Genomic DNA, 71,610 nt, shown 5'->3' with positions numbered 1-71,610 from the left:
TGCACTATGACCCTGCTCTGGGCCCTGGCTGATGGATTTGTCCCTCGGTAGATTCAGGAGAACACATGACTCAGCGTTATCATCTGGAAAAGGAATTGTTCTTGGGTTCCTGTGTAGCGATGTCACAGGAGTGTAATTCCCTGAGTTTCTGGTAATCTCAGCATGCTGAGCTGTCAGCTGCCCCCTCCCCAGGATTAGCCCCAGAGAGGAAGAATGGTTAAATGGATAAAGTGGTAGCCTGGGACTCAGAAGAACTGGCTTCCATTCCAGGTTCTTCCACTGACTTCTTCTGTGACCTTGATCAACTCACATTGTCCCTGTGTGCCTAAGTAATACTTGTTTTAATATGGCTCAATGTAAAGGTGTACATCTAGGAACAAAGGATGCAGGCCATTCTTTCTAGATTGGAGACCCAATCCCGGGGAAGCAATGACTCTGAAAAAGAATTGGGGGACCATAGTGGATAATCAGCTGAACAGGAGCTCCCAGTGTGAGGCTACGGCCAAAAAAGTGAGTGCAATTCAGGAGGTACAACCATGGGAATCTTGAATAGGAGAAGAGAGGTTATTTTCCCTCTGTATTTGAGACTGGTGCGACCACTGCTGGAATCCTGTGTCCAGTTCTGGTGCTAGAGTTCAAAAAGAAAGTTGATGAATTGGTTAGGGGTCAGAGAAGAGCCACAAGAATGATTAAAGGATAGGAGACATGCCTTATAGTGCTAGACTGAGGGAGCTCAATCTATGTAGCTTAATGTTAACGGGTGACTTGATCACAGACTGCAAGTACCTGCATGAGGAACAAACATTTAACCATGGGCTCTTTAGTCTAGCAGAGAAAGTTATAACTGGATGCAATGTCTGGAAGCTGAAGCTAGACACATTCAGACTCAAAAGAAGGTGCAATTTTTTTTAACAATCAGGGTAACTAACCATTGGAACAATTTACCGAGGGCCGTGGTAGGTTTTCCATCACTGACGATTGTTAAATCAAGGCAGGATGTAGTTCTAACAGCTCTGCTCTAGGTCTCATTTTGTTGCAGGTCTCTGCTCTGTGCTGTAAAGGCGGTCAGACTATGAGATAGCAGTGGTGCCATCTGGCCTTGCAATCTGCCCAGTGGTGTCAGTAGGAGTGCCCCATCACAAGCAGTGTTGTACTGATAAATAAGTTACAGATTGCCAGGTGCTTGGACGCTACAATAATTGGAGGTTGAGCTAAGTGCCTTAGAACGATTTCAGCTCTGTACGCCCTCATAAGGGCGATTTTGGGCATTGGGTGGAGAACCTGAACTCTTCCCAACACCCGTTGGTGATGAAGCCTGTCATTAGCACACCCCCCTTTGATGAGCGAGTTATGGGCTCCTCCTGCCTCTTGGCAGTAAGAGGAGGAATCAGGACACGCTTTCAGAGAGTGAAAGATCTGGAGAGCATTGCCTGGCCTAACAGAGCCCTGCTGGGCTGCCCTTCAGTCTGATCCTGACCCTCCACCTATGCCAAGAGCAGTGTGAGCCCTTCTAGTGCTGGAGATAGACCTCACACGCTGCATCCAAATTTCCATCATCACCGAGTTTGGGGGTAGCTTAATCTAGGGAAGGGGGTTGTTTGGGTCCAATAGTGAGCTAGCAGCAGGCATTTGGAGCTGGGCTTGGGTCACACCCCTTTCTATTAATAAAGTGCATGGCCTTGCTTACCTGGCATGTGCATGTCTTATGCCTGAACACGAGGAGGACACACTCTGAGCTGTGCCTCAGGTGCTCACTGACTCTGTGAGCCAGTTACTTTTATAGCCGGTGGTCTGGGGCCTTATCATCTTCCTAAGAACCGGGAGATCTGTAGCCCAGGGCACAGGTCAACAGCATCTCTGCCATTCTTGGGCTGTGTGACCAGAAACATCCATTAACTAACCATCAGTGCCTTCATTTGTGGGTGCTCCGCTTGAGATACAGCCAGCAGCGTCCTCTTGGGATTTTATTGGGAGTCTCATACTATTTCCTCTCTTTCTGAAGGCCCCAACTGCTGGGATCAAGACACTGTCCGGGAATCTCAACATTCAACACAGTGGTATGATTATAACATAATTATGATACCTCTGATACAAGATATGTCTTATGAGGTGTCATTGGAAAGGTTATGGTTTCCTGAATATGATTATCCTATTTGTGTGCATGTATCACTTTTGTACCTGAAGTTATGAATATTGACTACATATCTATATTTCAAGTGTGCTTAATCTGTGTAACGCCCACTGTGAGGTGTTCAGTCACAGAGATCCCCTTGGGACTGCCACATGATGTGCGGAAATTACCTCTGAGACCGTTTTCCTTGTCAGCTTGGGACTCCAGAACCCTGTCTTGTTGTGCCTGAAACACTGGTCTCCTGCAGCACAGACCCAGAGTCTGGTCCACACCCCGAAAGCTACAGAGTTAACTGAAAACGGCTCAGTAGGTTACCTGTTTCCAACACCCAGACACCCAATTCCCAATGAGATCCAAACCCCAAATAAATCCATTGCTGGGATACCACTGAGAACAACCCTCCTGACAGAACAGGCACCCCTCCACTGCTGTCTTGTTGAGTTAGACACTCCAGTCAGCTCCAGCACAGACCAAGAGGTTGGGCCAAGCCTTTCTGCAGTTCACTGAAACTGAGATTCACTCAGTCCAGGGGCTTCTCACTTAAAAGGGACTTTCCCAACATCCAGCATACTGCCTTTCTGGGAGCCTGAACCTCAAATAAATCTGTTTTACTCTGTCTAAAGCTTATACAGGGTAAATTTATAAATTGTCCACTCTCTATAACACTGATAGAGAGATATGCCAGCTGTTTGTGCCCCCAGGTATTAATCGTTTATTCTGGGTTTATTAATGAACAAAAGTGATCTTATTAAGTATAAAAAGTAGGATTTAAGTGGTTTCAAGTAATAGCAGACAGAAAAATGTAGGTCACAAAGCAAAGTAAAACAAAACACGCAAGTCTAAGCCTAATACTTTAAGAAACTGATTACAGGTAATGTCTCACCCTCAAAGATATTCCAATAAGCTTCTTTCACAGACTAGACTCCTTCCTAGTCTGGGCCCAATCCTTACCCCTGATGCAGTTCTTGTTAATTCCAGCCAACATCTCAGGTGGTAAACAGGATTTTTTTTCATGACTGGTAGCCCTTTTTCTACTGCTCCACCCCGTTTTATAGCTTTGGCACAAGGCGGGAATCTTTTGTCTGTGCTTGTCCCCACCCCCGCTGTATCAATGCAAAAGTACAAGGATTAAGATGGATTCCAGTATCATGTGACATGGTCACAAGTCACTGTAAGACCCCTAGTCTTCATTCTTCCTGGGTTGGCCCAGGAAGGCAGGAAGGCATGCAGGTAAATAAACCATTTACAACCAACTGTCCTACTCAATGGAAGCCATCAAGATTCTAAACCATCATTAATGGCCCACACTGTGCATAATTACAATAGGACCTCAGAGTTATACTTCATATTTCTAGATTTAGATACAAGAATGATACATGCATACAAATAGGAGGAATATATTCAGTAGGTTATTACATTTGTTATAATACTTCACAAGAGACCTTTTGCATAAAGCATATTCCAGTTACATCATATTCACATCCATAAGCATATTTCCATAAAACATATGGAGTGCAACGTCACACCCACAACAAGCGTTTCAGGTACAAAAATGAAGAAGGTAGATGGTGCTGATGCCTCATCAACAAAAATAATTGACCATGGAAGAGATTAGCCTTCCAGTGAACATTTCAGTGAGCCTATGAGTAATGGCTGCTATGACTTAGAAGGGCATGCATGGGCACGTAATCAGACCACATGACACGGAACTCCATTTTGATACCTGTATTTCTCCTCCAACTGGGCCAGGACCTTAGTTTAATAGAAAGCCTTCTTGCCATATGGAAAAACTTTAGAAGGTGATGAGTGACATCATCTCTTGGCCTCACTCGCCACACAACAGAACTCCTGGAAACAGCTGAGGAACAAAGACTGAACTGAGTGAAGCTGGTCCCAAGCTAAAGGATTTCTAGCCTCATATGTAAACTTGGTGAAAAATTGCTACTTCAAATTCTATCTAATTAATATATTAGGCTTAATTTGAAGTTTTGTTTATTTGCTAGTTAACCTGCTTTGATCTGTTCATATCACCTATAACCATGCAACACCTATCTTTCTGTAGTTAATAAATTTGTTTTATATTTTACCATAACCAGTGTGTTTTGGGTGAAGTGTCTGGGAAAATCTCAGCTCTGTAAACAAAGGCTGTTGCATATCTTTCCCACTTCAAGGAGAAAGCAACCTATATTAAAGAGTTTGCATTAACGCCTGTGCAGTGGAAGATGTTATAATTCTGGGTTTATACTCCAACAACTGTGCAAGGCTGGGGATCTGGGAAATCGGCTGTTGTCGCCTGTTTGTCCTTGAGTGGCTGAGGTAGTCACTCAGGTAGCTCAGCTGGTTGTGTGAATCCACCTGTTGTCATGCTGGGTGACAGAGCCTGGAGAGGCTGGCTGGGTCACCAGCAGAGCAGTGTGAGAGAGGCCAGCCCAGCTGATTGGGTAGGTGTCTCAGCGATTCGACGGCTCCCAAACTGCACCCTGTGGGTAACCCATCACAGAGGTTTTAGAACAAACTGATAAATTAAACAGTAAAAGTCACAAGGACAAGATGATATTCACCCAAGAGTTCTGAAGGAACTCATGTTGAAGAACATATAAACTGTGGTATATAACCTATCACTTAAATCATCCTCTGCACTAGAATACTTGCAAATAGCATATGTGATTCTGATTTTTTTAAAATGCTCCAGAGGTAATCCCAGAAACTACAGGCCAGTAATCCTAACTTCAGTACAAGGGAAATTGGTTGAAACTATAGTAAAGGACAGAATTATCAGACACATACGTGAACATGATTTGTTGGGGAAGAGTTAACATGGCTTTTGAAAAGGGAAATCAAACCTTACCAATCTATTAGAATAGAACTGGCATATACACCCTAGCAGATGTCCAGGGGCTGCTCAGTGTCGGAGACTTATGGGTGGCTTGTGCTGGCACCTAGGCCTGTGGTCCAGTAGTATGAGGGACAGAGGTTCATGGTTTGAGGTAGAGCTAAGTTGAAAAACAGAGAGTTTTTCCTTCTATGAAAAATTTTGAGCAAACTAAAATGTTTCCTTTTCATCTACTTTTTGGGGTGATTTTTCATAGAAAACGGATCGTGTTTCTCTGAAAGCTCAGCTGCCATGATGCTGCCCACCTGCAGATGCCTGGATCCCCAAGAGCAATTGGAGGCTTTTCATCTCCTCCTTCCTCATAACATTAATGAAGTTTTCACTGATGGAGTCTCTGGCTGCACTCTATATATGGAAAGGTCAAAATCTCCTGACCAGTCTAGGCTGTGGTTTTGTGCCCTTCAGCTTCTCTAACTAGCTTCCCATCTCTGTGCAACCCCCTCCAACCATGTACAATACCCCTTCAGCAGATCCTGCAGGCAGTGGCTACTGTGACAGGCCCTGGCAGCACATCTCTGATGAACCTGTGCTAGCAGGGAGCTGGAGAGGGTCCTAGAGCATCTGTGGAGGCCAAGAGATTGTGGGGGCCTAGCTAGCAATGGATCACTGAGATCTGTGCCTAACTATGGGGATCCCTGGATCCTGGGTCCCACTTTTCATTCCTCAGAGAGAAGGGAAGGGACCTCCCCTCCTGGAACAATCCAAGGGAAATGTCTATTTATGGAGCCACATGGAATCTCCCTTCCCTGGCCTGAACCCTGGGTTTGTAATGCAGGAAAGGGGGCTGCTGGGGAGAAATCTGCTCCTATATTATTATTATTATTATTATTATTATTATTATTTATTATTATTACTATTACTATTTTGGAACAATCACAGGTGTGACAGCATCATTGTTACCACTTGGTCGCCCTTGAGGAAGCCATGTGACTAATCAGAACCATATGAACAGTGACAACAAGCCCAGATTCCAGGAATAGATCCTGAAGCCGGGCATTTGCTGCAGTGTAGTTGGGCAGCATCACCACACATCCTCTGTGATTTGGCCTCCTGCACTTTGCGATTGGCAGTGACAGGGGTTAAATCCGGTGTACACTAAGCCGAGCAGCTGAGGTTCCCTGATGGTCAAGAGCCCCCAAGGGAATGTGCAAACATGCTTCATAAAGACAGATGCCTCCCTATCTGAACAGATACTGCCTGCTGCCCGTGTAACATCACCGATGACTCCTTGTCCTTTAGGGTGAAGATCTCTGGTGTCAGCAACTCCCCTTCTAGCAGGAACTGGGTACGTTGGCAGGTTTCACTGTCTTTAAAATGTGAAGTGAAGGGGAAAGGCTGGAAACTGTTTCCATTTGCAGATGTTCTGTGCAGTGGCCGAGGACTCAGCTGGGCTGTCAGGGTGACTCAGTGTCGGGGCTGGAGGGCAGGCAGCACTAGGTAGCTTGGGAACCCCTCCCCACATCTGTCCATGCTCCACAGTGGGGTGTTCAAGCTACACAGAAATCTGGCATTCAAAGCGAGCTTGGAGTGTTAAAACCCCAATGCCCCAAGTCAAGATTTTTCAAGGGGTCCCATTTCTAAAGTTGCTGTGTGCTCTGGGCCCTATCCGGCCAGGGGCTGAGTGAGAGGAGACACCACGGAATATCAGTGACTAGTTCACAAATTGCCTCAGGTTTATTTAATCCTGGAAATTTAATCAGCAAATGCATTTTCAATTATTTTATTCTCTGGCTTGATTATGAAGGCAGGAATTCAGAGCAGTGTTGATCTGTGGTAACAGGTCCGATAGGGAATATTTTTATTTCCTGACTGGCTGAGGGCTCTAAAATCTCCTGAAAGCTATAGCTCTCAGAGCTACTGGGCTACTGGCATCTCTGTCCGCTCTCTGATCTCTCAATGCCAGATGTCAGGCCTCATAGCCTGCCCTCTCTCGGGGTGGAATCCCACGATCCTTCCACCCTCAGACTGGGACCTGGGTTACACCACAATGCACGTCCACTGTGCTTTCCCAATAGGTGCCAGTGAGGGGCTTTGGCACCTGTCACTCTTCCCTCTAGGAGTCTGTGAGTAGTGGTGAGATGAGTGATCAGCAGCCTTCTTGAGCCAAAACACTGTTTAATTTGAACAGGAGAAATAAGGTGTAACATGGGAAAATAAGAGGGTTTTCAAAGAACAGTCTGTACACATCTCTGACCCACAAACCCACTCACTCTGATGGGGACTCAGGTGGATTGAGGGCCTTCAGACTTCCCTAGTGCTGTATGTGCCTGTCAGTCTGAAGAGCTTCTCAGCAATAGCTGTCCCACCTCTGAAAAGTCTCCTAGCCCTGGCAAAACAAGCTCTGTGATGTGGCTGCAGCCCAGAAATAGGCTCTTCCCAGCTTGTAGCTCCCGTGTTGTCTCTCAACTTCCCTGAAGTGCTGACTGAGAGATGGCTTTTCTTGAGCTGTTGCTTCTCTTCCTGCTTGTTTTCCAGCAGCATGCTGCTAAACTAACATGAGCTATACTGGTTTCAGCCATAGAGCCATAACATAAACATCCCAAAAGTTAACCCAATGTAGTTATACAGCTAACATCCTAACAACTGGGTTTAACACACACATTTGTTATGGCAACTCAGTATCATGTCTGTCCCAGTGCCGGTCCCAGGGGCTACGGATTTTATGAATACAGGACAGAGACAGTCAAAGAAAGAGAGTGAGAGAGAGAGCAATAGACTACTTTCACATGTGAAATGAGGTTCCATTTCCATGAATACTCATGCTTTTGACTTTGAAATCGACTTCCTGCAAACCCTCATGGTGCCTGAATAACAGGTGCTGGGGTTACTATGTACTAGAGAGTGAGAGTTCAGGGAATGAATATTTCATACACTGATCCCAGTGGTTGTTACCACTCTGGGTACAGGCTACAGACTGACAGAACAGAACCTGAGGAGACCCAGACAGCTATTAACCCAGGGACAGGGGAGCTACTAGACTTTTGTTTGCTGACAAGAGACTGAATGAGGGCTGAGACACTGTGATCTCAGGTTCTAAAGAAATCCACAAGAGAGATGCTGCATTTGAAAGAAGATCAGAGGGGAAAGAAAGGGTTGACATGTGCGTACTAAAGTACAGATGTGGAAACGTTATGCCCAAACTTTTCATTGTAATACAAACATTACAAACCAAACTTTCATGACATGTATATTGAAAGCCAGCAGCAGAGTTGCTGGAATGTCTACACGAAGGAGCAGTGGTCACTTTACTGCTTAATGACTTTTGCTTGCAAAAGTATATCAGAAGTACTCCACACACTGTTTGCAAATGGTTTATGCTATGAAATTGTTTTCAGTGAATAGCTGTATGATTCTGCCTCTTCATAACAGACCAGAAGCTGTTTCTAACACTTACATTCACCTCTTACAGGAGCATTGCTCAAGTAATTTGCACACTGAACTGGATATTATTGGAAACCTAGTGTTTGCACTATTCACCCATTTCGGATGCTCTCCCCTCTAGCTGAAGTAACTCTATGTGTTAGCTTGTAATTTGCCAAATATCTACATACTCCTGCATGGGGAGAGGATGCAGGTCCTGTAACTAAGAAAAGAAGCCTGTAGGATGACCAGACTCTCTGGATTTAGTCAACATTGGCCAGGGAAACACTTCAGCTTCTCTTTGAGGGATCCTTGGTGGTCAGAGCATATCACCAGGAGCGTTCTGGTAAGGGAAAGTAAATAGAGTCCAGTTCTGATTGAATTTACACATGTAGATCTGGAGTGACTCAGTTGAAGTCAATATTATTGAATTAAGAAAATGGCAATAAGAATTTCTCTCTTATACCTCAAAGAGGCAATGGCATAGTTTGAACTCTCAGGAGTGGAGAAAATTATATATATAATGAGGCAATGAAACACATTTATAAATAACTTCAGTCCAGGACACATAGATACAAATACCGTTTTCAGCATGAACTGGCCACGTGTTTAGACTCATATCATGGTACAATGGGCCACAATAAGTCATGGAGGACCAGAAAAGGGGTCTGTGGGAAAGTCACAATTGCAAAGGCACACAGTGTTCAAGTAGGCTGTGGAACACCCAGCCACAAGATATCCAGGGGGCCAAAAGTCTAGCAGTATTCAAAGAGTGATCAGATGTTTATATGGCTAACCAGAAAATCCAATTACAGTAGTGAGAATTGTTGGAGATCTTATTCCTTCACTCTCCCATTTCCCTGGTCCTTCTCGCATGAACAGAGAGCAACAATACCTGAAGTCCAAAGGTGCAAACAATTCAATGTTTATTGGGGTGAACTTCCAGCAAGCTTAAATCCAAGTTCCTTTTTCCTTATTTTTGAATCCCAACTTACTTCCTGTTTGTCCCTAATTTATATAGTAATATTCTTAGCTCTACCTTAACCAATCATTCTACTGAAATTTACCTAACCAATCCTAACATATTGTAACATGATTAGCTAACCAATTATATCCCACCACCTTAATTAGTTTACACCCAGCAAAATTAATTATACAGCAGACGGAAACAATCACAGAACCAGACAGAGACCATGCCAATAAACAACAGCAAAGTGGGAACTCTAATGACAAAACAATACAGAAGTGAGGATTTCACAATGACATCTATAAAGACATAAGGGTTTCCCAGCTGTGTCTATTGATAAGTGAGTTCTTACCAAACAGAACTATCAAACTAAATTTCCTTTTACATCTTCTAGGCTCTTCCCTTTCTCTGGAGGTGATAGATCAGATCCCCTTCCTAACAGCCCCATACTGACTAGTTTGGGATGTGAGGATGTGACCGTACTCTTCCCAGCCTATGGCTGCCTCTGCTGCTTAGCCAAAGGCCTTGGCCTCAGACTGTCACAGCGAGAGAAGGCCCTTACACAGGTTCTTTCTTGTGTACCTCTATTACTAGCTAAATGATAAATATATTTTATCATTAAAATATATGAATATCTATATCCTAACAAGGATTGTTTTAAAAAGTCTTGGAAGGGCTCCTTCCTGATTTACACCACAAAATCTAACTAGTGGGTGTCAGGGGGAAGCTTTCCCTGGAAGCAGTTTATCTCATAACTGCCTATTTCAGGGTTTCTTCCACCTTCCTCTCCAGCATTTGCAACTGGCCACTGGATACTGGGCTGGATGGACTACAGGTCTTATCCAGTCTGGCAATGCCGGTGGTGTAAATCTAAGACTTTGGTTTTGCTGATCTTCCTTGAGCTCCTGGGAGTCTCTAGACTTGCACTGAGAACAGAGTGATGTCTCGCTTAATATCATGTAGTTTCCTGTTCCTTTTCTTTTCAGGAAGTAGAGCTCAAAACTCCTTGGACCAGCCCAGTACATTATGTCAGCTGTCAATGACACCAAATTCAAATCTGCAGTGTTCCTTCTCATTGGGTTACCTGGGCAGGAAGACATGCATCTCTGGATCTCTTTCCCCTTCTGCTTAGTGTATGTCATTTCCATTGTAGGAAATTCAGTCATTCTGTTTATTATAAAAACAGATCCAAGCCTCCATGAGCCCATGTACATTTTCCTTTCCATGTTGGCTGTCACAGACCTTGGCTTATCGATATCCACCATACCGACGATACTGGGGATATTATTATTTAACTCCAGGGAGATCAGCCTTGATGCCTGTTTTGCCCAGCTGTTCTTCATCCACTCGCTTTCATACATTGAATCCTCTGTGCTCTTGTTGATGGCCTTTGACCGCTTCATCGCGATCTGTAACCCACTGAGATATGCTTCCATCTTAACCCCACTGAGAATAGCCAGGATGGGACTTTTCTTTGTGCTAAGATCGGTGGCCCTTAACATCCCACTTCCCTTTCTCCTGAAACGGTTCCGGTACTGTCGAGCCAATGTCCTCTCCCATTCCTACTGCCTGCACCAGGAGGTCATGAAGCTGGCTTGTTCCGATATCACAGTCAACAGCATCTATGGCTTGTCTATTAAACTCTTGTCGGAGGGGCTGGACTCGCTGCTCATCTTTCTCTCTTATGTGATGATCCTCAAAACTGTGCTGAGTGTCGCATCTCACATGGAGTGCCTCAGGGCCCTGAACACCTGCGTCTCCCATCTCTGCGCCGTCCTGCTCTTCTACATACCAGAGATCGGCTTGTCTGTGATACACAGATTTGGGAACAGCTCTCCTCCCTTCCTTCAGATTCTCCTGGGCTATGTCTACCTGCTGGTCCCACCCCTGATGAACCCAATCGTGTACAGCTTGAAAAGCAAACACCTCCGTGCACGTATAATGAGGGTGTTCATCAAGTGAAGGGTCAATTCATCCCCTGACTTCAGTGCTGGTGATATAGGCCATGAAAAGCCTGGGCCACCTATTCCATCCTGAACACTTACATCCGAGATGACATGAGCTACTGATCTCCACTCTGTAGAGAGACGTTCCAAAAAGGTCTTTTGTTTGTGGAGAGCCAGGGGACTGGCGTTGGCCCATAATGAGCTGTATCTATGGCTGCTCCAACCTCAGAATTCCTGTTGATACAATCCGTAAAGAGAAGGGACGTGGAGGTTGTTTCCCATTACCCCTGGCCTGTCCCTGTCCCGTCTCTGGTTAAACACCCAGGAGCCATGAAGAAAGCTGGGAAGGTTGTTCTGTAGTCGCAGACCTGGCCCTTCCTGAGCGCTCCGGGTGCTACGTGATCCATGAGGGCTGCACCATCTGTGGACAGGGGCCATTCAAGGGGCACAGACATCTGCCCTTCCCCCATAGCCTCAGCCACGTGCTTGTGACTGAGTCGTGACAGAGACGTGATTAACACAGGAGCCCCAGGAGAAGCCATTTGCGCACCCTCCCACCTCCATTGTTGGCCCCCTGCCTACCAGAACAGGGCTGATCCCAAACTTCTATTCCCAAGCCAGAACCCCTGAGTCCCCAGCCAGACCACTCTCGCCCCCCTCCACAGACACACACATGCCAGAGCCACCCCCTGCTGTTGATTTGTTCCATTCTCCTCCAAACCAACCTGAATCAGGCTGAGCCACACCTGGCTGCAGCTTGCCGTGTGCAGCTCCCCAGTTGGCCTGGAGCACGGGTGGTCCAGAGCATCTCAGGAAGGCAGAGGGCTCAAATCTCCCGTAGGGGCCCTGGTGGGGGGATGGGGCAAAGGAACTCCAGTTGTACCGCAGGGCCCGGGTCAAGGGGGTTAATGGTAGCAAGGAGCACTCACTAGTTGGGGTGCCCATCATCTGGCTGCCAGTGTCGCCTCCTGTCCAGCATGGTCCAGGATCCCCACACCTCTGGGCCTCCGCATTCGAATAGTGGGAGGGCCAGGGCAGGGGAGCTGTGTCCACATCACCCTCCCACCAGCACTGCCCCAGGCCAGGCAGGGGACCAAGAGCCCAGGGGGGAGGCAGGGGTTTCACGCGGCTGCAACCAGGGAGCCCAGCTGTACGTGGCATACAGCAGCCAAAAACCCCTGACCTGGGCTTGCCAAGCCTCCTCCCCCCACCCTCCAGCACTTGCTCTGCGAAGTGGTAAGAGCTTCTGGGGGGTGGAGGTGGGGCCACAGAGGAGTTGCAGCACCTGGGGGCTCCTCTCCACACCAGTCCCTGGCAGGAGCCCTCAGCTGGCCTGCTGATGGAGAGGAGCAATTGGGCGTGGGAGGGAGGGGGCAGGGAGAATCCCTGGGCCAGCTGGCCAAGAGGAGCGGGGCAGGAGGGGCGGGGTGGGGAGTGGAACCAGTAGCATGGCCGCTTGGCCACAGCATGCAAGTGGAGTGCCAGCCCGGGCCAGCAGGCCAGGGCCCCTTTTGAGCATGGAGACAGAGTCATGGCACCACCGGCACCACTATTAACCCATTACCGAGACAAACTCTGCTCCTTGCGCCCTCTTTGGCAGGCCGCCATGGGCAGCCGCCAATACCTCCCAACCCAAAGGCTGGTCCTGAAGACGAGGTCCTAGAATGTGTCAAGTGAGATAGGGAAGTGTTAATATCCTTATACAACACACTGATGAGACCTCCTCAGGCAAACTATGTAAAATTCTGGTCACTTCTATTCCAGAAAGATTAATTTAAACTGGAAGAGATGCAGAGAAGGTCTCTTAGGATGGTCAGGACAATGGAGAGCCTGTCTTAGGTGGAGACATAATGAGCGTGATTGGTTTAGCCTAGCACAACACAGGTTGAGCAGGAATTGGATTGCCCTATAAATACATCAGGGGGGAAGGGGTAAGCACCAGGGCAGGACACAAATTCCTGAAACTAAAGGACAGTGTGGACAAAAGAAGAAATTGGGAGAAACTGGCCAGGACTAAACTCAGGCTGGAAAGGAGAAGAAGGTTTCTGACCATCTGAGGAGGAAAGCTCTGGAACAGCCACCCAACAGGAGTTCTGGGGGGAAAACAACCCAGCTGGTTTTTGAGACGTAGCTTGACAGGTCCATGCAATGGATGTTATCCCGGGGTTGCCTGCCATAGAAGGGGACTGGACTCATTGACCCAGGAGGTCCCTTCCAGTCCTATGTCCCTGTGGGTCACATTCGCCCATTTTGCATCACACCGGGAGCTTGTGCACTATGACCCTGCTCTGGGCCCTTGCCGATGGATTTGTCCCTCAGTAGATTCAGGAGAATACATGACTCAGCGTTATCATCTGGAAAAGGAATTGTTCTTGGGTTCCTGTGTAGCGATGTTACAGGAGTGTAGTTCCCTGAGTTTCTGGTAATCTCAGCATGCTGAGCCACCAGCTGTCCCATCTACAGGACTAGCCCTAGAGAGGAAGGAGGGTTCAGTGGTTAATGTGCTAGCCTGGGACTCAGAAGAACTAGCTTACATTCCAGGTTCTTCCACTGACTTCTTCTGTGACCTTGGGCAACTCACTTAGTCCCTGTGTCCCTAAGCAATATGTGTTTTAAAACAGCTCAATGTAAAGGTGTACATTTAGGAACAAGGTATGCAGGCCACCCTTACCAGATGGGGCACCCAATATCAGGGAAGCAGTGTGTGATGCACCCCATAATGTTTTATGGAAATATGCATATGAATGTAAATATGACATAACTGGGATGTGTTTTATGCTACATATGCCATGTACCATATCTCTGCAAAGGTTATGATTGACTTAATATATTCATCCCATTTGTATACATGTATCATTTTTGTATTAGAAGTTATGAATATTGGCTGTGTACTTCTTTGAGTTTAAGTAGCCTTAGTAAAGCATTTGGTCAGCTTCTTGAGAAAGGAATGTGCAAATTAAGTGCCCAGTCAAGAAACACTTAACTGACAATGGATCTTGGAAGACTGCAATCCACATAAGAAGTCTTCCTGGAGACATTCAAGATAGCATGTGGGCAATGGCTGCTTCCTGTAAAAACTGAATCATGCACAGCCATGTGACTTGCCCATGTGGCAACAAAACTCCATCTTGGAGCTGGATTTTGCATAGGAGAGAGGAGCAAGTCTTCACCTACAAGAGAAAGTCTATTTAAGCCTCTGGGACACCCCTCTATTTTGTCTTCAGCTGGCTCAAGGGATAGCCTCTCCACCCCGAAAGGATGCCTGAAAGAAACTGGAACAAAGGACAATATTCAAGGGGGTGTGAGTGTTAGGTTTAGACTTGTGTGTTTTGTTTTATTTTGTTTGATAATTCACTTTGTTCTGTCTTTTATTACTTGGAACTACTTAAATCCTACTTTTTGCAGTTAATAAAATCACTTTTTACTTATTTCAGAGTAACAGCCGTGTTAGTCTGTATTTGCAAAAAGAAAAGGAGTACTTGTGGCACCTTAGATAAATTGGTTAGTCTCTAAGGTGCCACAAGTACTCCTTTACTTTTTACTTATTAATTAATCCAGAGTATGTATTAATACCGGGGGAGGGGCAAACAGCTATGCATCTCTTTCAGTATTATAGAGGGCAAACAAATTATGAGTTTACCCTGTTTAACCTTTATACAGGGTAAAATGGATTTATTTGGGTTTTGGACCCCATTGGGAGCTGGGCATCTGAGTGTTAGAGACACTTCTTAAGCTGTTTTCAGTTAAGCCTGCAGTTTTTGGTGGATGTGGTTCAGACCTGGGTCTGGCTTTGTACCAGGCTAGCATATCTGACTCAAACTGGCAAGGTTCTGGAGTCCCAAGCTGGCAGGGAAAATGGGTTACAAGTAGTCTCAGCACATCACTTGGCAGTTCCCAAAAGGTTTTCTGTGATCCACCCCATCACACAGTGACTCTGAAAAAGAATTGGGGGACCATAGTGGATAATCAGCTGAACAGGAGCTCAAAGGATTAGAAAACCTGCCGTATTGTAATAGATACTGAAGGAGCAAAATCTATGTAGGTTAATGAAGAAAAGGTTAAGGGGTGACTTGATCACAGACTGTAAGTACCTGCATGAGGAACAAACATTTAACCATGGGCTCTTCAGTCTAGCAGAGAAAGTTATAACAGGATGTAATGGCTGGAAGCTGAAGCTAGACACACTGAGGCTGAAACTAAGGTGCAATTTTTTTAACAATGAGGAAATTAACCATTGGAACAATTTACCAAGGGCCATGGTAGATTCTCCATCACTGACAATTGTTAAATCAAGGCAGGATGTTATTCTAACAGCTCTCTTATAGGAGTTATTGTGGGGCAGGTCTCTGGCCTCTGCTAGGCGGGCGTTCAGACTCGGTGATCACGATGGTGCCTTCTGGCCTTGGGATCTTCCCCGTGGTATTAACAGCACCGCCCTACCACATGGGGTGTGGTGCTGATAAACATGTTACAGATTGCGAGGCTCTTGGATGCTACAATAGCTCTTGGAGTCAGAGCTAAGTGCCTTAGGGTATATCTACACTACGAAATTAGGTTGAATGTATATAAGTCGGTTTTGTAGAAAGCATTTTTACACAGTTGATTGTGTGTGTCCCCACACAAATGCTCTAAGTGCATGTAGTCGGCGGGGTGTGTCCACAGTACCGAGGCAACCGTCGACTTTCGGAGCGTTGCACTGTGGGTAGCTCTCCCAGAGTTCCCGCAGTCTCTGCCGCCATTTTGAATTCTGGGTGGAAATCCCAGTGCCTGATGGGACTAAAACATTGTTGCGGGTGGTTCTGGATACATATCGTCAGGCCCCTGTTCCCTCCCTCCCTCCGTGAAAGCAAGGGCAGACAATCGTTTTGCGCCTTTTTTCTTGAGTTACCTGTGCAGACGCCATACCACGGCAAGCATGGAGCCCGCTCAGCTCACCATCACCATATGTCTCCTGGGTGCTGGCAGACATGGTACTGCATTGCTACACAGCAGCAGCTTATCGCCTTTTGGCAGCAGACAGTGCAGTATGACTGGTAGCCGTCGTCGACGTAGTCCTGGGTGCTCTTTTAACCAGGCGCCTGGGCAAACATGGGAGTGACTCAGCCAGGTCATTTCCCTTATTTCATCTCATGGCGATTGAGTCCGACCAGCAGTGCACTGTCTTTTAATCTGCAGCTAGCAGAAGACGATGGCTAGTCCTCATACTGCACTGTCTTCTGCCGAGCACCCAGGAGATGACGATGGCTAGCGGTCGTACTGCACAGTCTGCTGCCAGCAAGATGTATAAAGATAGATGAAGTGGCTCAAAACAAAAAACAGACCAGATTTGTTTTGTATTCATTTTCTCCTCCCTCCCTCCCTCTGTGAAATCAACAGCCTGCTAAACGCAGTTTTGAGTTCTATCCTTGAGGTTTTGAGTTCTATCCTTGAGGGGGCCATTCAGTTTCTCACAAAGCCACCCCCTTTGTAGATTTTAATTCCCTGTAAGCCAACCCTGTAAGCCATGTCGTCAGTTGCCCCTCCCGCCGTCAGGGCAACGGCAGACAATCGTTACGCGCCTTTTTTCTGTGCAGACGCCATACCACGGCAAGCATGGAGATCACTCAGATCACTTTGGCAATTAGGAGCACATTAAACACAACACGCATTATCCAGCAATATATGTAGCACCAGACCTGGCAAAGTGAAACCGGGGCAGTAGGTGACGTCAGTGCGGTGATGAGAGTGATGAGGACATGGACACAGATTTCTCTGAAAGCGTGGGCCCTGGAAATGTGGGCATCATGGTGCTAATGCATGGTTCAATCTGATGAGGTTCAATAAGGATAAGTGCAGGGTCCTGCATTTAGGATGGAAGAATCCAGTGCACCGCTACAGACTAGGGACCGAATGGCTAGGCAGCAGTTCTGCGGAAAAGGACCTCGGGGTGACAGTGGACGAGAAGCTGGATATGAGTCAGCAGTGTGCCCTTGTTGCCAAGAAGGCCAATGGCATTTTGGGATGTATAAGTAGGGGCATAGCGAGCAGATCGAGAGACGTGATCGTCCCCCTCTATTCGACATTGGTGAGGCCTCATCTGGAGTACTGTGTCCAGTTTTGGGCCCCACACTACAAGAAGGATGTGGATAAATTGGAGAGAGTCCAGCGAAGGGCAACAAAAATGATTAGGGGTCTAGAACACATGACTTATGAGGAGAGGCTGAGGGAGCTGGGATTGTTTAGCCTGCAGAAGAGAAGAATGAGGGGGGATTTGATAGCTGCTTTCAACTACCTGAAAGGGGGTTCCAAAGAGGATGGCTCTAGACTGTTCTCAATGGTAGCAGATGACAGAACGAGGAGTAATGGTCTCAAGTTGCAGTGGGGGAGGTTTAGATTGGATATTAGGAAAAACTTTTTCACTAAGAGGGTGGTGAAACACTGGAATGCGTTACCTAGGGAGGTGGTAGAATCTCCTTCCTTAGAGGTTTTTAAGGTCAGGCTTGACAAAGCCCTGGCTGGGATGATTTAACTGGGAATTGGTCCTGCTTTGAGCAGGGGGTTGGACTAGATGACCTTCTGGGGTCCCTTCCAACCCTGATATTCTATGATTCTATGATTAATGGGGCAGGCTCATGCGGTGGAACGCCAATTCTGGGCCCAGGAAACAAGCACAGGCTGGTGGGACCGCATAGTGTTGCAGGTCTGGGACGATCCCCAGTGGCTGCGAAACTTCGCATGCGTAAGGGCACTTTCATGGAACTTTTTGACTTGCTTTCCCCTGCCCTGAGGCGCAAGAATACCAAGATGAGAGCAGCCCTCACAGTGGAGAAGCGAGTGGCAAGAGCCCTGTGGAAGCTTGCAATGCCAGACAGCTACCAGTCTGTCAGGAATCAGTTTGGAGTGGGCAAATCTACTGTGGGGCTGCTGTGATGCAAGTAGCCAACGCAATCAAAGATCTGCTGATATCAAGGGTAGTGACCCTGGGAAATGTGCAGGTCATAGTGGATGGCTTTGCTGCAATGGGATTCCCTAACTGTGGTGGGGCCATGGACAGAACCCATATCCCTATCTTGGCACCGGAGCACCAAGCCGGCGAGTACATAAACCACAAAGGGTACTTTTCAGTGGTGCTGCAAGCTCTGGTGGATCACAAGGGATGTTTCACCAACATAAACGTGGGATGGCCGGGAAAGGTACATGACACTCTCATCTTCAGGAACTCTGGTCTGTTTCAAAAGCTTCAGGAAGGGACTTTCTTCCCAGACCAGAAAATAACTGTTCGGGATGTTGAAATGCTTATAGTTATCCTTTGGGACCCAGCCTACCCCTTAATGCCATGGCTCATGAAGCCGTACACAGGCAGCCTGGACAGTAGTCAGGAGCTGTTCAACGACAGGCTGAGCAAGTGCAGAATGGTGGTAGAATGTGCATTTGGACGTTTAAAGGCACGCTGGCGCAGTTTACTGCCTCGGTTAGACCTCAGTGAAACCAATATTCCCACTGTTATTACTGCTTGCTGTGCGCTCCACAATATCTGTGAGAGTAAGGGGGAGAGGTTTATGGCAGGGTGGGAGGTTGAGGCAAATCACCTGGCAGCTGGTTTCGCACAGCCAGACACCAGGGCAGTTAGAAGAGCACAGGAGGGCACGGTGCGCATCAGAGAAGCTTTGAAAACCAGTTTCATGACTGGCTAAGCTACGGTGTAAAAGTTCTGTTTGTTTCTCCTTGATGAAAACCCCCGCCCCTTGGTTCACTCTACTTCCCTGTAAGCTAGCCACCCTCCCCACCTCCCTTTGATCACCTCTTGCAGAGGCAATAAAGTCATTGTTGTTTCACATTCATGCATTCTTTATTTATTCATCACACAAATAGGGGGATAACTACCAAGGTAGCCCAGGAGGGGTGGTGGAGGAGGGAAGGACAAAGTCACACAGCACTTTAAAAGTTTAAAAGTTTAAAACTTATTGAATGCCAGCCTTCTGTTGCTTGGGCAATCCTCTGAGGTGGAGGGGCTGGGTAGCCGGAGGCCCCCGCACTGAGTTCTTGGGCATCTGGGTGAGGAGGCTATGGAACTTGGGGAGGAGGGCAGTTGGTTTCACAGGAGGTCTGTGCTCCTGCTGCCTTTCCTGCAGCTCAACCGTACCCTGGAGCATATTAGTTTGATCCTCCAGCAGCCTCAGCATTGAATCCTGCCTCCTCTCATCATGCTGCCACCACCTTTTAGCTTCAGCCCTCTCTTCAGCCCGCCACTTACTCTCTTCAGCCTGCCACCTCTCCTCCCGGTCATATTGTGCTTTTCTGCACTCTGACATCGCCTGCCTCCACACATTCGTCTGTGCTCTGTCAGTGTGGGAGGACAGCATGAGCTCAGAGAACATTTCATCTCGAGTGCGTTTTTTTCGCCGTCTAATCTTCAGTAGCCTCTGGGAAGTAGAAGATCCTGTGATCCTTGAAACACATGCAGCTGGTGGAGAAAAAAAAAGGGACAGTGGTATTTAAAAAGACACATTTTATAGAACAATGGGTACACTCTTTCACGGTAAACCTTGCTGTTAACATTACATACATAGCACATGTGCTTTCGTTCCAAGGTCGCATTTTGCCTCCCCCCAGCGTGTGGCTAGCCCCTCCACCCTCTCCGTGGCTAACAGCGAGGAACATTTCTGTTCAGCCACAGGCAAACAGCCCAGCAGGAACCTCTGAATGTCCTGTCATAAAAATAAAGGGAAGGGTAAAATCCCTTTAAAATCCCTCCTGGCCAGAGGAAAAATCCTCTCACCTGTAAAGGGTTAAGAAGCTAAAGGTAATCTCGCTGGCACCTGACCAAAATGACCAATGAGGAGACAATATACTTTCAAAAGCTGGGAGGAGGGAGAAAAACAAAGAGTCTGGGTCTGTCTGTATGCTGCTTTTGCCAGGGATAGAACAGGAATGGAGTCTTAGAACTTAGTAAGTAATCTAGCTAGGTATGTGTTACATTATGATTTCTTTACATGACTGAGAAAATAGCTGTGCTGAATAGAATGAATATTCCTGTTTGTGTGTCTTTTTTGTAACTTAAGGTTTTGCCTAGAGGGATTCTCTATGTTTTGAATCTAATTACCCTGTAAGATATCTACCATCCTGATTTGACAGAGGTGATTCCTTTACTTCTATTAAAAGTCTTCTTGTAAGAAAACTGAATGCTTTTTCATTGTTCTAAGATCCAAGAGTTTGGGTCTGTGGTCACATATGCAAATTGGTGAGGATTTTTACCAAACCTTCCCTAGGAAGTGGGGTGCAAGGGGTGGGAGGATTTTGGGGGGAAAGACGTGTCCAAACTCCGTTTTTTCAGGAACCCAGATAAAGTTTGGTGGTGGCAATGGAAATCCAAGGGGTAAAATAATTTGTACCTTGGGGAAGTTTTAACCTAAGCTGGTAAAAGTAAGCTTAGGAGGTTTTCATGCAGGTCCCCACATGTGTACCCTAGAGTTCAGAGTGGGGAAGGAACCTTGACAGTCCCCTTAAGAAAATCACCCTATTTCCACCAGGTGACCATGAATGATATCACTCTCCAGAGGATAACACAGCAAGATAAAGAACAGATGTTGTTTGAACGCCAGCAAACATATACTGCAATGCTTTGTTCTACAATGATTTCCGAGTACGTGCTACTGACCTGGAGTGGTAAACTGTCCTACCATGGTGGATGGAATAAGGCTGCCCTCCCCAGAAACCTTTTGCAAAGGCTTTGGGAGTATATCCAGGAGAGCCACGAATGCTAAGGCAAATTAATTATTAACATGCTTCCTTTTAAACCATGTATAGTATTTTAAAAGGTACACTCACCAGAGGGCCCTTCTCCTCCTGGCGGGTCCAGGAGGCAGCCTTGGGTGGGTTTGGGGGGTACTGGCTCCAGGTCCAGGGTGAGAAACCGTTCCTGGCTGTTGGGAAAACTGGTTTCTCCACTTGCTTGCTGTGAGCTATCTACAACCCCATCATCATCATCTTCCTCATCCACAAAACCTGCTTCTGTGTTGCCTCCATCTCCATTGAAGGAGTCAAACAACATGGTAGTGGTGGCTGAACCCCCTAAAATGGCATGCAGCTCATCATAGAAGCGGCATGTTTTGGGCTCTGACCCGGAGCAGCCGTTCGCCTCTCTGGTTTTCTGGTAGGCTTGCCTCAGCTCCTTAAGTTTCACACGGCTCTGCTTTGGGTCCCTGTTATGGCATCTGTCCTTCATGCCCTGGGAGATTTTTACAAATGTTTTGGCATTTCGAAAACTGGAACGGAGTTCTGATAAGCACGGATTCCTCTCCCCGTACAGTGATCAGATCCCGTACCTCCCGTTCGGTCCATGCTCGATCCCTTTTGTGATTCTGGGACTCCATCATGGTCACCTCTGTTGATGAGCTCTGCATGGTCGCTGCAGCTTGCCATGCTGGCCAAACAGGAAATTGAAATTTAAAAGTTTGCGGGCCTTTTCCTGTCTACCTGGCCAGTGCATCTGAGTGGAGAGCGTTGTCCATAGCTCCCAGAGGCCAATACTGTCTAATTGCGTCCACAGTACCCCAAATTCGACCCGGCAAGGCCGATTTCAGCGCTAATCCTCTTGTCAGGGATGGAGTAAGGAAATCGATTTTAAGAGCCCTTTAAGTAAAAAAAAAGGGCTTTGTCGTGTGGACGGGTGCAGGGTTAAATCGATTTAATGCTACTAAATTCGACCTCAACTCCTAGTGCAGACCAGGGCTTAGAGAGATTTTAGCTCTCTATGCCTCAAAAGTATGATCTGGGGCACTAGGTGGAGAACCTGAACTCTTCCCAACACCCCTTTGTGATGAGGCCTGTCACTAGCCCAGCTCCCTTTGACAAGGGACTTCTGGGCCTCTCCTACAACTCAGCAGCAAGAGGGGAATCAGGATGTTCTTTCAGAGAGCAAAGGACCCGGAAAGCATTACCTGGCTGTACAGAGCCCTGCTGGGCTCCCCCTTGGTCTGATCCTGACCCCGCACCTGCTCCATGAGCACTGAGAGCTGCTCTAGCGCTGGAGATAGACCTCACACCCTGCGTCCAAATTTCCATCATCAGCAAGTTTGGGGACAGCTGAGTCCATGGGAGGGGGTTGTTTGTGTGCAAGTGAGAGTGAGCAGCAGGCATTTGGACCTGGGCTTCGGTCATGCCCCCTCTCTATTTGGAATGTGCATGTCCATGCTTAGGCGATGTGTATATATCTCATATCTGAGAAACTGGAGCAGATCCTCTGAGCTGTGCACCAGGTACCCAGTGACTTTGCGAGCCTATCACTGTTATGTCTAGTGGTCTGTGGGGTAACCTAGGTCCCTACCACTGGGGGCTCTGTAGTCCAATGCAGAGGGACACAGTGTCTCTGCCACCGATGGACTATGTGACCAGAAATGTCCACTAAGTAACTCTCAGTGCCTTCATTTGTGGGTGATCCTCTTCAAAGATAGCCAGCAATGCCAGCTCCTGCGATTTTATTGGGAGACTCTCACTATTTCCTGTCTGTTTTAAATCCCCAATTTCTGGGATCAAGAGACAGTGCAGGAACTTCAGCTTTCCGTTTTCTGAAAAATTCAGTTTCAGAAAAGCTAGAAACTCTGAAATAGGTGCACCCCAAAGGCTCGGAAAACTTTGTGACTTTGTCCTCACCCACAACTATTTCACATTCGGGGACAATATATACGTTCAAGTCAGTGGCACTGCTATGGGTACCCGCATGGCCCCACAGTATGCCAACATTTTTATGGCTGACTAAGAACAACACTTCCTTAGATCTTGTCCCCTAACGCCCCTACTCTACTTGTGCTACATTGATGACATCTTCATCATCTTGACCCACGGAAAAGAATCCCTTGAGAGATTCCACCATGATTTCAACAATTTCCATCCCACCATCAACCTCAGCCTAGACCAATCCACTCAAGCGGTCCATTTCCTGGACACTACAGTGCTAATAAGTGATGGTCACATAAACAGCACGCCATACCAGAAACCTACTGACCACTATACTTACTTACCAGCTTCCATCCCGGACACACCACACGATCCATCGTCTACAGCCAAGCTCTAAGATACAACCGCCTTTGCTCTAATCCCTCAGACGCAGACATAGACATACAAGATCTCTATCAAGTATCCTTAAAACTACAATACCCACCTGCTGAAGTGCAAAAACAGATTGACAGAGCCAGAAGAGTACCCAGAAGTCACCTACTACAGGACAGGCCAAACAAAGAAAATAACAGAATGCCACTAGCTGTCACCTTCAGCCCCCAACTAAAACCCCTCCAGCACATCATCAAATATCTACAATCTATCCTGAAAAATGATCCCTCACAGATCTTGGGAGACAGACCAGTCCTCACTTACAGACAGCCCCTGAACCTGAAGCAAAAACTCTCCAGCAACCACACACCACACAATGAAAACACTAACTCAGGAACCTATCCTTGCAACAAAGCCTGAGGCCAACTCTGTCCACATATTTATTCAGGTGACACCATCATAGGACCTAATCACATTAGCCATTCCATCAGGGGCTCGTTCACCTGCACATCTACCAATGTGATATATGCCATCATGTGCCAGCAATGCCCCTCTGCCATGTACATTGGCCAAACCAGACAGTCTCTACACAAAAGAATAAATGGACACAAATCTGACATCAGGAATCGTAACATTCAAAAACCGGTAGGAAAACACTTCAACCTCTCTGGCCACTCAGTAAAAGACTTAAGGGTGGCAATTCTGCAACACAAAAGCTTGAAAAACAGACCCCAACGAGAAACTGCTGAGCTTGAATTAATATGCAAACTAGATACCATTAACTTGGGTTTGAATAGAGACTGGGAGTGGCTGGGTCATTACACATATTGAATCTATTTCCCCACATTAAGTATCCTCACACCTTCTTGTCACCTGTCTAAATGGGCCATCTTGATTATCACCACAAAAGTCTTTTTCTCCTGCTGATAATAGCTCATCTTAATTAATTAGCCTCTTACAGTTTGTATGGCAACTTCCATCTTCTCTGTATATCTTCTCTGTATATCTTCTTACTATATGTTCCATTGTATGCATCCAATGAAGTGGGCTGTAGTCCATGAAAGTTTATGCTCTAATAAATTTGTTAATCTCTAAGGTGCCACAAATATTCCTGTTATTTTTATGTACTAAAGAGTGAGAGCTCAGAGAAGGAATATTTTCTATACTGATCCCAATGCCTATTAACACACTGGATACAGGCTACAGACTGACAGAACAGAACCTGAGGAGATCCAGGAAGCTATTAACTGAGGGACAGGGGAGCTACTGGACTTTTGTTTACTGACAAGCACCTGAATGAGAGCTGTGACGCTGCAATCTTTTCAGGTTCTGAAGAAATACAGATAACAAATGTAGTCCCACTCTAACCTGAGAAATCATCTCTGAAAGAAGATCAAAAGCTAAAGAATGGGTTGACAAGTGTGTACTAAAGTACAGATGTGTAAAAATTATGCCAAAACTTTTCATTGTAATACAAATATTGCACATCAATCTTTCATGACATGCATGTGTATCAAAAACCAGCAGCAGAGTTGTTCTACAGGAAGGAGCAGTGGTAAAGTTACTGCTTAATGGCTTTTACTTTAGTAATTATTCCAGAAGTGCACCACAGACTCTTAGCAATGGGTTTGTGCTATGAACTCTTCATTCAGTGAACAGTTGGATGATTCTGTCCCCTGGAAACTGACAAGAAGCTGTGTCTAAAACTGACATTCGGGGCCATAAACACAACCCCTCTGAAATACCTGTGCAAGACTTCCAAAAAGTCATGAGAGCACAGAATCCCTGGTCTCCCTTTCAGCAGAGTAGAGCTGAGTTGCAGGGAAGGGGAATGTAATCGTGGTTGTATGTAATTTACGCCCATCACCTGTTACACGAGCATGGCTGAAGTAACATGCAAACTCAAGTGGATAGTAGTGGAAACCTAGTGTTTGCACTTTTCACCCATTTGTGATGTCAGCCCTTCACCCAACCAGCTGAATTAACTGCCTTGTAACTTGCCAGATATCTACAGACCCTTGCATGGTGACAAGATGCAGGTCCTGTGAGGATGAAGAGAAGTCTGTACAACAATCAAACTCTCTGGATTCAGTCAACATTGGCCAGGCAAAGCACTTCAGCTCCTCTTGGTGGGATTCTTGGGGGTCAGAGTGTATCGGGGGAGCATTTGGTAAGGGAAAGTTAACAGATCCCAGTTCTGATTGAATTTACCATATAAATCTGGCGGCACCTTAAAGACTAACAGATTTATTTGGGCATCAGCTTTCGTTGGTAAAAACCCCACTTCTTCAGATGCATCAGATTCATTTGCCTTTGAAGAGTGTTTTTTTTTAACCCATGAAAACTCATGCCCAAATAAATCTGTAAGTCTTTAAGGTGCCACAGCACTCCTCATTGTTTTTGTGGATACAGACTAACACGGCCACCCCTCCGATACATGTAAATCTAGAGTGATGCAGTTCAAGTCAGTGTTACTGAATTAACAGATAGTACTAGAACAGATAAGTACAATGCACTTTCCTAGTTTTTATACACATCATGGTACAATGGGCCACACTCAGAAGTGGAGAGCAAGAAAGGGTGTCTTTGGTAAAGTCACAATGGTAAAATCACAAAGTGTTCAAATGGGCTATAGAACTCCCAGCCACAAGGTATCAATGGGGCCAAGAGCTTGGAAGAATTCAAAGACGGACTGGATATTTTTATGGGTAATGATAACATTCCATTACAGTAGTGAGGATAGTTTTCAAAACTCTTGGAAGGGCTCTAAACCTTCCAGATTTCCATCACAAAATGTGTCTGATTAATGGGTGTAAGGGGGAAACTTTCCCTGGGAGCAGGTTATCTCATACCTGTCTATTGTAGGGCTTCTTCCCCTTTTCTCTGAAGCATCTGGAACTGGCCATTGCATACTGGGCTAGATGGACTACAGGTCTGCTCCAATCTGGCAGTGTCTATCTTCCTATTTGTGGTGTAAATCCAAGATTATGTTTTTGCTGATATTCCTTGATATCCTTGGAGTCTCTAGACTTGCACTGAGAGCAGAAAGATGTCTTGTTAAATATCATATAGTCTCCTGTTCTTTTTCATTTCAGGAAGTAAAGTTCAGCACTCCTCGGACCTGCGCAGTATATTATGTCAGCTGTCAGTGACACCAAATTCAACTCTGCAGAGTTCCATCTCACAGGGATACTGGGGAGGAAGATATCCATCTCTGGATCTCTATCCCCTTCTGCTTAATGTATGTTATTTCCATAGTAGGAAATTCACTCATTCTGTTCATTATAAAAACAGATCCAAGCCTCCATGAGCCCATGTACATTTCCCTTTCCATGTTGGCCATCACAGACCTTGGCATATCAATAACCACCATGCCAACAACACTGTGTATATTCTTATTTAACTCTATGGAGATCAGCCTCAATGCCTGTTTAGTCCAGCTGTTCTTCATCCACTCACTTCAATGCATTGAATCCTCCATGCTCTTGTTGATGGCCTTTGACCGCTTTGTTGCAATCCGTGATCCGCTGAGATATGTCTCCATCTTAACCCTGCCGAGAACAGCCAAGATGGGACTGGTGTTTGTGCTAAGAAGGGTGGCCATAATACCCCACTCCCCTTTCTCCTGAAACAGTTCCAATACTGTCGAGCCAATGTCCTCTCCCATTCCTACTGCCTGCACCAGGACGTCATGAAGATGGCTTGTTTGGATATCTCAATCAACAGCATCCATGGCTTGTTTACTACGCTCTTAACGGTGGGGTTAGACTCACTGCTCATATGCCTCTCTTATGTGATGATCCTCAAAACAGTGCTGAGCATCGCATCCACCGTGGTGTGCCTCAGGGCCCTTAACACCTGTGTCTCCCACCTCTGCGTTGTTCTGCTCTTCTACATGCCAATGATCGGCTTGTCTGTGTTACACAGATTCGGAAAGGGCTCTCCTCCCTTGATTCAGATTCTCCTGGGCTACATCTACCTGCTGGTTCCACCCCGATGAACCCAGTTGTGTACAGCGTGAAAAGCAAACACCTCTGTGCGAGGATAATCAGTGTGTTCGTGAAGTGAAGGGTCAGTTCATCATCCAGCTCCAACACTGGTGACATGGTAGCCAGAAAACATGAACCATCTATTCCATCCTGGACCCTTACATCCAAGACGACATGAGCTACTGATCTGCACTGTGTAGCTAGATGTTCAGGTGGAGTCTAAGGCCTGGGGCAATGGGAGAGAGGCTGGTGAGAGATGACAGTGCACTGGGGGAAGGAGATCAAGGCAGGCAACAGCATTACAAAGTGACTGTGTTCATAGAGAGCCTGGTGACTCGTGGGATGCTGGACCATAAAGAGCCATATCGGAGTCTGCTCCGATCTTGGAACTCCTGTTGATACATTCAATAAAGTGAAGGGGGTTGGATGATGTTTCCCATTACACCTGGCTTGTCACTGTCCCATCTCTGGCTAAACATCCACGGGCCCTGAGAACAGCTGTTCTGCAGTCACACCCCTAGCCCTTCCTGAGCATTCTGGGTGCTGTGTGATCTATGAGAACTGCATCAACTGTGGACAGGGATATTCAAGGGGCACAGACACCCACCCTTCCCCTATGCCCTCAGCCACATCCTTGTGACAGAGTCATGTCAGAGACATGATTAATGCAGGAGCCCTAGGAGAAGCCATTCAGGGAGCCCCGTTGATGTCTGTACACATCACATACCTGCTGAGCACACTCCGCACCAAAGCAGAGCAGATCTGCATGTGTGAGTGAGGGTCTGACACACAGAAGACCTGGCAAGAGACTCAAGGCAAAATTCTCTTCTCCTCTCCTTCATTTGTAGTGCCCCAGATGCTTGAAAAAAGGGTGGAGATGGTCCTCAACTCCCCCACAGAGGCACAGCTAGCTCCTTTTCCATCCCAGCCCATTCAGTGTAGGGTGACTGTTTTTCAAAAGGCAAAAGTGGGACACATGCAGGATTCCCGTACCCTCTGTAACCCCACCCCTGAAAGGTGGCCCACTCAGTTTTCCAGTTCTAGCTACGCCACTGGTCCCAAGAACTCCTTGGCTTCTCAAAGAATGTAAGCTGGGCCAGTTCTGTTCCTCTATCTCCAGAGCAAAGCTTGTAGTGATAGCTGAGATAGATAAGTGTAAATGTGTGACAGCTCCCTGTTATTTTAAAACCATTTTCTCTAATGTTTTGTGCTCTTTTCTAATAAACCTACTTGTTTTAAGGAGGCTGGGGGTGACTGTATAGCTCTGGTCACTAGCACCCAAAGGGAAGAAACTAAGGTGTCCACTGGGACCTGCTTGGTGACAAGCACTTAGCGTAGATGGTGTGTTGTTTCCAGCTTGAAGAGTGGGACAATTAAGAACATAAGAATGGGCTTACTGGGTCAGACCAATGTTCCATCTAGCCCAGTATCTTGTCTTCTAACAGTGGCCAATGCCAGGTGCCCCACAGGAAATAAACAGAAAGGCAATTATCAGGTCCTCCATGTGCTGTCACCTATTCCCAGCTTTTGGCAAACAGAGGCTAGGGACACGATCCCTGCCCATCCTGGCTAATAGTCATTGATGGACCTATCCTCCATGAATTTATCTAGTTCTTTTTTGAACCGTGTTATGGTCTTGGACTTCACAACATCCTCTGGCAAGGAGTTCCACAGGTTGACTCTGCGTTGTGTGAAGAAATACTTCCTTTTATTTGTTTTAGACCTTCTGCCTATTAATTTCACTTGGTGCCCCCTATTGCCTTTATTATGCGAATGAGTAAATAACACTTCCTTATTTACTTTTTCCACACCTATCATGATTAAACTGTGACATTCCTCCCAACACAGTAAAGTACCAGATTTAGAGAGTAACGAGACCATATATCCTGGTTTTGTTGTGACAATCCTGTTTCTTCTTGGCCAGCGTATATCTTTGTTGAGTGCCTATCAGCATTCAGAGTAGCAACTTGCTCAAGTTGCATCCAAGGTAGTGAGCCACTCAAGACAATGATTCATAAAGTCATAGAATTTAAGGCCAGAATAGAATATTAAATCATCTAGTCTGACTGCCTGCAGAATTTCACCTAGTTACACTTGTGTTGGGGACACTGGGCACTGCACTAGGTAACTTGGGAGGGTGGAAGACCAGGAGTGTCGAGGAAGCCCTTCTGCTCTAGGCCCAGATAAACGAAGGCCCCATTGCTTCTTGAACCCTCTGTGATCCTGCATAACTCTGAGGAAGCTAGCATACAAACAGACAGGTTTGCACACGGCTCACCAGCCAAGGCCAGCTTCGGCCTGGGAAACAGATAGATAAGGCAGAAATGTTTAGCAAAAACTAGTAACAAATAGGACCAAATAAGGCAAGGCTCGGACAATGCTACTGAGAAAAAACACAACTGGCTACTTTAGCTGATTGGCTACGGTATTGTACGGGGCAACAGGTAATTGGTTGCATAAGCTTGTGTAGTGAAGTAGGAAAAGGTATAAAATGTATACTGGAATCTGCTGCACTGGGGCAGGATTTGAGACAGCTCAGTCTCCCTGTGCCCTATTTGGAGCTCCAAATAAATCTGTCTGCTTCTCCCCCCATTGTTGTCATTGGTGCGACACATACCGGGCAACGAACCCAGCTGTTGCTTGCCTCGGGCACTCTGTGCTGGCATCACTTGTATTGAGCCCAATGACTTGTGTTTCACTCATGCATAACTTTCTTCATCTAAACTGTATCTTCTAGGAAGGCATCCAGTCTTGATTTTGAGTTATCAGAAGAATCTGCCACTTCCCTTGGGAGTTTGTTCGACTGGTTAAGCACCCTCACCGTTAAAAATGTGTGCCTCATTTCCAGATTTAATTTGTCTGGCTTCAGGTTCCAGCCATTCGTTCCTGTTATACCTTTTTCTGCTAGATTAAAGAGCCAGGTTGTACTCAATGTTTTGTCCTATGCCTGTGTTTGTGCACTATTATCAAGTCAGCTCTCAGTCTTCCCTACTTCTGCTCACTACACCCCTGTTTATACAGCCAAGTGAAGATGGAAATGACAGAGGAGGAGAAAGACCTTTGTGTATTAGTCAGTCCCAGGATGACTGTGAGCCACTGATGTTATGCAGCTGTGAAAAAGGCAAATGAGATCCTAGAATGTGTCAGGCGAGATAGGGAAATATTAATATCCTTATACCAGGCATTGGTGAGACCTCCTCTGATAAACTCTGTGAAATTCTGGTCACTCATATTCCAGAAAGAAGAATTCAGGCTGGAAAAGGGGCAAAGAAGGTCTCCTTCGGTGATCAGGGCAATGAAGGGCCGGTCTTATGAGGATACTAAAAAGCTTGTCTGGTTTAGCATTTCAGAAGGCAGGTTGAGCAGGAATCTGTTTGCTCTATAAATACATTGGGGGTACAAACCAGAGAGGCAGATGAGTTTCTGAAACTAAAGGACAGTGTTGGCACAAGAACAAATGGGGACAAACTGGCCAGGAGTAAACTGAGGCTGGAAAAGAAAAGATTTCTGACCATCAGAGGAGGGAAGTTCTGAAACAGCCTCCCAACAGGACCAGTGTGGGGCAAACCACCCAGCTGATTTTAAGATGGAGTTTGGCAAGTTTATGTACCAGACAATATGCCAGGGTCTCCTGCCATAACAGGGGACTGGGCTCATTCACCCAGGAGGTCCCTCCCATTCTTATGTCTCTATGGGTCACATTTGCCCATTTTGCATCACACTGGGAGCTCATGTGGAGCTGCTTGTCCATTGTGACCCTGCTCCGTACCCGGGCCAATGGATTTGTCCGTCAATAGATTCAGGAGAATGCATGACTGTGTGTTTGAGAGTGGTAGCCATGTTAGTCTGTATCAGCAGAAAGAACAAGGAGTACTTTTGGCACCTTAGAGACTAACAAATTTATTTCAGCACAAGTTTTGGTGGGCTAAAGCCCACTTCATCAGATGCATGCAGTGGAAAATACAGTAGGAAGATATATAAATACAGAGAACATGAAAATATAGGGGTTGCCATACCAACTCAACTAGACCAATCAATTAAGGTGGGCTATTATCAGCAGGAGAAAAAAAAATTGTAGTGGTAATCAGGATAGACCATTTCAAACAGTTGACAAGAAGGTGTGAGTAACATTATGGGGGAAATTAGCATGGGGAAATAGTTTTCAGTTAGTGTAATGACTCAATCACTCCCAATCTTTATTCAAGCCTAATTTAATGCTGTCCAATTTGCAGTTCTGCTGTTCTGCTGTTTCTTGTTGGAGTCTGTTTTTGAAGTTTTTTTGTTGAATAATTGCGACTTTTAGGTCTGTAAATTGAGTGTCCAGGGTGGCTGAAGTGTTCTCTGACTGGTTTTTGAATGTTATAATTCTTGACATCTGATTTGTGTCCCTTTATTCTTTTGCATAGAGACTGTGTGGTTTGGCCCATGTACATGGCGGAGGGGCATTGCTGTCACATGGGGCTGAAGGTGATGGGTAGTAGAGTTTTGTTACTTTTTATGTTGGGCCTGTCGAGTAGTAGATGACTTCTGGGTACTCTTCTGGCTCTGTCAATCTGTTTCTTCACTTCAGCAGGTGGGGACTGTAGTTATAAGAATGCTTGATTGAGATCTTGTAGGTGTTTGTCTCTGTCTGAGGGGTTGGAGCAAATGCGGTTGTATCTTAGAGCTTGGCTGTAGACAATGGAGCACACCTTAATCAATTGGTCTCATAAAGAGTTGGTATGGTGACTCCCATTTTCTCATGTTATCTATCTATCTATCTATCTATCTATCTATCTATCTATCTATCTATCTATCTACCTACTGTATTTTCCACTGCATGCATCTGATGAAGCTTATGCTCAAATAAATTTGTTAGTCTCTAATGTGCCACAAATACTCCTCATTGACTCTGTGTTATTATTTGGAAAAGGAATTGTTCTTTGTTTCCAGTTCAGTGATGTCACAGTAGTTTAATTTCTTTAGTTTCAGGTAATCTCAGCATGCTGAGCTGCCAGCTGCCCTGTCCCCAGCCACTAACCCAAGAGAGGAAGGATGGTTAAAGTGCTAGCCTTAGACTCACAAGAACTGGCTTCAGTTCCAGGCTCTTCCACAGACTTCTGCTGTGACCTTGGACAACTCACTTAGTCCCTTTGTGCCTCAGCAATATGTGTTTTAATATGGCTCCATGTAAATGTTTACATCTAGGAACAAGGGACACAGGCCATCCTTACCAGATGCCGGACTCTATCCTTGGAAGCAGTGACTCTGAAAAAGACTTCGGGCTCATTGTGGATAATCAGCTGAACATGATCTCCCAGTGCAAGGCTACAGCCCAGAAAGTTAGTGCAATTCGTGATGCACAACTAGGGGAATCTTGAGTAGGAGTAAAGAGCTTATTTTACCTCTGTATTTGGAACTGGTGTGACCACTGCTGGGATCCTGTGTCCTGTTCTTGTGTTGAAATTGTATGCTGATAAATTGATAAATTGGAGAGGAACCAGTGAAGAGCCATGAGAATGATTAAAGGGTTAGAAAACATGCCATAGAGTGACATACACTGCAGTCTTTGGTAACACTTGGAAATAGTGCAGACAAAACCTAAGGAGAATGTTAGACACACTGCCTCCACAGTAGTCAGTGACTAACCCTCCAGCAGTAAACTAAAGGGGGAGGTGTGATACTTCACCTCATGTTCATCATGGTTGTATGTTTATGACACAATTCTGATGCATGTGGTACAAGATGTGTCTTGTGAGATGGCATTGGATAAGTTATGATTTGTTGAATATGGTTATCTTATTTCTGTGCATGTATCATTGTTGTAACCCGAAGTTATGAATATTGACTATGTATCTGTATTTCATATGTGCTTACTCTGGGTAACACCCACAACTAGCCCTTCAGGTACAACAATGAAGAAGCTAGACTGTGCTCCTCATTCATCAGCAAAGAAAATGGACCATGGAAGAGCTTCGCCTTCCTGTGAACATTTAAGCCAGCCTATGAGTAATGGCTGTTATGACTCAGCAGGGTATGCAAGGGCAGGGGACCACACCACATGACACTGTACTCCATTTTGTTACCAGTATTTTTCCACAAAGTGGGCTGGGGAGTTGGCTTGAAACAAAGGGTTCCCGCCCTATGGAAAAACTATATAAGGTGTGGAGTGACACAATCTCTTGCCCTCACTTCCCACACAGGAGACCTCCTGGAAACACCTGAGGAACAAAGACTGAACTGGGGGAAGTGCTGGGTCCCATAATAAAGGAATTTCTAGCCTGAGTATGGAAACTTGGTGGACTGCTTGTATCATCAGTCAGGGAGAGAAATTGGTAATTCATATCCAATCTATCTAGAATGTTAGGCTTAGTTTGCATTTTAGTTTATTTGCTAGGTGATCTGTTTGCTATCACTTATAACAGAGGTTCTCAAAGTATGGCCTGTGGATCACCAGTGGTCCATGAGCTCCATTCAGGTGGACTGCGGATAGTTCCCTCTAAGGTCCATGCCTGGGCGGCTGCACACAAGAAAATGAAGGGCCACCTGCCTAATTAGTGGAGCTGTGCAGACTTGGCTCCACTAATTACGTGCCTGGACCCTGGAGAAGATGAACATGTAAGGTGAGGCGGTGGCCTTGTGGGGAATAGGGGGTAGATGGAGGGGGCAGTGGGATGAGAAGAGGGGTGGGGGAATTTGAGATGTTCAAGGCTGCGACAGCCAGAGAAAGAGGCAAATTTCCCCAGCTCCAGAGCTGTGGATGTTGGGGAGAGTTGGCTTTTATTTGTAGAACAAAAACATGTTAATTATTTTTATATAGTACTTTTATACAAAGCGTTTTACAATACTTAGCTAACAGTACAAATAACATCTGGAAAGATCATTAAGTGGTCCAACAAGACCCTCAGTAATTTTCAAGGGGTCCTTGAAAAAAAAGTTTGAGAACCACTGACTTATATTCACTTAAAATCCATCTTTTTGTAGCTAATAAACTTGTTTTATGCTTTATCTTTACCATCAGGGATCTGTACAATGCAAACTCATTAATAGAGGTCACTTTCCCCTCAAAGTGGGAGAGATATGCAACAGCCTTTGTTTACAGAGCTGACATTTTGGATCCCCAAGAGAAATTGGAGGTGTCTCATCTGCCTTTCCGGAGTAACATAAATGAAGAAGATAGAAAAATAGAAGATTAGAGTTGGAGGAGACCTCAGGAGGTCATCTAGTCCAACCCCCTGCTCAAGGCAGGACCAACACCAACAAAAACATCCCCGACAGGGCTTTGTCAAAATGGGCCTTAAAAACCTCTAAGGATGGAGATTGCACCACCTTCCTGAGTAACCCATTCCAGTGCTTCACCACCCTCCTAGTGAAATAGTTTTTCTAATAGCCAACCTAGACCTTCCCCACTGCAACTTGAGACCATTGTTCCTTGTTCTGTCATCTGCCACCACTGAGGACAGCCGAGCTCCGTCCTCTTTGGAACCCCCCTTCAGGTAGTTGAAGGCTGCTATCAAATCCCCCCCTCACTCTTTTCTTCTGCAGACTAAACAACCCCAGTTCCCTCAGCCTCTCCTCATAAGTCATGTGCCCCAGCCCCCTAATCATTTTCTTTGCCCTGTGCTAGACTCTCTCCAATTTGTCCATGTCCTTTCTGTAGTGTGGGGCCCAAAACTGGATGCAATACTTCAGATGTGGCCTCACCAGTGATGAATAGAGGGGAATAATCACTTCCCTTGATCTGCTGGCAATGCTCCTACTAATGGAGCCCAATATACCGTTAACCTTCTTGTCAAGAAGGGCACGCTGCTGACTCATATCCAGCTTCTGGTCCACTGTAAGACCCAGGTTATTTCTGCAGAACTGTCGCTTAGCTAGTTGGTCCCTAGTGTGTAGCAGTGCATGGGATTCTTCTGTCCTAAGTGCAGGACTCTGCACTTGTCCTTGTTGAACCTCATCAGATTTCTTTTGGCCCAATCCTCCAAATTTGTCTAGGTCACTCTGGACCCTATCCTTACCCTCCAGCATATCTACCTCTCCCCACAGCTTAATGTCATCTGCAAACTTGCTGAGGGTGCAATCTACCCCAGTGTTGGATAGATAGGCAAAGAGTGTTTGTTTACAGAGCTGACATTTTGAATCCCCAAGAGAAATTGGAGGCTTTTCATCATCCTCTCCCTTGCAACATAAATGAAGGTTGCACCAACTGAGTTTATGGCTTCACTCTGAATATGGGAAGGTAGAAACCTCCCACTAAGATATTGTGCACATCAGATCCTCTAACCAGCCTTCCCATCTCTGTACAGCCCCCTCCATCTTGTAAAACATCCCTTCACCAGATCCTGTGGGCAGTGGCTACTGTGACAGGACCAGGTAGCACATCTCTGATGAACCTGTGCTAGCAGGGAGCTGGAGAGGGTCCTAGAGCAGGTGTGGAGGCCCAGAGATTATGGGAGTGGGGCCTAGCTACCAGTGGATTACTGAGATCTGTGCATAACTTTGAGGATCCCTGGATCCTGAGTCCCCCTTTTCATTTCTCAGGGAGAAGGGAAGGGACCTCCCCTCCTGGAATGATCTCAGAGAAAGTTCCTTCTATGGAGCCTTGTGGAATCTCCCTTCCCTGGCTGCACTCTGGGTTTGTAATGCAGAAAAGAGGCTGCCGAGAAAAATCTGGTCCCATATTATTATTAATTATTATTATTACTATTATTATTAATAATTATGATTACTATTCTATTTTATTTCAGCAAGATCACAGCTGTGGCATAGTGACCGTTAGCACTCGGCGGCCCTCGAGGTAGCCATGTGACTAATCAGAACCACAGGAACAGTGATAACTAGCCCGGATTCCAGGACTAGAGCCTGCATCAGGGTTTGCACTGCCATCCACTTGGGTAGGATGACCACACGTACCCTGTTAATTGGCCTCCTAAAATTTGCATTGGAAATGATGGGGTTAAAACTGGTGCAAACGAAGCCAAGCAGCTGAGGTTCCCTGATGGCCAAGTGACCCCCAAGGAAATGTGTAAACATGCTTCTTAAAGGCACTTGCCTCCCTATCTCAACAGATACTGTCTGCTGCCCCTGCAACCTCTCCAGTGACTCCTTGTCCTTTAGGGTGAAGACCTCTGGTGAAGCTGCCTCTGGTGTCAGCATCTCCACGCCTAGCAGGAATTGGGTACGTTGGCAGGTTTCACTGTCTTTAAAATGTGAAGTGAAGGGGAAAGGCTGGAAGCTGTTTCCAGTTGCAGATGTTCTGTGCAGCGGCAGAGGATCTCAGGGTCACTCAGTGATGGGGCTGGAGGGCAGGCAGTGCTAGGTAGCTTGGGAAACTCCTCTACATCTGCCCAGGGTCAATGGTCGATTATTCAAGCTACACAGAAATCTGAGATTCAAAGCAAGGCCAGAGTGCTAAAACCCTGATGCCCCAAGTCAGGATTTCTCAAGGGCTCCCATTTCTAGAGATGTAGTCTGCTCTGGGCCCAATCCTGCCAGAGTCTTAGCGATAGGAGAGCCCACAGAATATCAGCGACTAGGTCCCAAATCGCCTCAGGTTTATTTGCTGCTGGAAATTTAATCATCAAATAAATTTTCACAGGTTTTGTTCTCTGACATGATTGTGAAGGCAGGAATTCATAGCTATGTTGCTCTGTGGTAATAGGTATGATAGGGCATATTTCTGTTTCCTGACTGGCTGTAGGATCCAGAATTTCTTCCGTGTAGAGACCCCCTCAGAGTTACAGGGCTACCCGCATCTCTGCCTCCTCTCTGGTCTCCGAATTTCAGATGTCAGGTCCTGTACCCTGCCCTCTCATGGGGTGGAATCCCAGGAGCCTCCCATCCTCCCACCCTTTGCTACAGCACACTATGTGTCAACTGTTAGTACAGCAGGTCTGAGAGGGTTTGACACGCGTACTCCTTGTCTCTGGGAGTCTGTGAGCAGTGGTGAGACGAGTGACCAGTCAGACTTCTTGAACCAAAATACTGTTTAATCTGAACAGCAGGAAAAAAGACTAACATGAGAGAATAAGAGCGTTTTCAGCCAACGTCTGTGCACATCTCTGACCCCAAGCCCTCCCACTCTGATGAGAACCCAGGCAGGCCCAAGGCCGACAGACTTCCCCAGAGGTGTCTGTGTCTGTCAATCAAAAGAGCTTCTCAGCAATAGTTGCTCCACCTCTGGACAGACTCCCAGCCCTGAAAAAACAAGTTGCATAACGTGGCTGGAGCCCAGAAATAGGTTCTTCCCAGCTTGTAGCTCCGGTATTTTCTCTCCACCTCCCTGAAGTGCTGACTGAGCGGTGGCTTTTCTTGAGCTGTTGCTTCTTTTCCTGCTCGTTTTCAAGCAGCCTATGATTAAACTAAGAAGAAACAGACTGGGTTAAACCAATATAGCCATAGCATAAACATCCCAATAGTTAACCAATATAGCTGTACAAGAAACATCCAAAGAACAGGGTTTAACATACACATTAATTATGGCAGCTCTGCTCCATGTCTGACCCAATGCCACTCCCAGGTGCTACATATTTTACGAATACAGGACATAGGCAGACAGAGAGAGAGAGAGAGAGAGAGAGAGCAATAGACTACTTTCACATGTGAAATGAAGTTCCATTTCCATGAATACTCATGCATTTGACTTTGAAATCCATTTCCTGCAAACCCTCATGGTGCCTGAATAACAGGTGCTGGGGTTACTATGTACTAGAGAGTGAGAGCTCAGGGAATGAATATTTTATATACTGACACCAATGCTTGTTACTATTCCGGATATAGACTACCATCCTACAGAACAGAACCTGTGGAGAACTGGACACCTTTTGCATGCTAGACTTTTGTTTGCTGACAAACGATTGACTGAGGACTGAGACACTGAGATCTTTTTAGGTTCTGAAGAAATCCAGATGAGAGGTGCTACCCACTCTAACCTGAGAAATCTCTGAAAGAAGATCAGAGGAGAAAGAATGGGTTGACATGTGTATACTAGACAATAGATTTGTAAAAGCTATGCCAAAACTTTTCATGGTAATTTATATATTACAGACCAAACTTTCATGACATGCATGTATATCAAAAGCTAGCAGCAGAGTTGTTGGAATATCTACAGGAAGGAGCAGTGGTAACTTTACTGCTTAATGACTTTTGCTTGAGAAATTATTTCAGAAATACTCTACATACTGTTTGCAATGGGTTTGTGCTATTTTCTAACAGTTTCATTAAGGGTCATGTACACAATAACTCTGCAATATTTGTGCAAGACTTTCCAAATAGTCCTGAGAGACCAGAACCGCTGGCCAATGTTTCAGCAAAGAGTAGAGCTGAGGTGCAGGAAAGGGGAGTGTTACCGTGGTTGTAAGTCATTTATGCCCGTCACCTCTTTCATGAGCATGGCTGAAGGGACTTGCACACTTAACTGTATATTAGTGCAACACCGGTGTTTGCAGTATTCACCCATTTGAATACCCATTTGTGATGGCAACCCCTCCCCTTCCCAGCTGAAGTAACTCTGTTTTAGCTTGTAACTTTTGAGATATCTACAGACCACTGCATGGTGAGAGGATGCAGGTTCTGTGAGGATGAAGAGAAGCCTGTGGGATGGTTGAACTCTCTGGGTTCAGTCAACACTGGCCATTCAAAGCACTTCAGCTTCTCTTGGAAGGGTTTTTTTTGGGTCAGAGCGTATAACTGGGAGCATTTGGTAAGGGAAATTTAATAGAGCTCGGTTCTGATTGACGTTACACATGTAAATCTGGAGCAATACTTTTGATGCCAGTGTCACTGAATTAAGAACCTGGCCCTAAAATATTATCCCAGGTACTGCAAAGAGGCAGTGGCATAATTTAAACTCTCAGGAGTGGAGAAAATTATATATATTTAAAATGAGGCATTGTATATGTTTATAAATAGCTTCAGTGCAGGACAGATAAATATAATGACAGCTTTCACCATGCTCTCGCCATATGTTTACACACATGTCAAGATAAAATGGGCCACACTTCAGAAGTGGAGGGCCAGAAAGGGTGTCTCTGTGAAGGTCACAACTTTAAAATCAAACAGCGCTCAAGTAGGCTGCGGAATTTAAAGCCACAAGGTGTCAATGGGGACAAGAGCTTAGCAGGATTCAAAGCGGGACTGGATGCGTATATGGGTTACCAGAATATTTAATTACAGTAGTGAAGATTTTTTTTTAAAAAGTCTTGGAAGGGCTCATAATCTTCCTGATTTACAGCACAATATATGTCTAACTATTGGGTGTCGGGGCAGGGGGAGGGGAATTTTCCCTGGGAGCAGGTTATCACATAGCTGCCTATTGGGTAACTTCTTCCACCTTCCTCTGCAGGATCTGGTACTGGCCACTGGATAGTGGGCTATATGGATTACAGGTCTGATTCAGTCTGGCAGTGCCTGTCTTTCTCTCGGTGCTGTAAATCCAAGACGATATTTTTTACTGATCTGCCTTGTGCTCCTGGGAGTCTCTAGACTTGCACTGAGAGCAGAAAGATGTCTTGTTAAATATCATCTAATCTCCTGTTCTTTTTTCTTCTCAGGAAGTAAAGTTAAAAATTTCTTGGACCTGCACAGTATAGTATGTCAGCTGTCAATGACACCAAATTCACACCTGCTGTGTTCCTTCTCACCGGGATACCTGGGCAGGAAGACGTCCATCTCTGGATCTCTATCCCCTTATGCTTAATGTATGTTATTTCCATAGTAGGAAATTCAGTCATCCTGTTCGTTATAAAAACAGATCCAAGCCTCCATGAGCCCATGTACATTTTCCTTTCCATGTTGGCCGTCACAGACCTTGGCATAGCGATATCCACCTTGCCGACAATACTGGGCATATACTTGTTTAACTCTAGGGAGATCAGCTTCAAAGCCTGTTTTGCCCAACTGTTCTTCATCCACTTGCTTCAATTAATTGAATCCTCCATGCTCTTGCTGATGGCCTTTGACCGCTTCATCGCGATCTGTAACCCACTGAGACATGCCTCCATCTTAACCCTGCAGACAATAGACAATATGGGACTGGTGTTTGTGCTAAGAAGTGTGGCTGTAATATTCCCACTCCCATTTCTACTGAAAAGGTTCCGATACTGTCGAGCCAATGTCCTCTCCCATTCCTACTGCCTGCATCAAGAGGTCATGAAGGCGGCGTGTTCAGATATCACAGTGAATAACATCTATGGCTTGTTTGTTACACTCTTAACAGTGGGGTTGGATTCGCTGCTCATCTTCCTTTCTTATGTGATGATCCTCAAAACAGTGCTGAGCATCACGTCCAATGCAGAGTGCCTCAGGGCCCTGAACACCTGTGTGTCCCACCTCTGCGCTGTCCTGATGTTCTATTCAGCAGAGATCGGCCTTGCTGTGATACACAGATTTAGAAAGGGCTCATCTCCCTTGCTTAAAACGGTCCTGGGCTATATCTCCCTGCTCGTCCCACCCCTGATTAATCCAATTGTGTACAGCGTGAAAAGTAGACACTTGCGTGCGGGGATAATCAGGGCATTCATCAAGTGAAGGGTCAGTTCATGAACCAGCTGCAGCGATGCTGATAAGGGAGATGATAAACACGGATCGCCTATTCCAGCCTGAAGCCTTACATCCAAGACGACATGAACTACTGATCTCCACTCTGTAGAGAGAGGTTCAGACAGGGTCTAATACCTGGAGCAATGGGAGAGGGGCTGGTGCGGGAGGACAGCACACTAGGGGAAGGAGACCAAGGCAGGCAGCAGCATTTAAAAAGTGACTGTGTTCGTGGACAGCCAGGGGACTGGTGGGATGTTGGCCCATAAAGAGCCGTATCGATGGCTGCTCCGACAGCAGAATTCCTCTCGATACAGTCAATAAAGAGAAGGGATGTGGATGCCATTTCCCATTACACCTGGCCTGTCACTGACCCGTCTCTGGTTAAACATCCATGGGCCATGAAAAAAGGTGCAGAGCTGTTCTTTTGTCACAGTCCTTGTCCTTCCTGAGAGCGCTGGGAGCTGCCTGATCATAGAATCATAGAATATCAGGGTTGGAAGGGACCTCAGGAGGTCATCTAGTCCAGCCCCCTGCTCAAAGCAGGACCAATCCCTCACTAAATCATCCCAGCCAGGGCTATGTCAAGGCTGACCTTAAAAACTTCCAAGGAAGGAGATTCCACCACCTCCCAAGGTAATGCATTCCAGTGTTTCACCACCCTCCTAGTGAAAAAGTTTTTCCTAATATCCAACCTAAACCTCCCACACTTCAACTTGAGACCATTACTCCTTGTTCTGTCATCTGCTACCACTGAGAACAGTCTAGAGCCATCCTCTTTGGAACCCTCTTTCAGGTAGTTGAAAGCAGCTATCAAATCCCCCCTCATTCTTCTCTTCCACAGACTAAACAATCCCAGTTCCCTCAGCCTCTCCTCATAAGTTATGTTTTCCAGTCCCATAATCATTTTTGTTGACCTCCGCTGGACTCTTTCCAATTTTTCCACATCCTTCTTGTGCCTAAAACTGGACACAGTACTCCAGATGAGGCCTCACCAATGTCGAATGGAGGGGAACGATCACATCCCTCACTCTGCTGGCAATGCCCCTACATATACATCCCAAAATGCCATTGGCCTTGATCCATGGCCGCTGCACCAGCTGTGTTCAGGGGCTATTCAAGGGGCATGGTCACTCAACATTCCCTTCTGTTCTCAGGCAAGTGCTTATGACTGAGTCATGTCAGAGACATGATTAACACAGGAACCCCAGGAGAAGCCATTCAGACAGCCCACCCCCTCCATGCCCGTTTATGGCTCTGCATGCCGCACTCCTACAGAGTGCATCCCCATCTAACCGTAATGCCCCAGATGTGGACCACAGCTGTGTCTGTGGGAGAGGGTCTGACACACAAGTCCTGGCAAGAGACTCTGGCCCATATTCCCACCCTGTCCCCTCCGTTGGTGCTGACCCAGCAATGCAAAGGAGTGGAAACAGGCCTCAGCTCCCCATCAGAGGTACAGCTCGCTCCTATCCCAGCCCAGCCCATTCTGTGTAGGATGGCCCCCTTTTCTAAAGGTAAAAGCGGGACACAGGCAGGAGCCCCATCCACTCTGTGACCACGCCCTTCCCCCTCTTCTTCCCCCCAAATCCCATCCACTAGACAGGCCGGAAGCCAGAGCCAAGCCGTGGTAAGAGCTGCCCAGGTAGAAAGGGCCACTATGGGGAACCCCGGACCCTCCAGCTGCCAGCGGGGGAAAGAGGAGCAGGAGCAGGGCCTTGTGGTGAGGGGGGCTAAGAACCTCCTCATCCCCCTCCCCACTGAGAAGAGGCTGGTGCCACCCATGAGTTTCAGGTAGGCACAGAGCAGCGCCGCAGGGAATTCAGACTTGGCCAGAGTGATCTGTGCTCCTGGAAGCCGTTACCAACGGGCGGAAGTCAGCTTAGCCCCCAGGCTGCTCTAAACTCCACTGAGGCAGAGGGAGAACAAGCCAGAGACTCAAACCCCTGTAACTGGCTCCTGGCCATCCCTGCTCTCTGCAGCACAGAGGGAGCTCTGCTGGCACAGCAGATAATCCAGCCGGGCCTGTCAATACTGAAAGGTGAGATTCCCGTGCAGTGTCTTGATTCGAGATGATGGGGCTTTAAGAAAGACAGGAAATAGTGCAAGACTTTATAGTGCAAGTGAAATTGCAAGAGCTGGTGCAGCTGGCAGGATCTCATGCGGATCACCCACAAACACAGGCACTGAGGGTTAGTTAGTGGTCACACAGATCATCAGTTGCAGACACATTGTTTCCCTCTGCACTTGGCTGCAGAGCCTCCTGTTGTAAGGAACAGGGTTATGCCACAGACAGCCGGACATAACAGTGACGGGCTCGCAGAGTGATTGGGTTCCTGAGGCACAGCTCAGAGGGTCTTCTCCCCTAATCAGGCATGAGACATGCACATACTCGGTAAGCAAGGTCATTCACATTCTTAATGGACCTGGGAGTGACCCAAGCCAAGCTCCACAATCCTGCTGCTAGCTCTCTATTGGACCCACACAGCGCCTCCCCCAGTCTAGGTACTCCCAAACTTGATGATCTTGGAAATTTGGATGCAGGGTGTGAGGTCTACCTCTAGCCCTAGAGCGGCTCTCATTGATAATGGAGCAGGTGGGGGTCAGGATCAGATCGAGGGGCAGCCCAGAAGGGCTCTGTTCAGCCAGGCAACACTCTCCAGATCCTTCACTCTCTGAAAACACGTCCTGATTCCCCCTCTTACTGCTGAGCTTCATGAGGGGCACAGAACTCCCTCATCAAAGGGGCTGTGCTAATGACAGGCCTCATCACCTAGGGGTGTTGGGAAGGGTTCAGGTTCTCCACTCAATGCCCCAAATCGCCCGTATGAGGCACACAGAGCTGAAATCTCTCTAAGGCACTTAGCTCTGTCCCCAATTATTGTAGCTTCCAAGCGCCTCACAATCTCTAACATATTTATCAGTACAACACCCTGTGCGATAGGACAGTGCTTCTAACACCACTGGGCAGATCCAAAGGCTAGAAGGCACAACTGGGATCTCCAAGTCTGACGACCTATAGAGCACAGGCCAGAGACCTCCCCCACAATAAATCCTGTTACAACAACATCCTGCCTTGATTTGACAATTGTCAGTGATGGAGAATCTGCCATGGCCCTTGGTAAATTTTTCCAATGGTTAAATACCCCCCACACACATCCCTGCACGAGGCTGTCACCCATCACTGGAACCCTGAGGAGAGCCTTCTCAGGAGGCTGTCACCTGTTGGTGTAACCTTGCAGGGGGCCTCATGAGGAGGCTCTTGCCTGTCGCTGGAGCCGTCTTGGGGCCCTGCTGGTTGCCAGCTCTAGTGCCTTGGCCCCTGGGGTTGAAGAGAAGAATGTCATGGAGATCTCTGAAAGTCATGGATTCCGTGACTTCTAGCACCTCCCTGACATAAATGTCTTAATAATAACCGATGGCTCTGCAATCACATCAGCCAACTGTCTTAGCACCCTCAGATGCATTAGATCCAGCCCCATGGACTTCTGCATGTCCAGCTTTTCTAAATAGTCCTTAACCTGTTCTTTCACCAGTGAGGGCTGCTCACCTCCTCCACATACTCTGCTGCCCAGTGCAGCAGTCTGGGAGCTGACCTTGTCTGTGAAGACGAAGGCAAAAAAAACATTAAGTACTTTAGCTTTTTCCACATCATTTGTCATTAGATTGCCTCCCCCATTCAGTAAGGGTCCCACACTTTCCCTGATCTTCTTTTTGTTGCTAACATACCTGTAGAGCCCTTCTTACTATCCTTCACATCCCTTGCTAGCTGCAACTCCAATTGTGCTTTGGCCTTCCTGATTACACCTCTGCATGCTCGAGCAATATTTTTATACTCCTCCTTATTCATCTGTCCAAATTTCCACTTCTTGTAAGCTTCCTTTTTGTGTTTAAGCTCACCAAAGATTGTGCTATTAAGCCAAGCTGGTCGCCTGCCATCTTTGCTATTCTTTCTGCACATCAGGATGGTTTATTTCTACGCCCTCATTAACGCTTCTTTAAAATACAACCCACTTCCCCACTTACCTCAGGGCTTAGGTCTCCATCCCCATGTGAACCTAATTTAAAGCTGTCCTCACTATGTTAGCCACCCTTCCCTCTCTCTGGTAGGTGGATCCCATCTCTTCCTGGCAATGCTTCTTCCTGGAACAACATCCCATAATCGAAGGATCCAAAGCCCTCTCTCTGGCACCACATGTGTGACCACACATTTATTTCCACAGTTCAATAGTCCCTACCTGCCCTTTTCCTTCAATAGGGAGGATGGATGAAAACACCACTTTGCACCGCAAACTCCTTTATCCTTCTTCCTAGAGCCATATACTCTGGAGTGACCTGCTCAAGGTCATTCTTGACAGTATCATTGGTGCCCACGTGGAGAAGTAGGAAGGGGTAGCAATCTGAGGGCTTGATCAGTCTTGGCAGACACTCCATCACATCCTGAATTCTACGTTGTTAAGGAAAAGTTAGCACATGTGACTCCATTTTGGTTTGGGGCCCACCAATGTTTAAATGCCAGCGCATAATACAGCAGGAGGAGTGATCCTTAGATACTGAATCCCTGTGAAAATCCTCCTCCTTGTCTCCAGCCTGCCTTGACTCCCAGTATCTGTTTTTTGTCAGACTCTAATTCCTTGTCTCTTGGCCTTGATGTAAGGCCTCCCATCCTGATAATAAAGGTTACTGATGCATGGCTTTAGGACCATGCTGTGTAATTAACATACTGGTATAGCACGAGGAATGCACCAAGCAGGAATAGGTGGTAGATAAGAAAAGGGTTTGTTTATTGGCTAAGGTTTCCGATGCACAAGAGCAACATGCTTTGCTAAAAAGTATATAACCTTTGTATAATCTGTATTCAGGGTCCCCTCCTGGCTAGCAGGGGGGCACCACGCTCGAGCGTAATAAACTTAGTGTCTTTGGGAACTCTGCAGTTGTGGACTTTGTTTATGTGCCTCAGCCTAGATTCGAACTGTGCGTGACTTATCAGGTATAATTCGCAGCATTGGTGTGCGTGTCCTACCAGGTGTAATTCGTAGCATTTGTGTGCGTGTCCTACCAGGTGTAATTCGTAGCACTTGTGTGCGTGTCCTACCAGGTATAATTCGCAGTAGTTGTGTGAGTGTCCTCTCAGGTGTAATTTGTAACAACATCCAGGAAAGCATCACACTACTCTTGTTTCCTGGTCTGGATGGCAGATGGGTGACTACGTCCTCCCTAGAATCATAGAATCATAGAATATCAGGGTTGGAAGGGACCCCAGAAGGTCATCTAGTCCAACCCCCTGCTCAAAGCAGGACCAATTCCCAGTTAAATCATCCCAGCCAGGGCTTTGTCAAGCCTGACCTTAAAAACCTCTAAGGAAGGAGATTCTACCACCTCCCTAGGTAACGCATTCCAGTGTTTCACCACCCTCTTAGTGAAAAAGTTTTTCCTAATATCCAATCTAAACCTCCCCCACTGCAACTTGAGACCATTACTCCTCGTTCTGTCATCTGCTACCATTGAGAACAGTCTAGAGCCATCCTCTTTGGAACCCCCTTTCAGGTAGTTGAAAGCAGCTATCAAATCCCCCCTCATTCTTCTCTTCTGCAGGCTAAACAATCCCAGCTCCCTCAGCCTCTCCTCATAACTCATGTGTTCCAGTCCCCTAATCATTTTTGTTGCCCTTCGCTGGACTCTCTCCAATTTATCCACATCCTTCTTGAAGTGTGGGGCCCAAAACTGGACACAGTACTCCAGATGAGGCCTCACCAATGTCGAATAGAGGGGAACGATCACGTCCCTCGATCTGCTTGCTATGCCCCTACTTATACATCCCAAAATGCCATTGGCCTTCTTGGCAACAAGGGCACACTGCTGACTCATATCCAGCTTCTCGTCCACTGTCACCCCTAGGTCCTTTTCCGCAGAACTGCTGCCTAGCCATTCGGTCCCTAGTCTGTAGCTGTGCATTGGGTTCTTCCGTCCTAAGTGCAGGACCCTGCACTTATCCTTATTGAACCTCATCAGATTCCTTTTGGCCCAATCTTCCAATTGGTCTAGGTCCTTCTGTATCCTATCTCTCCCCTCCAGCGTATCTACCACTCCTCCCAGTTTAGTATCATCTGCAAATTTGCTGAGAGTGCAATCCACACCATCCTCCAGATCATTTATGAAGATATTGAATAAAACCGGCCCCAGGACCGACCCTTGGGGCACTCCACTTGATACCGGCTGCTCAACTAGAAGGGAGTCCCCGACCACCACCACCCATCTCCTCCTCTTGGGAGTGGTGGTCATGGAACCCCCATCCCTAGGACAATATAACCCATGCCTTCTGGTTGATGGGGTCTCCTTTTGTTCTCTTCCTTCCAATGACTCTTCCAAACCACTCTCCAATGTAGTACCTGTGCAAAGACCCTGAAAATGGTGTCTTGCCTCTATCTGCAATGGGGGTACATGGGTTCTCCTTTTTCTTCTGGACGTCACATGCTACCAATTTTCTTCCCCGTTCTGCACTGCCCTCTCTGATTCTTCTGCATGCTGTGCAGTACAGGGTTCTAGCCGTCAAGTAAAACTGGGATATATGATCTCTTTACCCTATAAACCAGGTCCTTTCCTGTCTTGGGGGGGAATCTCACAATTGTCCCTCTCTTTGAGCTGGGAACAAAACCCCCAACTCTGCTAAATGCTTAAAAAAAGGCAGCTGTCACACGTCTATACTAATCTATTTCAAGTATCACTACAAGCTAAGTTCGACAGGCTTTGCTCTGAAGATAGAGAAACAGAACTGGACCAACTTACATTATTTTGGGAGGCCAAGGACCTCTTGGGACACAGCCTAGTTTCCCTGTGTCTCTGAGACCATCTTCCCATCTGTTTGCCCCTTTCTTGTGGAAGCAGCCTTTGTTGAAACCTGTGTGAGCCTGGGCTCACTCACTGTAGTGCTCAGCTATTTCTGTGTTACAGGATCAAGGTGTGAAGCTGACCTTTGCCCTCAGACTGCTTTCTCCCAGACAGATGGTCAAGATGAGACCCCCATGGCCATTGTATTTATTCTTTTCCCACCTCTGTGAGGCAGGGCAGGGTGATTATACACCCGTGCAGAGGCTTAGAGACAGCCAATGGCTTGCCCATGGTTTTACACAGCAATGGAATCACACCCAGCTCTCTTGGGTCGCAGAGCAGTGCCCAGTCCACAGGACCAGTCTTCCAGTCATCTGAGCAGTGACAGGCCTGGCTGGATTCACTGCAGTGGCAGCATAGCTCTCCCTCACCGTGTGCTGTGTTGCAGTAGTTTCATTCTCTGGTCTGTTCTCCCCCTGCCACAGAAGAGTTTGGAGCATCTTTGGGGCTGGGCTGACCTCTGCCCAGTGGTAACGGCTTCCAAGAGCACAGGGAGCAGCCACCAATACAGATCATTATGGGCCAGAATCCCACTGGTCTCCTGGCTCTCCATGAACACAGTCAATCTGTAAATGCTGCCTGCCTTGGTCTCCTTCCCCCAATGCACTGTCCTCACTCACCAGCCCCTTTCCCATTGCTCCAGGCTTTAGAACCCTTCTGAACCTCTTTCTACAGAATGGAAATCAGTAGCTCATGTCTTCTCAGATGTAAGCATCTGGGATGGAATAGGTGGCCTGTGGTTTCATCTCCCGTGTCAACAGTTCTAGAGCCGGGTGATGTAGTTACCCTTCACTTCATGAACACCCTGATTATCCTCGCGCAAAAGTGTTAGTGTTTCACACTGTACATGATTGGGGAAGGATGACAGAGGATGTGGAAAAAGCTAATGTACTCAATGCTTTTTTTGCCTCTGTTTTCACTAACAAGGTCAGCTCCCAGACTGCTGCGCTGGGCATCACAAAATGGGGAAGAGATGGCCAGGCCTCTGTGGAGATAGAGGTAGTTAGGGACTATTTAGAAAAGCTGGACGTGCACAAGTCCATGGGGCCGGATGAGTTGCATCCGAGAGTGCTGAAGGAATTGGCGGCTGTGATTGCAGAGCCATTGGCCATTATCTTTGAAAACTCGTGGCGAACGGGGGAAGTCCCGGATGACTGGAAAAAGGCTAATGTAGTGCCAATCTTTAAAAAAGGGAAGAAGGAGGATCCTGGGAACTACAGGCCAGTCAGCCTCACCTCAGTCCCTGGAAAAATCATGGAGCAGGTCCTCAAAGAATCAATCCTGAAGCACTTACATGAGAGGAAAGTGATCAGGAACAGCCAGCATGGATTCACCAAGGGAAGGTCATGCCTGACTAATCTAATCGCCTTTTATGATGAGATTACTGGTTCTGTGGATGAAGGGAAAGCAGTGGATGTATTGTTTCTTGACTTTAGCAAAGCTTTTGACACGGTCTCCCACAGTATTCTTGTCAGCAAGTTAAGGAAGTATGGGCTGGATGAATGCACTATAAGGTGGGTAGAAAGCTGGCTAGATTGTCGGGCTCAATGGGTAGTGATCAATGGCTCCATGTCTAGTTGGCAGCCGGTATCAAGTGGAGTCCCCCAAGGGTCGGTCCTGGGGCCGGTTTTGTTCAATATCTTCATAAATGATCTGGAGGATGGTGTGGATTGCACTCTCAGCAAATTTGTGGATGATACTAAACTGGGAGGAGTGGTAGATACGCTGGAGGGGAGGGATAGGATACAGAAGGACCTAGACAAATTGGAGGATTGGGCCAAAAGAAATCTGATGAGGTTCAATAAGGATAAGTGCAGGGTCCTGCACTTAGGACGGAAGAACCCAATGCACCGCTACAGACTAGGGACCGAATGGCTAGGCAGCAGTTCTGCGGAAAAGGACCTAGGGGTGAGAGTGGACGAGAAGCTGGATATGAGTCAGCAGTGTGCCCTTGTTGCCAAGAAGGACAATGGCATTTTGGGATGTATAAGTAGGGGCATAGCGAGCAGATCGAGGGACGTGATCGTCCCCCTCTATTCGACATTGGTGAGGCCTCATCTGGAGTACTGTGTCCAGTTTTGGGCCCCACACTACAAGAAGGATGTGGATAAATTGGAGAGAGTCCAGCGAAGGGCAACAAAAATGATTAGGGGTCTGGAACACATGACTTATGAGGAGAGGCTGAGGGAGCTGGGATTGTTTAGCCTGCAGAAGAGAAGAATGAGGGGGGATTTGATAGCTGCTTTCAACTACCTGAAAGGGGGTTCCAAAGAGGATGGCTCTAGACTGTTCTCAATGGTAGCAGATGACAGAACGAGGAGTAATGGTCTCAAGTTGCAGTGGGGGAGGTTTAGATTGGATATTAGGAAAAACTTTTTCACTAAGAGGGTGGTGAAACACTGGAATGCGTTACCTAGGGAGGTGGTAGAATCTCCTTCCTTAGAGGTTTTTAAGGTCAGGCTTGACAAAGCCCTGGCTGGGATGATTTAACTGGGAATTGGTCCTGCTTTGAGCAGGGGGTTGGACTAGATGACCTTCTGGGGTCCCTTCCAACCCTGATATTCTATGATTCTATGATGAGCAGGCAGACATAGCCCAGGAGAATCTGAAGTAAGGGAGGAGAGCTATTCCCTAATCTGCCTATTACAGACAAACCAATCTCTGGTGCGTAGAAGAGCAGGACAGTGCAGAGGTGGTAGACACGGGTGTTCAGGGCTCTGACACACTCCACGTGAGACGCAATGCTCAGCACTCTTTTGAGGATCATCACGTAAGAGAGGAGGATCAGCAGCGAGTCCAACCCCACCATGGAGACTATTCTGAACAAGCCACAGATTCTGTTGATTGTGATGTCTGAACAAGCCATCTTCATGACCTCTTGCTGCAGGCAGTAGGAATCATAGACTATCAGGGTTGGAAGGTACCTCAGGGGGTCATCTAGTCCAACCCCTGCTCAAAGCAGGACCAATCCCCAATGAAATCATCCCAGCCAGGGCTTTGTCAAACCTGACCTTTAAAACTTCTAAGGAAGGAGATTCCACCACTTCCCTAGGTAACGCATTCCAGTGTTTCACCATCCTCCTAGTGAAAACGTTTTTCCTAATATCCAACCTAAACCTCCGCCACTTCAACTTGAGGCCATTACTCCTCGTTCTGTCATCTGCTACCATTGAGAACAGTCTAGAGCCATCCTCTTTGGAACCCCCTTTCAGGTAGTTGAAAGCAGCTATCAAACCCCGCCTCATTCTTCTCTTCCGCAGACTAAACAATCCCAGTTCCCTCAGCCTCTCCTCAGAAGTCATGTGTTCCAGTCCCCTAATCATTTTTGTTGCCCTCCGCTGGACGTTTTCCAATTTTTCCACCTCCTTCTTGTAGTGTGGGGCCCAAAACTGGACACAGTACTCCAGATGAGGCCTCACCAATGTCGAATAGAGGGGAAGGATCACGTCCCTCGATCTGCTCACTATGCCCCTACTTATACATCCCAAAATGCCATTGGCCTTGGCTCAACAGTATCAGAACCATTTCAGGAGAAAGGGGAGTGGGAATATTAAGGCCACCCCTCTTAGCACAGACACCAGTCCCATCTTGGCTATTCTCAGCAGGGTTAAGTTAGAAGCATATCTCAGTGGTTCATGGATCACAACAAAGCGGTCAAAGGCCATTGACGGGAGGACAGAGAATTCAATGAATGAAAGTGAGTGGATGAAGAACAGCTGGGCAAATCAGGTATTGAGGCTGATCTTCTTAGAGTTGAACCAGAATATGCCCAGTGTCATAGACTATCAGGGTTGGAAGGGACTTCATGAGGTCATCTAGTCCAACCCCCTGCTCAAAGCAGGACCAATCCAATATTTTTGCCCTAGATCCCTGAATGGCCCCCCTCAAGGATTGAACTCACAATCCTGTGTTTAGTAGAACAATGCTCAAACCACCGAGCTATCCATCCCCCTATATTGTGGCTATGATGACTATCGATAAGCCAGGGTCTGGGATGGCCAACATGGATCTGTTTTTATAATGAACAGAATGACTGAATTTCCTACTATTGAAATAACACACATTAAGCAGAAGGGGATAGAGATCCAGAGATGGATGGCTTCCTGCCCAGGTATCCCGCTGAGAAGGAACACTGCAGAGTTGTGTTTAGTGTCATTGACAGCTGACATAATGTACTGGGCAGGTCCACAGGGTTTTGAACTTTCCTTCCTAAAAGAAAATGTACAGGAGACTAGATGATATATAATCATAGAATCATAGAAGATTAGGGTAGGAATAGACCTCAGGAGGTCATCTAGTCCAACCCCCTGCTTCAAAGCAGTACCAACACCAACTAAATCATCCCAACCGGGCCTTAAAAACCTCTGAATAAGGAGATTCCACCACATCCCTAGGTAACCCATTCCACTGCTTCACCACCCTCCTAGTGAAGTAGTGTTTCCAAATATACAACCTAGACCTCCCCCACTGCAACTTGAGACCATTGTTCCTTGTTCTATCATCGGCCACCACGGAGAACAGCCAAGCTCCATCCTCTTTGGAACCCCCCTTCTGGTATATAGCCTTGCAGAATCTCCCTTCCCTGGCGTGCACCCTGGGTTTGTAATGCAGGAAAGGGGCTGCCGGGGAGAAATCTGGGCCTATATTATTACTGTTCTATTTTCTTTTATTTCAGCAAGATCACAGCTGTGACAGCATCATCATTACCCCTTGGCTGCCCACGAGGTAGCCATGTGACTAATCAGAATCATAGGACCAGTGATAACTAATGGCAGCTGAAAGGGTGGTGCCCAGCTGCCAGAAGAGGCAGCATGAGGAGCTAGGGGAGCTGAGGAACAAGAGATGGCCCAGGTAAGCAGCAGCATCCATCCCAATCCCTGAGCCCCCCTACACCCAAACTCCTGCTGCTTGGGCACAGGGGGGCCTGAGACTGCCCCAGCAGCAGCTAGTGCAACAGACCTGGGGGCTGCCCGAGCTGCTCAGGTGGCTCCTGGGCCAGCCATATGGGGCTGCTTCAGAAGTCACAGAGGTCACAGAAAGTTATGAATCTGTGACTTCCATGTCATCCACGACAAAAACGGAGCCTTAGTGATGACAAGCCGAGATTCCAGGAGCAGAGCCTGCAGCAGGGCTTGGGCTGCAATGCAGCTGGGTAGGATCACCACACGTCCCCTGTGATTTCACCTCCTGTAGTTTGCCTTTGGCCGTGATGGGGGTTACAGCTGGTGCACTCTAAGCCAAGGAGCTGAGGCTCCCTGATGGCCAAGTGGCCCTCAAGGGAATGTGCCGGCATGCTTCATAAAGACACCTGCCTCCCTATCTGAACAGAGACTGCCTGCTGCCCGTGTCACCTCTCCGATGACTCCTTGTCCTTTAGGGTGAAAACCTCTGGTGTCAGTGGCTCCCTTCTAGCAGGAACTGGGTACGTTGGCAGGTTTCACTATCTTTAAAATGTGAGAGGGGAAAGGCTGGAAGCTGTTTCCGTTTTGGACATGTTCTGTGCAGTGGCAGAGGAGGCAGCGGGGCTGTCGGGGTGACTCACTGACAGGGGCTAGAGGGCAAGCAGAAGTAGGGAGCTTGGGAACCCCTCCCCCACATCTGCCCATGTTCCTCTGAGGGTTATTCAAGCTACACAGAAATCTGAGTTTCCAAACAAATTCAGAGTGTTAAAGCCCTGATGCCCCAAGTCAGGATTTCTCTAGGGGTCCCATTTCTAGAGGAGCCGTGTGCTCTGCGCCCAATCCTGTCAGGGGCTAAGCATGAGGAGACGCCACAGAATATCAGTGACTAGTTCACAAATTGCCTCAGGTGTATTTGCTCCTGGAAATTTAATCAGCAAATGAATTTTCAGAAGTTTTATTCTCTGGCTTGATTGTGAAGGCAGGAATTCAGAGCTGCATTGCTCTGTGGTAAGAGGTCAATTGCGGCATATTTCTATTTCCTGACTGGCTGAGGGCTCCAGCACTTCTGCACGGAACATACCCTTCACAGTTACAGGCCTACCTGCATCTCTGCCCCCTCTTTGAGCTCTGAGTGAAAGATGTCAGGCCTCGTACCCTGCCTTTTATGGGGTGGAATCTCGCCATTCTCCCACCCTCAGACTGAGCTCTGGGCTACAGCTCACTGCAGGTCAGCTGTGCTTGTCCAGCAGGTCCGAGTGGGTTCGGCATCTGTGGCTCTTCCCTCTGGGACTCTGTGAGCAGTGGCGAGATGAGTGACCAGCCAGCCATGAAGCAAAATACTGTTTAATCTGAACAGTAGGAATAAAGCATAACATGGGAGGATAAGAGGGTTTTCAAACAACAGTCAGTACGTTTCTGTGACCCCAAGCCCTCCCACTCTGATGGGGGCACAGGCAGGCTGAGAGCCTTCATATTTCCCCAGCAGTGTCTGTCCCTGTCAGTCTGAACAGCCTCTCAGCAACAGCTGCCTCAACTCTGGACAGGCTCCTAGTGCTGGCAATAGACACAGTGTAATGTGGCTGGAACCTGGAAATAGGCTCTTCCCAGCTTTTAGCTCCACTGTTGTGTCTCAACTTCCCTGAAGTGCTGACTGAGAGATGGCTTTTCTTGAGCTGTTTCTTTGCCTCCTGCTTGTTTTCAAGTAGCGTGCTATTAAACTAGAAAGAGCTATACTGGTTTCACCCAATCTAGCCATAATGTAAACATATCAATAGTTAACCCAACATAGTTATACAGCAAACATCCCCAGAATTGGCCTCAATATGCACATTCTTTATGGCAGCTCTGCTCCATGTCTGACCCAATGCGGTTCCTGGGCACTACGGTTTTAATGAATACCGGACAGAGACAGTAAGAGAGAGAGAGAGAGAGCAATAGACTACTTTCCTGTGGGAAATGAAGTTCCATTTCCATGAATACTCATGCTTTTGACTCTGAAATACATTTCCTGAAAACCCTCCTCGTGCCTAAATAACAGGTGCTGGAGTTACTGTGTACTAGAGAGTGATATATATGCGTATAGGGATCCGAATCATAGAATATCAGGGTTGGAAGGGACCTCAGGAGGTCATCTAGTCCAACCCCCTGCTCAAAGCAGGACCGATCCCCAATTAAATCATCCCAGCCAGGGCTTGTTATTACTCCAGGTACAGCCTTCAGACTGACAGAACAGAACCTGGGGACAACCAAACAGCTATTAAGCCAGGGACAGAGCAGCTACTAGGCTTTTGTTTGCTGACAAGTGACTGAATGAGGGCTGAGACACTGCAATCTTTTCAGGTTGTGAAGAAATCCGGAAGAGAGATGCTATATTTAAGTCCCACTAAAACCTGAGAAATCATCTCTGAGAAAAGATGAGAGGGGAAAGAATGGGTTGACATGAGTGTACCAAAGTACAGAGGTGTAAATGTTATGCCAAAACTTTTCATTGTAATACAAGTATTAGAAACCAAACTTCCATGACATGCATGTGTATCGAAAGCCAGCAGCAGAGTTGTTGGAATCTCTCTACAGGAAGGAGCAGTGGTAACTTTACTGCTTAATGGCTTTTGCTTTAGAAAGTATTTCAGAAGTGCTCCACATACTGTTTCCAGTGGGTTTGTGCTAGAATCCTTTTGTTCATTGAACAGTTGTATGATTCCGTCACCTGGTAACTAACCAGTAGCTGCTTGTAACACTTACATTCTGGGACAAGAACACAATCCCTCTGCAATACCTGTGCAAGACTTTCCAAAAAGTCATGAGACAACAGAACCACTGATCTGTGTTTCAGCAGAGTAGAGCTGAGGTGCAGGAAAGCGGAGTGTAATAGTGATTTATTAAATTTATGCACATCACCTGTTACATGAGCATGGCTGAAGTAACTGGCACACTCAACTGGATATTAGCACAAACCTAGTGTTTTCGTTAGTCATCGACATATGATGCTAACCCCACACCTGTCCAACTGAAGTAACTATCTGCGTTAGCTTGTAACTTGCCAAATATCTACAGACCGTTGCACAGGGAGAGGATGCAGGTCCTGTGAGGATGAAGAGAAGGCCTTAGGATGATTGAAATCTCTGGATTCAGTCAACATAGGCCAGGCAAAGCACTTCAGCTCCTCTTGGAGGGATTCTTGGGGTAAGAGTGTATCATCAGGAGCATTTGGTAAGGGAAAGTTAACAGAGCCTTGTTCTGATTGAATTTATACAGGGAAATCTGGGGTGATTGTAATTGTAAATATGGAGTGATGACATTCAAGGCAATGTTATTGAATTAAGAACTTGTGCCTAAGAATGGATCTCATGTACTGCAAAGAGGCTGTGGCTTAATTTGGACTCTCAGGAGTGCATAAAATAAAAAAAAGTATATACAATGAGGCAGTGAAACACGTTTATAAATAGCTTCAGTGCAGGACAGATAAATACAATGACAGTTTTTCCCATGCACTTGCAATATGTTTACACACATCTCATGATACAATGAGCCACACTCAAAAGTGGAGGGCCAGAAAGAGTGTCTGTGGGAAAGCCACAATGGTAAAAGTACAAAGCGCTCAAGTAGGGCGCGGAACTCCCAGCTACAATATATCAATGGCGCCAAGAGTTTTGCAGGATTCAAAGAGGGACTGGATGTTTACATGGTTACTCAGAAAATCCAATTAGAGTAGTGAGAATTGTTTCAAAAACTCTTGGATGGACTCTAAACCTTCCTGATTTGCACTGCAAAATTTGTCTAATTAATGGGTGCAGGTTATTTCAAAGCTGCCTATTTAGGGCGTCTTCCACTTCCTCTGAAGTATCTGGAATTGGCCACTGGATACTACGCTAGATGGACTGTGGGTCTGATCCACTCTGGAAATGCCTTTCTTTCTATTTGATTTGTAAATCCAAAACTATGTTTTTTCTGATCTTCCTTGAGGTTCTTGGAGTCTCTAAACTTGCACTCAGAGCAGAAAGATGTCTCATTAAATATCATCTAGTCTCCTGTCCTTTTCCCTTTTAGGAAGGAAAGATCAGAACTCCTCAGACCTGCCCAGGACATTATGTCAGCTGTCAATGAAACCAAATTCAACTCTGCAGTGTTCCTTCTCAGCGGGATACCTGGGCAGGAAGCCATCCATCTCTGGATCTCTATCCCCTTCTGCTTAATGTATGTTATTTCCATAGTAGGAAATTCACTCATTCTGTTCATTATAAAAACAGATCCAAGCCTCCACGAGCCCATGTACATTTTCCTTTCCATATTGGCCATCACAGACCTTGCCTTATCGATATCCACCATGCCGACAACACTGGGTATATACTTGTTTAACTCTAGAGAGATCAGCCTCGATGCCTGTTTTGCCCAGCTGTTCTTCATCCACTTATTTGAATGCATTGAATCCTCCGTGCTCCTGTTGATGGCCTTTGACCGCTTCATCGCTATCCGTGACCCGCTGAGATATGTCTCCATCTTAACCCTGCCAAGAATAGGCAAGATGGGACTGGTGTGTGTGCTAAGAGGGATGGCTGTAATGCTCCCACTCCCTATTTTCCTTCAACAGTTCCAATATTGTCGACCCAATGTCCTCTCCCATTGCTACTGCATAAACCAGGATGTTATGAAGATTGCTTGTTCGGATATCAGAGTGAACAGCATCTATGGCTTGTCTGTTGCACTCTTGACAGAGGGGCTGGACTCGCTGCTCATCTTTCTCTCTTATGTGATGATCCTCACAACAGTGCTGAGCATCACATCCCACGCGGAATGTCTTAGGGCCCTGAACACTTGCATCTCACACCTCTGTGCCGTCCTACTCTTCTACACGCCAATGATTGGCCTGTCTGTGATACACAGATTCGGGGAGGGCTCTTCTCCCTTGCTTCAGGTTCTCCTGGGCTACATCTCCCTCCTTGTCCCACCCCTGATGAACCCAATTGTGTACAGCGTGAAAAGCAAACACCTTCGTGCGAGGATAATCATGGTGTTCGTCAAGTGAAGTGTCAGTTCATCATCTGGCTCCAGCGTTGGTGACATGGGAGATGAAAAACACGGGCCACCTACTTCATCTTGGACCATTAAATCTAAAATGAAATGAGCTACTGATCTCCACTATGTAGAGACATGTTCAGACAGGGTCTAAGGCCTGGAGCAATTGGAGAGTGGCTGGTGAGGGAGGACAGTGCACTGGGGGAAGGAGACCAAGACAGGAAGCAGCATTTAAAAAGTGACTTTGTTCGTGGAGAGCCTGGAGAATGGTGGGATGTTGGCCCACAAAGAGCCGTATCTATGGCTGCTCCGACCTCAGAATTCCTCTTGATACAGACAGTAAAGAGAAGAGATGTGGAGGTTGTTTCCCATTACACTTGGCCTGTCACTGTCCCGTCTCTGGTTAAACATTCACAGGCCATGAAAAACAGTGCAGAGCTCTTCTGGTGTTTCAGTCCTGGCCCTTCTTGAGCACACTGGGTGCTGTGTGATCCCTGGCCGCTGTACCAGCTGTGAACATGGGTTATTCCATGGGCACGGACACCCACCATTCCCCTATGCCCTCAACCAGGTGTTTCTGACTGGGTCATGTCAGAGACATGATTAACACTGGAGCCCCAGGAGAAGCCATTCATGCAAACCCCCTACCCCTATTCATGGCTCTGCACACAGCACACCTCTGAGCCAGGACAGAGCTGCATGTGTGAGTGAGGTCCTGATACACAGGAGTCCTGGCAAGAGACACAGAACCAGGTTCACGCTTCCTCCCCTCCATTTGTGTTGTCCCAGCAATGAAAAGGAGTGGAAACGGTCCTCATCTCCCCAACAGAGACACAGCTGTCTCCTATCCCAGCCCAGGCCATTCACTGTAGTGTGACTGCGTTTTCAAAATCAAAAGAGGGACAGAGGCAGGAGTCCCACCCCCTCTGTGATGCTGCCCCTGCCCCTCTTCTTCCCCATGAGGCCCCACCCTCTGCTCCTCCTCTTCTCCCAAACCTCCACCCCCTCTCCAGGCCAGATGCTAAAGCCAGGCCATGGTAAAAAGTGCCCACTGAGCTCGAGCCACTGTGAGGAGCCCCACATCTTCCACCTGCCTGGGACAGAGGGTTGGGGGGCTCAAAAGAAGCCCCCGGCCTGTGTCCCTGCCCCCCAGGATGCACCTCAGGGTAGGTGGAAAGCCTGGGGCTCCCCACAGTAGCCTGGGGTCCTGGTGTAGCGGAGCCTCAGGGGAAGTGGAGGAGTAGGGGAAGGGCCTAGTGGGAAGAAATGGGACAGAGGGCGGGGCTTTGGGGAAAAAGAACAGGCGTTGCGGCAAGACTGCACCAATACTCACCCCAAAAAGGAGTTTGGTCGGGGGCTCCTGAGGAAAGGAGAAGGATGGGGCGGCGGGGAGGAGACCTTGTGTTTTAGAGAAGACTCAATTAATACGAACCATCAAAGGGGGCTCTTGTTTTAAGTACTCCAGGCCGAGAGAAAGTCATCGCAAGGACCTTAGAGGGAAGGGCAGGGTACCTTCAGGGCTACCTCAGGCCACAAGGGGGAACACTGGGGTGACCCCCGTCCACAAGGACTTGGCCAGAGTGAGCTGTGCACTCGAAAGCTATTACCACTGGGCGGAGTTTAGCTCAGCCCCCAGGCTGTTCTCAACTCCACTGAGGCATGGAGAGAACAGGCCAGCAAACAAACCCCCTGTAACTGGCTCCTTGCTATGCCTGCTCTCTACAGCAAAATGGGGAGCGATGCTGGTACAGCAGAGAATCCAGCTGGGCCTGTCACCGCTCAGATGGCTGGAAGGCTGGCCCTGTGGCCTGGGCACTGCTCTGTGACTCAAGACATCTGGGTTTGATTCCTTTCCAACATGTGACTGTGGGCAAGCCCTTGGCTCTCTCTGAGCCTCTGCACAGGTGGACAATAGCCCTGCCCTGCCTCACAGTTATGGTGAGAAGATAAATACATTCAAGGTGCTCAGATACTCTGAGACCCTAAGATCAGGGCGGTGTCAGGGTTCCATAGAGTAACGCCTCTGACATTTGTCTATAAAAGTCCTCTTACCACAGCCTCCTGTGACAGCTGGCTTCTGGAAAACCCCATGAGTCCAGCACGTTGCTGTCTGTGACAGATGTGGGAGTGCTCGGGGGTGACAGTGAAGGGTAAGAATTGGATTCCCGAGAGGAGTGTTGGACCATTACGGGAATGCCGAGCGGCTCAGCACAGTCGCTGGACCCGTGTTTGCAAGCCATTGAGGTAGAGTGGGTCTAACTGTCAAACAAGGGAGCAACAGATACAGGGGCCTCATCTTAGACGTCAGGCTGGGAGAAGTCTGTGGGCAAAGGTCAGCTTCACACCTTGGTGCTTTAACTCAGACACAGATTATGGTGACTGGGCCCAGGCTCACACAGGTTTCAGCAAAGGCTGCTTCCAAAAGAGAAGGGCAAACAGATGGGAAGATGCTCTCAGAGACACAGGGAATCTAGGCTGGGTCCCAAGAGATCCTTAGCTACGCAAAAGAATGAATGTTGGGCCAATTCTGTTTCTCTATCTTCACAGTAAAGCCTGTCTAACTTAGCTTGTAGTGATACGTGAGATAGAGAAGTATAGACGTGTGACAGTTGCCTGTTATTTTTAAACAATGCATTGCCAATAAACCTACTAGTTTTTAGGAGGCTGGTGGTGACTATACAGCCCTGGTCACAAGCACCCAAAGGAAAGAGAGTGAGGTGTCCAGTTGGACCTATTTGCTGATAAGCATTTAGAATAGATGTGGTGTTGTTCCCTGGTCAAAGAGTGGGACAACTGTGAGATTCCCCCCAAGACAAGAAAGAACCTGGTTTAGAGGCAGAAGACACCATATATCCTGGATTTACTGTGATAATCCCCATTCTTCTTGGCAGCATATATAATTGTTTAGTGCCTATCAGCATTCAGAGTAGTGACTTCTTTATGTTCATAGAATCATAGAATCATAGACTATCAGGGTTGCAAGGGACCTCAGGAGGTCATCTAGTCCAACCCCCTGCTCAAAGCAGGACCAATCCCCAATTAAATCATCCCAGCCAGGGCTTTGTCAAGCCTGACCTTAAAAACTTCTAAGGAAGGAGATTCCACCACCTCCCTAGGTAACGCATTCCAGTGTTTCACCACCCTCCTAGTGAAAAAGTTTTTCCTAATATCCAACCTAAATCTCCCCCACTGCAACTTGAGACCATTTCTCCTCGTTCTGTCATCTGCTACCACTGAGAACAGTCTAGATCCATCCTTTTTGGAACCCCCTTTCAGGTAGTTGAAAGCAGCTATCAAATCCCCCCTCATTCTTCTCTTCCACAGACTAAACATCCCCAGTTCCCTCAGCCTCTCCTCATAAGTCATGTGTTCCAGTCCCCTAATCATTTTGTTGCCCTCCGCTGGACTCTTTCCAATTTGTCCACATCCTTCTTGCAGTGTGGGGCCCAAAACTGGACAACAGTACTCCAGATGAGGCCTCACCAATGTCAAATAAAGGGGAATGATCACGTCCGTCAATCTGCTGGCAGTCCCCCTACTTATAGATCCCAAAATGCCATTGGCCTTCTTGGCAACAAGGACACACTGTTGACTCATATCCAGCTTCTCGTCCACTGTCACCCCTAGGTCCTTTTCTGCAGAACTGCTGCCTAGCCATTCGGTCCCTAGTCTGTAGTGGTGCATGGGATTCTTCCATCCTAAGTGCAAGACTCTGCACTTGTCCTTGGTGAACCTCATCAGTTTTCTTTTGGCCCAATCCTCCAATTTGTCTAGGTCCCTCTGTATCCTATCCCTACCCTCCAGTGTATCACCTCTCCTCCCAGTTTAGTGTCATCTGCAAATTTGCTGAGAGTGCAATCCACACCATCCTCCAGATCGTTTATGAAGATATTGAACAAAACCGGCCCCAGGACCAACCCTTGGGCACTCCACTTGATACCGGCTGCCAAGTAGACATGGAGCCATTGATCACTACCCATTGAGCCCAACAATCTAGCCAACTTTCTATCCACCTTATAGTCCATTCATCCAGCCCATACTTCTTTAAGTTGCTGGCAAGAATACTGTGGGAGACAGTGTCAAAAGCTTTCCTAAAGTCAAGGAACAACACGTCCACTGCTTTGCCTTCATCCACAGAACCAGTTATCTTGTCATAGAAGGCAATTAGATTAGTCAGGCATGACTTGCCCTTGGTGAATCCATGCTGACTGTTCCTGATCACTTTCCTCTCCTCTAAAACGAGAGGATTTGAATCCAAGACAATGATTGTCTCAAAATAATGATTCATAGAGTCATAGAATTTAAGGTGACGGAGCCATTGGGGTCTAGTTCAGCTGTCTCCCCCACACACACACACGGTCACTAGCCCCAGAGAGGAAGTATGGTTCAGTGCAACCACTGCTCGGATCCTCTGTCCAGTTCTGGTGTCTACAGTTCAAGAATGATGTTGAAAATTGGAGAGGGGTTCAAAGAAGAGCCCAGAGAATGACTAAATTATTAGAAAATCTGCCTTATAGTGATAGACTCAAGGAGCTCAACCTATGTATCTTAAAAAAGAGAAGGTGAAGGGGTGATTTGATCACAACCTGTAAGTAACCTCCATGAGGAACAACGTTTAACAATGGGCCCTTCAATCTAGTAGAGAAAGTTACAACACGCTCCAATGGCTGGAAGCTGAAGCTAGACAAATTCAGACTGAAACTAGGGCGTCATGTTTTAACTATGATGTTAATTGACCATTGGAACAATTTACCAAGGGCCATGGTAGATTCTCCATCACTAACAATTGTTAAATGGAAGCAGGATGTACTTCTAACAGCTCTGCCCTAGGATTTATTGTGGGGGAGGTCTCTGGCCTGTGCTATGCAGCGGGTCAGACTAGGTGATCACAATGGTGCCTTCGGATATGCCCAGTGGTGTTAGTAGCACTGCCCTACCACACAGGGTGTTGTACTGTTAAATATGTTAGAGATTGTGAGGCGCTGGGATGATGCAATAATTGGGGCCACAGCTAAGTGCCTTAGAGAGATTTCAACTCTGTATTTCTCATAAGGACGATTTGGGGCACTGATTGGAGAACATAAGAATGGCCATACTGGGTCGGACCAAAGGTCCATGTAGCCCAATACCTGTCTTCTAACAGTGGCCAATGCCAGCTGCCCCAGAGGGACTGAACCAAACAGGTAATGATCTAGTTGTCTCTCTCCTGCCATCCATCTCCACCCTCTGACAAACAGAGGCTAGGGACACCATTCCTTACCCATACTGGCTAATAGCCATTAATAGACTTAACCTCCATGAATTTATCCAGTTCTCTTTTAAACCCTGTTATAGTCCTAGCCTTCATAATCTCCTTGGGCAAGGAGTTCCACAGGTTGACTGCGCTGAGTAAAGAAGAACTTCCTTTTATTTGTTTTAAACCTGCTACCCATTAATTTAATTTGGTGGCCCCTAGTTCCTATATTATGGGAACAAGTAAATAACTTTTCCTTATTCACTTTCTCCACACCACTCATGATTTTGTATACCTCTATCATATTCCCCCTTAGTCTCTCTTTTCCAAGCTGAAAAGTCCTAGCCTCTTTAATCTCTCCTCATATGTGACCAGTTCCAAACCCCTAATCATTTTAGTTTCCCTTTTCTAAACCTTTTTCAATGCCAATATATCTTTTTTGAGATGAGGGGACCACATATGTATGCATTATTCAAGATGGGGGCGTACCATGGATTTATATAAGGGCAATAAGATATTCTCCATCTTATTCTCTATCCCTTTTTAAATGATTCCTAACATCCCGTTTGCTTTTTTGACTGGTACGGCACACTGTGTGGACGTCTTCAGAGAACTATCCATGATGACTCCAAGATCTTTCTCCTGATTAGTTCTAGCTAAATTACCCCCCATCATATTGTATGTATAGTTGGGGTTATTTTTTCCAATGTGCATTACTTTACATTGATCCACATTAAATTTCATTTGCCATTTTGTTGCCCAATCACTTAGTTTTGTGAGATTTTTTTGAAGTTCTTCACAGTCTGCTTTGGTCTTAACTATCTTGAGCAGTTTAGTACCGTCTGCAACCTGAACCTGAACTCTTCCCAACACCCCTGGTGATAAGGCCTGTCATTAACACAACACCCATTGACGAGGGAGTTCTGGATCCCTCCTGCAGCTTGGCAGTAAAAGTGGGCATCAGTATGTGCTTTCAGAGAGTGAAGGATCTGGAGAGCATTGCCTGGATGAATAGAGCCCTGCTGCAATGCCCCTCTGTCAGATCTTGACCCACAACTTCTCCATGAGTAATGAAATCTGCTCTAGCACTGGAGATAGAACTCAAATCTTGCATCCCAATTTCCATCATCACCAAGTTTGGGTTCGCTGGATCTGGGTTGAGGGTTGTTTGGGTCCAATAGAGAGCAGCAAGCCACTTGGAGCTGGGCTTGGGTCACGCCCCTTTCTATTAATAGTGTGTGTGGCCTTGATTACTGGACATGTACATGTTTCCTGCCTGAACAATGGGAGAGGACATGTGAGCTGTACCACAGGATCCAGTGACTCTTCGAGCCCATCACTGTTATGTTTGGCTGTCTGTAGCATAACTCTGTTCCTCACAACAGGGGACTCTGTAGCCCCCTGCAGAGGGAAAAATCACCTATGTCAGTTTGTGACGAGAAATATCCACTAACGAAACCTCAGTGCCTTCCTTTTGTGGGTGCTCTGCTTGAGATACAGCTATCAGTGCCAGCAACTGAGATTTTATTGGGAGTCTCGCACTATTTCCTGTCTTTCTTAGAGCCCCAACTTCTGGAAGCTGGACACCATGCAGGAATCTCAGCTTTCAGTTTTCCTAAGAATTTAAAAAACAAAATAGTTGAAGAAAAGATAGAAACCCTTAATCAATTGCACCCCAAAAGGCTAAGAAACCACAGACACATGAAAACAAACCCCACATTAGCGTATTTTTAAATCCCATTATTATAAATCCAATTGCATCATTTTTGAGGGTGTGACTCGTACTTGTTGAATGGGGCTTGGCGATACTGTGTACCTAATTCAAAAGATCTGAAGAGCAAGCAGCTTAGCTAATTGGTCCCTAGTGTGTAGCGGTGCATGGGATTCTTCTGTCCTAAGTGCAGGACTCTGCACTTGTCCTTGTTGAACCTCATCAGATTTCTTTTGGCCCAATCCTCCAAATTTGTCTAGGTCACTCTGGACCCTATCCTTACCCTCCAGCATATCTACCTCTCCCCACAGCTTAATGTCATCTGCAAACTTGCTGAGGGTGCAATCTATCCCAGTGTTGGATAGATAGGCAAAGAGTGTTTGTTTACAGAGCTGACATTTTGGATCCCCAAGAGAAATTGGAGGCTTTTCATCTTCCTCTCCCTTGCAACATAAATGAAGGTTGCACCAACTGAGTTTATGGCTTCACTCTGTATATGGGAAGGTAGAAACCTCCCACTAAGATATTGTGCACATCAGATCCTCTAACCAGCCTCCCCATCTCTGTACAGCCCCCTCCACCTTGTAAAACATCCCTTCACCAGATCCCGTGGGCAGTGGCTACTGTGACAGGCCCAGGTAGCACATCTCTGATGAACCTGTGCTAGCAGGGAGCTGGAGAGGGTCCTAGAGCAGGTATAGAGGCCCAGAGATTATGGGAGTGGGGCCTAGCTTCCAGTGGATCACTGAGATCTGTGCATAACTTTGAGGATCCTTGGATCCTGAGTCCCCCTTTTCATTTTTCAGAGAGAAGGGAAGGGACCTCCCCTCCTGGAATGATCTAAGATAAAATTCCTTGTGGAATCTCCCTTCCCTGGCTGCACGCTGGGTTTGTAATGCAGAAAAGTGGCTGCTCAGAAAAATCTGGTCCATTATTATTATTATTATTATTATTATATTTTATTTTATTTTATTTCAGCAAGATCACAGCTCTGACATCAATACCGTTAGCACTCGGCCACCCTCAAGGTAGCCATGTGACTAATCAGAACCACAGGAACATTGATGATAAGCCCAGATTCCTGGAATAGACCCTGCAGCAGGGCTTGTGAAGCAGAACAGTTGGGCAGCATCCCCACACGTCCCTTGTTAAATGCCCTCCTGAAGTTTGCATTGGCCGTGGCGGGGTTAAATCTAGTGCACATTAAGCCAAGCAGATGAGGTTCCCTGATGGCCAAGTGGCCCCCAAGGGAAGGTACGAGCATGCTTCATAAAGCACCTGCCCCCCTGTTTGAATAGATACTGTCAGCTGCCTGTGCAAGCTCTCCGATGGCTCCTTTTCATTTACCGTGAAGACTTGTGGTGTCAGCAGCTCCCCTTCTAGGAGGAACTGGGTACGTTGGCAGGTTTCATTATCTTTAAAATGCAAAGTGAAGGGGAAAGGCTGGAAGCTGTTTCAATTGGCAGATGTTCTGTGCAGCGGCAAAGGACTCAGCTGGGCTCTCTGAGTGACTCAGTGATGGGGTTGGAGGGCAGGCAGCTCTAGGTACCTTGGGAAACTCCTCTACATCTGCCCGGAGTCCATGGTGGGTTATTCAAGCTACACAGAAATCTGAGATTCAACGTGAGGACGGAGTGTTAGAACCCCTATGCCCCAAGTCAGGACTTCTCAAGGGGTCCCTTTTCTAGAGTTGCTGTGTGCTGTAGGCCTGATCCTACCAAGGGTATGCACTAGGAGTCCCCCCGGAATATCCCAATTCGCCTCAGTTTTATATGCTCTTGGAAATTTAGTCAGCAAATAAATTGTCTAAGTTTTTATTCTCTGGCTTGATTGTGAACACAGGAATTCAGAGCTATGTTACTCTGTGGTAACAGGCACCATAGGGCATATTTCTGTTTCCTGACTGGCTGAGGGCTCCAGAATTTCTTTCCTGTAGATACCCCTCAGAGTTACAGGACTATCTGCATCTCTGCGCCATCTCTGGTCTCCGAGTTCCAAATGTCAGGCCTTATACCCTGCCCTCTTATAGGCTATAATCCCAGGATCCTCCCACCCTCGGACTGACCCTGGGCTACAGCATACTTTGGTTAGAGCAGGTCTGAGAGGGTTTGACACCTGTGGTTCTTTTGTCTGGGAGTCTGTGAGCAGTGATGAGACGAGTGACCAGTCAGCCTTCTTGAACCAAAATACTGTTTAACCTGAACAGCAGGAAAACGACTAACATGGGAGAATAAGAGAATTTTCAGCCAACAGTCTGTGCACATCTCTGACCCCAAGCCCTCCAACTCTGACAGGGACCCTGGCAGGCTGAAGGCCGACAGACTTCCCCAGTGGTGTCTGTGTCTGTCAGTCTGAAGAGCTTCTCAGCAACAGCTGCCCCACCTCTGGGCAGACTACCAGTGCTGGCAAAACAGGCTGTGTAATGTGGCTGGAGCCTGGAAATAGGCTCTTCCCAGCTTGTAGCTCCGGTGTTGTCTCTCAAAATCCCTGAAGTGCTTGTTGAGAGATGTTTTTTCTTGAGCTGTTGCTTCCCTTCCTGCTTGTTTTCCAGCAGCCTGTGATTAAATTAAGAAGAACAAGACTGTGTTAAACCAATATAGCCATGGCATAATCATCCCAAGAGTTAACCCAATATAGTTAAACAGGAAACATCCCAAGAATTAAGTTTAACATACAGATTAACTATGGCAGCTCAGCTCCACATCTGACCCAATGCTGTTCCTGGGTGCTACGTATTTTATGAATACATGATAGAGACGGTCAGAGAGAGAAAGAGAGAGAGAACTCAATAGGCTATTTTAATGTGTGAGATGCAGTTCCATGAATACTCATGCATTTGACTTTGAAATCCACTTCCTGCAAACCCTCATGGTGCCTGAATAACAGGTGCTGGGGTTACTATGTACTAGAGAGTGAGAGCTCAGGGAATGAATATTTTATATACTGACACCAATGCTTGTTACTATTCCGGATATAGACTACCATCCTACAGAACAGAACCTGAGGAGAACTGGACACCTTTTGCATGCTAGACTTTTGTTTGCTGACAAACGATTGACTGAGGGCTGAAATCCTGCAATCTTTTCAGGTTTTGAAGAAATCCACATGACAGACGCTACATTTTAAGTAACATTATAACCTGAGAAATCATTTCTGAAAGAAGATCAGAGGGGAGAGAATGGGTTCACATGTGTGTATGAAAGTACAGATGTCTAAATGTTATGCCAAAACTTTTCATTATAATACAAATATTAGAAACCAAACTTTCATGACACTGTCTCTAACACTTACATTCAGGGTCAAGAACACAATCCCTCTTCAATATCTGTGCAAGATTTTCCAAAAAGTCATGAGGGAACTGAACCTCTGTTCTGTATTTCAGCACAATAGAGTTGAGGTTCAGGAAAGGGTAATAATGTTCAGGAAAGTGTAATAATGGTTGTATGTAATATACCCTCATAACCACTTACACGAGCATGGCTCAAGTAACTTGCACACTCAACCGGATATTAGTGCACACCTAGTGTTTTCACTATTCACCCATATGTGATGCTAATCCTACACTCGCCCAACTGAAGAAACTGTGTTAGCTTTTAACTTGCCAAATATCTATGGACCGTTGCATGGGGAGAGGATAAAGGCCTTCTGAGGATGAAGAGAAAGCTTTAGGATGATTGAACTCTCTGGATTCAGTCAACATAGGCCAGGCAAAAACTTCAGCTCCTCTTGGAGGGATTTTGGGGGGTCAGAGCATATCACTGGGAGCATTTGGTAAGGAAAAGATAACAGAGACCGGTCCTGATTGAATTTATACAGGTAAATCTGGAGCGATGCCATTAAAGACAATGTTATTAAATTAAGAACTTGTGCCTAAGAATGTATATCTCACGTACTGCAAAGAGGCAGTGGCTTAATTTGCACGCTCAGGAATGGAGAAAATAAAAAAAAGGATATATTATGAGGCAATGAAACATGTTTATAAATAGCTTCAGTGCAGGACAGATAAATACAATGACAGTTTAACCCATGCACTTGTTTACACACGTGTCATGATACAATTGCCCACACTCAGAAGTGGAGGGCCAGAAAGATTGTCTGTGGTAAAGTCGCAATTGTAAAATCACACAGCGCTCAAGTAGGCTGTGGAACTCCCAGTTAGAAGATATTAATGGGGCCAAGAGTTTAGCAGGATTCAAACAGGGACTGGATGTTTATATGGCTAACCAGAAAAAAAATAGAGCAGTAAGGAATGTTTCAAAACCTCTTGGATGGGCTCTAAACCTTCCTGATTGGCACTGCAAAATTTCTCTGGTTAGTGGGTGCAGGTTATTTCAAAGCTGCCTATTCCAGGGCATCTTACACTTCCTCCAAAGCATCTGGAACTGGCAACTGGATACTTGTTAAAATGGACTATGGGTCTGATCCACTCTGGCAATGCCTATCTTCCTATTTGTTGAGTAAATCGAAGACTATATTTTTGCTGATCTTCCTTGACCTCCTGGGAATCTCTAGACTTGCACTGAGAGCAGAAAGATGTCTCACTAAATATCATCTAGTCTCCTGTCTTTTTTCCTTTTAGGAAGGAAAGTTCAGAACTCCTCGGACCTGCCCAGGACATTATGTCCGCTGTCAATGACACCAAATTCAACGCTGCCGTGTTCCTTCTCGGCGGGATACCTGGGCAGGAAGACGTTCATCTGTGGATCTCCATCCCCTTCTGCTTAATGTATGTTATTTCCATAGTAGGAAATTCAGTCATTTTGTTCATTATAAAAACAGATCAAAGCCTCCATGAGCCCATGTACATTTTCCTTTCCACATTAGCCATCACAGACCTTGCCTTATCGATATCCACCATGCCGACAACACTCCGTATATACTTGTTTAACACTAGAGAGATCAGCCTCAATGCCTGTTTTGCCCAGCTGTTCTTCATTCACTCGTTTGAATGCATTGAATCCTCCGTGCTCCTGTTGATGGCCTTTGACCGCTTCATCGCGATCTGTGACCCGCTGAGATATGCTTCTATCTTAACCCTGCCAAGAATAGGCAAGATGGGACTGCTGTGTGTGCTAAGAGGGATGGCTGTAATGCTCCCACTCCCTTTTCTCCTTCAACAGTTCCGATATTGTCGATCCAATGTCCTCTCCCATTGCTACTGCATAAACCAGGACGTCATGAAGATTGCTTGTTCGGATATCAGAGTGAACAGCATCTATGGCTTGTCTGTTACACTCTTGACAGAGGGGCTGGACTCGCTGCTCATCTTTCTCTCTTATGTGATGATCCTCAAAACAGTGCTGAGCATCACGTCCCATGCAGAGTGCCTCAGGGCCCTGAACACCTGCGTCTCCCACCTCTGCGCTGTCCTGCTCTTCTACACACCAATGATCGGCCTGTCTGTGGTACACAGAAGAGGGGAGGGCTCTTTTCCTTTTCTTAAGATTATCCTGGGCTACATCTCCCTGCTTGTCCCACCCCTGATTAACCCAATTGTGTACAGTGTGAAAAGCAAACACCTTCGTGCGAGGATAATCAGGGTGTTCGTCAAGTGAAGTGTCAGTTCATCATCCAGCTCCAGTGTTGTTGACATGGGAGACGAAAAAAATGGGCCACCTATTCCATCCTGGACCCTTAAATCTAAAATGAAATGAGCTACTGATCTCCACTATGCAGAGACAGGTTCAGACAGGGTCTGAGGCCTGAAGCAATTGGAGAGAGGTTGGTGAGGGAGGACAGCGCACAGGGTGAAGGAGACCGAGGCAGGCAGCAGCATTTAAAAAGTGACTTTGTTTGTGGAGAGCCTGGGGAATGGTGGGATGTTGGCCCATAAAGAGCTTTATCGATGGCTGCTCCAGCCTTAGAGTTCCTCTCGATACAGTCAATAAAAAGAAGGGATGTGAGTGTTGTTTCCTATTACACCTGGCCTGTCACTGTCCCGTCTGTGGTTAAAAATTCACGGGCCATGAAAAACGGTGCAGAGGTGTTCTGCTGTCACAGTCCTGGCCCTTCCTGAGAGCTCTGGGTACTGTGTGATCTATGGGGGCTGCAGCAGCTGTGGACAGGGGCTATTCCAGGTGCACAGATACCCACTCTACCTCTATGCCCTCAGCCAGGTGTTTCTGAATGAGTCGTGTCAAAGACATGATTAATGCAGAAGCCCCAGGAGAAGCCATTCTGGCAACTCCCCTACTCCCATTCATGGCTCTGCACACAGCACACCTCTGAGCCCACTCCTCACCGAGGCAGAGCAGAGCTGCGTGTGTGAGTGAGGGCCTGACACACAGGAGTCCTGGGGTTAACATGCTAGCCCGGGACTCGGAAGAACTGACTTCAGTTCCAGGCTCTTCCACAAACTTCTTCTGTGACTGAGGGCCACTCACTTGGTGCTTCAGCAATATGTGTTTTGATACAGCTCAAAGTGTACATCGAGGAGTAAGGGATGCAGGCCATCCTTACTGGATGGAAGACCCATTCCTGGGAAGCAGTGACTCTGAAAAAGACTTGAGGATCATAATTGGCTGAACAAGTGCTCCCATTGTGGCGCTACAGAGAAAAATGCTAGTGCAATCCAGATTGTACAACCAGGGGAATCTCAAGTAGGGGCAGAGAGGTCATTTTACTTCTGTATTTGGCACTGGTGTGACCACTGCTCATATTCTCTGTTCAGGTTTGGTGTCTACAGTTCAAGAAGGATGTTGATAAATTGGAAAGGGGTTCAGAGAAGAGCCCAGCGAATGATTAAATTATTAGAAAATCTGCATTATAGTAACAGACTCAAGGAGTTCAACCTATGTATCTTAAAAAAGAGAAGGTGAAGGGGTGACTTGATCACAGCCTGTAAGTAACCTCCATGAGGAACAACGTTTAACAATCTAGTAGAGAAAGTTACAACAAACTCCAATGGCTGGAAGCTGAAGATAGACAAATTCAGTCTGGAACTAAGGTGTCATGTTTTAACAATGATGTTAATTGACCATTGGAACAATTTACCAAGGGCCGTGGTAGATTCTCCATCACTAGCAATTGTTAAACA

The 71,610-nt window shown here is 46.7% G+C and overlaps 4 protein-coding genes and 2 pseudogenes across 4 annotated transcripts; 5 read left to right on the top strand and 1 right to left on the bottom strand.

Annotated features, from left to right (window-relative positions):
- Positions 1-10,377: 10,377 nt before the first annotated feature.
- Positions 10,378-11,313, top strand: LOC140918417 (olfactory receptor 51G2-like). Its single transcript, XM_073362809.1, has one exon. It carries the CDS (start codon positions 10,378-10,380, stop codon positions 11,311-11,313), a length of 936 nt encoding a protein of 311 aa, XP_073218910.1.
- A 15,502-nt stretch (positions 11,314-26,815) lies between these two features.
- On the top strand, positions 26,816-27,392 carry LOC140905592 (olfactory receptor 51G2-like; annotated as a pseudogene).
- Positions 27,393-39,883: 12,491 nt separating this feature from the next.
- On the top strand, positions 39,884-40,819 carry LOC140918380 (olfactory receptor 51G2-like). The gene has a single exon (XM_073362673.1). It carries the CDS (start codon positions 39,884-39,886, stop codon positions 40,817-40,819), a length of 936 nt encoding a protein of 311 aa, XP_073218774.1.
- Positions 40,820-50,279: 9,460 nt separating this feature from the next.
- On the bottom strand, positions 50,280-51,721 carry LOC140905591 (olfactory receptor 51G2-like; annotated as a pseudogene).
- A 4,983-nt stretch (positions 51,722-56,704) lies between these two features.
- On the top strand, positions 56,705-57,640 carry LOC140918348 (olfactory receptor 51G2-like). Its single transcript, XM_073362528.1, has one exon. The coding sequence runs from the start codon at positions 56,705-56,707 to the stop codon at positions 57,638-57,640; it is 936 nt and encodes a 311-aa protein (XP_073218629.1).
- Positions 57,641-69,193: 11,553 nt separating this feature from the next.
- On the top strand, positions 69,194-70,129 carry LOC140918300 (olfactory receptor 51G2-like). Its single transcript, XM_073362392.1, has one exon. It carries the CDS (start codon positions 69,194-69,196, stop codon positions 70,127-70,129), a length of 936 nt encoding a protein of 311 aa, XP_073218493.1.
- Positions 70,130-71,610: the final 1,481 nt, after the last annotated feature.

The sequence above is a fragment of the Lepidochelys kempii genome, chromosome 1, assembly GCF_965140265.1.
Source record: "Lepidochelys kempii isolate rLepKem1 chromosome 1, rLepKem1.hap2, whole genome shotgun sequence".
In the NCBI taxonomy this organism is placed as follows: Eukaryota; Metazoa; Chordata; order Testudines; family Cheloniidae; genus Lepidochelys; species Lepidochelys kempii.
The sequence above is the reverse complement of the archived record's forward strand: the minus strand, read 5'-3'. Positions and strand labels throughout refer to the sequence as shown.

Excerpts from the sequence above, each read along its gene's own strand:
- LOC140918417 (XM_073362809.1), top strand. The coding sequence starts at position 10,378 with ATGTCAGCTGTCAATGACACCAAATTCAAATCTGCAGTGTTCCTTCTC.
- LOC140918348 (XM_073362528.1), top strand. The coding sequence starts at position 56,705 with ATGTCAGCTGTCAATGAAACCAAATTCAACTCTGCAGTGTTCCTTCTC.
- LOC140918300 (XM_073362392.1), top strand. The coding sequence starts at position 69,194 with ATGTCCGCTGTCAATGACACCAAATTCAACGCTGCCGTGTTCCTTCTC.
- LOC140918380 (XM_073362673.1), top strand. The coding sequence starts at position 39,884 with ATGTCAGCTGTCAATGACACCAAATTCACACCTGCTGTGTTCCTTCTC.